Genomic DNA, 72,089 nt, shown 5'->3' on the forward strand with positions numbered 1-72,089 from the left:
TTGAAGCCTTATATGGGAGAAGATGTAGAACCCCGCTCAATTGGTCTCAAGCAGGAGAGAGGGAAATATTTGGACCAGACTTGGTACTTGAAGCAGAGGAAAAGGTCAGAGTCATTAAGAAGAACCTAGAAGCTGCTCAGGCCAGGCAGAAGAGCTATCATGATAAGAGGCCGAAGCCTCTACAGTTTGAAGTGGGAGATCATGTTTATCTTAGGGTGTCACCCACCAAGGGTATCTAGAGATTTGGAATCAAGGGCAAGTTAGCTCCTCGCTACATTGGGCCCTATGAGATCAAAGCAAATTGTGGACCCGTAGCCTATCAATCTGAATTGCCACCCCACATGTCAGCGGTTCATGATGTGTTCCATGTATCTCAGCTGCGGAAATGTGTCCGCTTACCCACCGAAGTACTACCTGAACCAGAAATTGAGATAGAACCAGACTTGTCTTATCAAGAGCACCCCATCAAAGTATTGGACCAAAAGGAGAGATCAATGCGAGCAAGGTCGATCAAAATGTATAAGGTTCAGTGGAGTCACCACTCGGTAGAAGAAGCTACATGGGAGACTGAGGATTTTCTACGTTCTTGCTTCCCCGACTTTCTGCCCAAAGGAGTCGGTACGTAACCCTACCCCACCCCCACCTGCCCTTTGAATACAAATATAAGAAAAACTTAGATGATAAGGGTAGTCTAAGTTGTGGATTTGACTTAAAAAGGACTTCCTTCTGAAGTCGCAAAGAGAATGACATTCGAAGAGCAGTTAACTAATGAAACTTGAATCAAAGAAGGAACAACACACCAGCACACCTTTTTGGCACCCCTCCGAAGGGCTCTCCCTAAAATCTCGGGACGAGATTCCTTTAAGGGGGAGGCTGTAACACCTCAGGTGTTACTTAGGGTTTTCACTTAAGACTACACAAGCCAAGCCCATCATCACATGTGGTTGAAATAGAGCAAAGCACCTCAAACTTGGAACTCAAGGTCCTAAGCAAGTACAGCCCATCTTAGATATCATACCCTAACTTATCATGCACATATAATGGGGAGTTTTGCCCCAAACCCTAATTCAAACCCCTTGAACAAGTGGAGCACTATAAGTAAGTATAACCCAAAAGGTTATGAAAACCCCATGATCATGACTTGGGCCATTTATAAAAGTTGTAGTACCCTTAATACCCTACAAATAATAGTAAGAAAGTGACCCCAAAAAGAATTCAGAAAAGCCCCAAAAGGTTCACCAAAGGGTTGAGCACAAAGGAAAAATCAGGATTTTTCTAAGTCCAAAACCAACCCTTGGCCAAAGATCACACATGTTCACCCTCATTCAAACTTCAAAACAATTTGACCCAATTGACAAAGTGGCGCCAAATTACCTCTAAAATACCCTAGAGAAAGTTGACCCCTACCCTAAGTCATTTGACACGACTTGGCATAGCTTTTGTCCCGGTTTGGACAGCTATGACATAGGCAACTTCTCACCCCTCTATCTCCCTACCCCGACCGTATCTTGGCTTGGAACTCACATAAAAAAGGTAGGATATGGAGCAGGGAAGAGACCATACATAGTGGTTTTGCCAAGATATGCACGCTAAGGTGCTCAAATCTGCCGTTGAACGCCCGTGCGCGAACCCCCGTGTTCGACGCGGGCTGACACTCGGGGGCGCGCTCAGAGCACGCCCGTGCGCGAACCCCCGCGCGCCCGCGGCCGCCCGTGACCACGCCCGCACCACGGCTATAAAGCCCATCCCAAAGCCCGGCTGTCTTCCCCGTTGCATCCTTTGCCCCGCGCCAAACTCCCCGGAGCTCGCCCATAGCTCCGGCGACCTCTCCGCGACCCGCCAGAGCCGCCCAAGGACAACCACCATGGCCGAACCATTCCCTGTCCTCCTCCTCTCGATCCAAGCCCCTAGTTAGCTTCCCTGGGAGGCCGTAAAGCTTGCCAAGGCTTAAACCGAGGACACCCGCCACTGGAAAAGTGCAATCGTGCTCGCCGGAGTTCAGAACCCCGCCGGCACACGTGGACCGGGTAATCCTCTGCTCCATTCTTCGATTCCTTGTGCACGTAGCCTCTACGTCACCCTGTGAAGCTCATCGTGCCATTTGATTGAACTAGATTGCTGTGGTTTAGCCGGAACACCCGCCGCCGACGAGATCACCCGCCTGCTCACGTGGACCGGACGATTCCGGCCACCTCCGCCGTCGAGCCGTACACCGTTGTGACCGCCAGGACCTCCCGGAGCCGACCCCGCCCCTCGTCGGACCTCTCTCGCCGCCGGTAAGCCGTGCCGCCCTTTTCTTTTCCACGGGTACTGTTTAAACCTGGGGAGGGATCGCGGGGGAGAAGAAGAAAAGGCTAGGGGGTTTTGTGCATTGTCAGTGACTCAGGGGAATAGTAGCGCAGGGGTATAACTGAGAGGATTAGTTTGGAAAGAACCTGAGGTCTTCGGTGCAAAGTGGTTTTTCTAGGAAACCTTTTTATTAAACTGATTTAAATTCAAACAGAACTTGAATAATTCATATCTTCTGTTTTGTTCACCCAAATCGAGTCAAACCAATTTTGCCAGACCTCAGATAATGTAAACTACTTAAGAAAAATATAAAACCCCTAAGTGTTACAGAAAACTTTAAGGTTTTGATTTAAATATTGATTTGACCAAAAGCTAAATAATAGGAGGAAAAATAGTTACACTGTTAGACTGAGGCTAAGAAAATTTGGAGAAGTACCTAATCACTTCCTAACCTGTTTAAAAATAATAAACCCCTCTGTACACCCAGTTAAGGTAGAGTTTATCATTTAAATCCTTTTTAGCCTAAAGTTAGAGAAAATATTAATGGAGGTTTAAATAAAGAAGCAGGGAGCACCCATATTTTTGTTAGTCTACTTATTCAGTATAGTTCACTAGAAAAATTTATTATACCCTGGTTTAATATAAATTAATTGGGATACTTTTATTTTAAGAAAACAAGGAAAACTTAGAAAAACCCTAGAAAAATAACCCCAAGGTGAAAACACCCCAAACCTTGGGATAATTAATGTTTTGTTATTAAGAACATAGGAAAAATATGAAATCTGCTGTTTGACATTTTTTAAATAACAAGATAGTAGAAAGTGCCTTTTTGACATTAAACTTTAGAAAATCACAACTAAATAACCACCAATTAACCTTCTGTGATTTTTGGCACAAAAGCATGTGATTAATGTTAGATACCAACCAAAAATGACCCTTAGGACAGAACCCACCCCTAGTTTAAAGTTGTAGTGCAAAGTGACCCCCATTGCCCAACTTTTATTATTTTTGTCCAGGGCATACTCTTTTTATTCTGGACCTCAAATTCATAGAACAGACTATAGTGACCAAGGGTAACCCACTGTAATTTTTACAAAATTTTTGGAAAAAGTTAAACCACTGTTGTAGTTCAAACCCACACTAGAATTCATAAATAGAAAATAAAGAAGGGGAAAATGAATGGTGAAAATTAGTGTCACCCTAAAACCCTTTGTAAATTGCCCACTGAAATATATAAGGGAAATACAAATCCACTATGCTTATCCTTAACAAAACCTAAACCTAGAGTGATAAGCATAAACCACTAAAAGCCACGTATGACCAAGAAACCCTAAGTTACTAACTAACTTAGTTTTTCTTCCTTTAGCATAATGTTGTTAAATCCTGCATAATCATGACATACATATTCATTGCATTCGATAGATTGCAACCTCGCTGACGGAGAGTACGTCCTCGTGCCGGAGCAAGGAGCTGCTCAGGAGGTAGCCCCGGATCCAGCACCAGAGCCTTGTAACACCCCGGGATCCACAAACACCCCAGAATGCTACTAAACTACACATCTAACATTCATATATAAAATTTCGACAGTGTCTCTTTTGAAAATTGCATAAACGGGGAAGCAACAAAGTATAAATAGATATCATGATAAGAAAACATAATATACATTAATAATCTGCTAGCAATGGGAAGACAACCATAACGACATGAACTGAATTAACCAGTGCGCACGACTAGTTAAAAACAAACATCCTTTGACAAGAAGTTTCTAATTAAATCATGACTGCGCCTGGGCAGCGTTATTATGAGAGTGAAGGTGTATGTGCTGCTACTTCCCACTCCCCTTGATGAGCAACAAGCACCTGCATTGAGTAATGCAAGAGTGAGATGAAACATCTCAGCAAGCTAATTGTTTTGACGAGATATTTAAACCACATTGAATTAATCAACATTTTAAAAGAATCACAATCAAGATCAGAAATACTTGTAGATATAGAACTCAGTAGTCACAATATAACCAATACCATCTCATTTCCTCGAACAACCACAATAGGTTGTATAACACTTCCCTGCATCAACAATACCTGCAAATATCACTTCAATGTATGCATAGGAATGCAATGTGTAGGTCATCTATCTTCATACCTCTGAGGGTATAAAACCACATCATCTGCAAATATCACTTCAATGTATGCATATGAATGCAATGCATATGTCCTCTGCCTTCATACCTCTAAGGGTATGAAGCTGGATCGTACCCCTTCTCGGGCAACGTACGATGCTAAGTTGTACCGGTACGGTCGGACCATAGGTCACGACAAAACTTCAGATGCAAATGAGTCATGCAATGTATATGGCATGCTGCATTTATCAATAAATTTCACTTCCTTTAGATACAATACAAACCTCAAATAATACTTTATCTGTCTTCAGATACAATGCAATCCTCAAATAATACTTCGTATGCCTTTAGATACAATGCAAACCTCAAATAAGACTTCATCTGCCTTCAGGGGTGTGAATTAATCTCATGGGTCATACTTGAACCATAATAATCATCAATATATGATAGAGCATCAACATAATACAATCAAGTAAAACATCATCATAGAGTTCAATTATGAAAGAATCCAATAATTCTGCATATTAGAGTGTAGGTGATAGAAATAACAGGTCAAAACGATAGCAACCACCGCTACATTCACTTGCCTTCATCGAAGAAGAAAAATATACTAGGCATGATCTGGAGTGTAGCCACCTGCTAGCGGGCATAAAACTTAGTACAAATATTTCACAAACATTTGCCAACAATCAACAAAACACTCCTACACTTGAAACCAAGACATAGTGGAAAGACTCCCACCCTGAACCACATGCTATACAGCAGCAGCGCTGTTTGTTAATTTTGTATCTTTAAAATTAAAACATTGGTGATATCAAACAAATACTCTAAGAGTATCTACACAAAACAATCTACAACTTCGGTATTCAATGGATAATTAAATTCTGCCATCAATATATTCTAAAACATCTGACAAGATAACTGACTGAATCTGTTTTAGACAGCAGCCTAGTTAACTTCAAAATTCGATATCTCCCAAACTACTAAACCAAAAATTATAAAATTCCTCTGGCAGTAAGAACTTTTATCCCTCTACAAAAGTCTCCACAGTTGGAAGAGCCAATTCGGCCATTTACTAGATGAAACCCACCAGTGAATAGACCCACTCATTTTTGTCAGGCAAACAGGAACAGCCACAGTAAAACAAACATAACTGGAGTTTTATAAATCATATGAATACACTCTTTAACAATCTGGAAAGCTTATGAAATTATCTACAACTTCTTTTACCAACCCACAGTTTAATTCTGTTGATAAAATTGCCTAACTCTTAAGAGAACAGATTCTGCACAGAATTATGAGACTGAAAAACTGCTATAATCAAACTGCAATAACTTTCTGTTCTGATGTCCGATTGAGGTGTTCTTTGTGGCCACAGAAAGATCTACAAATTATCTACGACTCATATATAGACTTTTTAATTTTTTTGAGGCCACTAAGACCATGGAAAACTGATATGAACAGAAACTGTCGAATCTGCCATTCTGCAGAAATTAAATTCGAGATCAAAACCTAACCCCACATTAATCCAACCTCTAATCCTTCAATCCACATGATCCACAATCTCCAAAAGCATATAATTATAGGGAGGAACAAGGATCCTATCCTTACCTAGGGTTTCCCCAAGAAAATCTGCAAGAGATGGGGGTAGAACATCTCCTTGATCCTCTCTTCCTCTTCAATCCATCTTGCTCCTCCTCTTCTCGATCCTTGCTGCGTGGGGGGGGAGATCTAGAGGGAGGAGGAAGTAGTGGAGGGTGGCTGCAAGGGGAAGGGGGAGGGGTGGCCAAGGGTGGGGAAAAGGGGGGGTTGGCGGCCAAGAAAAGGGAAAATAGGGGGGGCGACCACTAGGGTTTTGTGGGAGAAAGAAACGACGCCTCAGATGTCTCTTGACTTTGCATCCAACGGCCCACAACTCTTTCCCCACATCCACGCACCGAAGATAAACCTTTGGCAACATTTTTTTTGGGATATTACAAGCCTGCACCAGAGGATCTGCCTGCCATAGCTTTGGAAGGCAAGCCCCGGTTTTATGCATAACCTGTTATTTATGCTATTTTACTACACTTAATGATTGTAGGATTGAATGTGCACTTAAGTGTAGGAGTTGTTTGAAACCCTAGTTGCATGATCTCAGGAATCCTTTTGAGATGAATACTAGTATGCTAGGTCGATTAGTTGCTTTATTAATCAGGATCTCGGTAGAAGTCGAGTGATTTTTCTAGCACTCGCGCGAGGTCAGGAATTGGTTGTACCCACTTTCATATCATAATGATGCTGGTCTGTGGACAACAATCCATGGGGATTGGTTGTCTACGAGGTGGAAAATTGGAATAAGGATTAACGTGTGGATACCTGTGTCAAGCATTTGAACGTACTAAACACATACCGAGAAATATGGTAAATCGGTAAGCCTAGTACCTGAGTGAACCTGCCCGCAGACTTTATCCCTCACGCGACCTGAGACGTGGTCTCCCATTCCGGTTATGGTGGGTACAAGTGCGGTCACTGCACGACGGCAGTCGGGGTCAGTGAGGCATTGTACGCCAAGGCGGTGAGCCCTGATCTGTTGCCAGGGAATCGATGGGGACGGTTGATATGTGTGGGGACGGAGTGCCCCTACATGTCATGTGTTTAGGTTTACCTTGCAAGGATAAAAACTCGATTCGAATCGTTTGCTTCTCGCAGCTAATGAGACTGCTTGATCCATTGTACTGCATTGAGTAACAAGTGGAAATGTGATGAGTTGACACAAGATGTTGATTGCTAAATATGTTTGATACCATGTATGAGTAGATAGTACACATTTAGCCTTAAGAGAGTCACACTTAAACTTGACAAAGCTAAAACTTGATTTATAAACTCAGCTAGTGCTTTTGGCAACCAAACCCCACATCCAAACAGCTGCATGCCTAGAGGTAGAGGAGTAGACTCCTCACACCGGGTAAGTCTAGCTGAGTATTAGTATACTCAACCTTGCTTGTGGCATAATTTTTACAGGTTCTCTGGAGGACATGGTTGCTGGAGTGACTTGGCTGTTCATCTTGCCACCGGGTTGGACAGTCGAGTGGGATCCTGCCTCGGTTGAGGAGGAGCATGAGGAGTGATGGGACAGGCTTCCCCATCTCTCTGTTTAATTATCGTTAGTTTTATTCTGCTGCACTTCAAACAATGATGACTACTTTTGCACAAACTCCGATGATGATGTAATAAATTTAATACTCCTTAATGTATGGTTTTATGCATTATTGTATTTGCTCTGTGACTCACCATTGAGTGAGATTGTAGTACTTGATCCTGTCAGTGGCCCCGTCGGACTAGATCCGAGGGATTGACGGGTTATTCCCATTTAAGTGTGGTCTAGCCTCTAAGGCGGGACTTAGACACTTAAGTCGGAATAATTCGGGCAGTTCCGCCACACATCCGGGCTGACAAAGACTTTCGCCAAAGAAGAAAGGAAGCCTACAGGTTCTCTGAGATGACCAGGGGCTTCGGAGGAAGAATCCACCCAAGACATGTCAGGTCAATTCACTCCACCCAGAGTGACGACAGAGGAAGTCAACAACAGAGGCCACAATATTCCTCACACGCTTCGGGGCAGCAACAAAGCTCTTTCCGACTGCCAGCTCCAAGAGGCAGAGGTGCCAGGGGCTTCAGAGGAAGGTTTGGGGATCAGCCTAGAAAAATTTATTGCTTATTCTGTGGTGAGGACAAGGGCCATACTACAAGGATGTGCCATGTCACCATTCAGAAACAAAAGGAAATAGCAGAAGCCGCAGTTCAGCAGAACCAGCCGAAGCAGGTCATGCATACTGCTTCGTATCACTCACCCTACATACCACAGTATGTGGGTAACCATCCTGCAGCGTCTGTTGCTTCGGCTAGTCAGCCACAGGCATCTTGGCCATAGCCCCCACCTCCGCCACCACTACAACCTGTGTATTCACGAGGCCAGCAGCCAGAAGGGAGCCAACAGACCCATCAGCAGCGAGATTTTAGGGAGGAGTCCGAAGCTCGCACAGTCAACAGTACTGTGCCAAAATCGAAGCATATCTATTGAGAGATATCCTACCCCTGAAACAGTTTTTACATTCATTGTCATTTTCTTTTTTAATAAGGAACAATTATTGAAAACCTAGTTCTCTTGTCATTTTCAATTTCCTGTAATAGCTTCGTTCTTGTCATAGCGAAATATATCTTCTCCACAGACTCACGAAGTCCAAAAAGTCGCTGAAGCACAAAAGTCATTCCTAAGGGAACGCGGGGCTAAAAATCACATTACAAGTATCACCGAAGCTACAAAAAGTCGTTCTAAGGAACACAACGTAAATTTGCCGAAGATACAAAAAGTCGTTCCTAAGGGAGTGCAGTGTAAGTTTTCTGCTCAAAAGTCGTTCCAAAGGGAATGCAGAGGCAAATACCGCCAAAATATAAGGCGAAGCGCGAAAAGTCAACGCGAATACCGCCAAAATAGAAGGCAAAGAAGTTCAAAAGACGTTCCTAAGGGAATGCAGAACTTACAGCGAAAAGTCAGCGCCGATACACCGAAAAATAAGCGATGAAGCCGAAAAATAAGCGGCAAAGAGATTATGTATTCCACTATGGGGGTGTGAGTGTGTGTCTTCGGCATAAATATCATTTTGCATAACATAACATCATCACATCATTTCGCATAACATAACATCATACATCATATTGCATCAATAGCACAAGAAGGGGATACAATGTTGACCTTCGGAGAATGCTTCGAAAAAGTTGGAATTCTCCTATAACAACAACCATCAGGCTAGCCTGAAGATGTCACCATTTCAGGCACTCTATGGAAGGAGTTGTAGAACTCCACTACTTTGAGTTCAACCTAGAGAAATGCATGTGTTCGGTCATGACGTTTTGCTCAAAGCAGAAGAAAACATCAAAATGGTTCAAGAGAATATGAAGATAGCGAAGTCAAGGCAGCGTAGTTATGCTTACATAAGAAGAAGAGAACTGAGTTTCGAAGTGGGAGATTATGTATATTTGAAGGTGTCACCTATCCGAGGAGTCAGAAGGTTCGGAGTCAAGGGCAAGTTAGCACCGCGACATATTGGGCTGTGCCAGATTCTGGAAAGGTATGGAGAAGTGGCATATAAGCTCATCTTACCCAAAGATCTGTCAGTGGTGCATGATGTTTTCCATGTGTCTCAGCTGAAGAAGTGCTTGCGAGTACTAGAGGAGCAGTTGCTAGTGGAAGGACTGGATGTCCAAGAAGACCTAACATGTGAGGAGAAACCAACGCATATTCTAGAAACAGCAGATAGAGTCACCTGGAGAAATACCATCAGATTGTGCAAAGTTAAATGGGGTCACCACTCTGAACAAGAAGCAATCTGAGAACACGAAGATGATCAGAAAGCTAAGTATCCCGAACTCTTCGCTAGCCATCCTTGAATCTCGGGGCGAGATTCTTTTAGGGGGATAGGTCTGTAACACCCCGAATTTTGGGGTATAAAAATTTCTTTACTCTATACTCAAAATTCAGGTGTTACCCTTTCCTTTCATCACTTTTCTTTTCCCTTTATTAAAACAATATAGAGTTATTTTCTTCTATGTTGGCGTGAGCCCTAGAAGTGTCATGGTTGTTGCATTCATGTTGTTTCATAGTGTTTCTAAGTGCAAGAAGTGTTTGAAACATGTTCATATGTCTTGTAGAAGTTTCCTGTAAATTTTCATATTTTTCTAAATATTTTTCTATTTTCCGAAATTCAAAATCTATTTATTTAAGGTACTAAACACATTTTCAAAAGTTCTACATTTGTTTTTTGAGTTCATTTGGTGACAAATCATGTCCAGGAATTTTCCTAGAATTTTGGAGCCTTCAAAATATTTTTCGAATATTAAAAACGACGATTTCAACCTGTTTATAAATTACTTTTAATTTTAAAAATGGTATAATTACAAAAAATAAAATATCTTCAAACCCTAGCAATATATATGGCTAGAATCCTCTCGTCGAGCCCTTTCTGAATTTCAAAACCCCTTCCCAGTCTAGATCCAAAACTCCAGTAATTGCTCGCAGAAATTTGGGATGGTTCCAACTCCAGCGAGCAATTACTTTCGATCAGTGTTTCATCGACGGAATCAGTGGGCGTCTCACAGAGAGCTTCGTCCCGATGTCTTCGATTCGTTGATCCGACCAACGGTTCATCCTCAATCGGTGAATTTGTCCTCGGCTCTGGTGATGTTATCTTCTCCGGTGAGCCCTCCACCATTGTTGTGCCTAGAAATTTCTCGTTTCTCTCTCCCCGCGCAGTCCCTCCCTCTCCTCACCCTCACCTCTCCTCCCCCTCTTTCCCCCTCCCCGCGCAGCCTCGGTGGTGGCGGCCTGATGCGGCCCTTGCCCCCCCCCTCATGGCCCCGCGCCCGCATGCCCCCCTATGGCCCCTGCGCGCAGCCCCCTTCCCCCTCCCCTTCTCTTCCATGGTTGAGAGGAAGGAGATGGAGGGAGGAAGAAGATGGTCATTTTGTGAATAGGCCCCTGGGTAATTTTAAAAATGTGCGCCAAAATTTATTTCAACCGTGACAACTTTTGTGTTTTAAATCCAATTCACAGTTCAATTTGCGTTAGATTTGTATTAAAATTGTCTAGTTGTTAGAAGTATTATTCTCTGCTATTGCACATTTTATTTAATTTATTTAAATGTTTGTTTGACCAATGGTTATTAGAGTGACGTTCCAATTTAAAACTAATTTAGGGTTTCGATTTGTGCATTTATAAATCAACATGGTTAACCTTAACTGAAATATTCTTTATGTATAATTTTTAGGTTAAACATGCTAACTATTTATTAGTTCTTGCGTGTTGTGTCGGCCCACGCACCATACATGTGCTGTGGGCGTACTTTGCGTGTGCTGTCGTGTTGTTTCGCATATTACATATTTTGTCTCATGCCATTAATTTGTCTCACTTAGATTCGCTAATATTATTTTAAATTACTCATCTAACTGAAAGCTATTAGCGTAGTCGATTAATTAAAACTAGGCGATAGCTCTAGTTACATTTAATAAATATCAAATAATGCGAGTATGTCGAAGTAAATGTTCTATTTCATATTTGTACAACGTAGACGTGATAACTTCCTAATTGTAACTTCGATCTCGGCGTTTCTTTTTCTCGTGTGACCGTAAAAGCGAGCGCTATTTTGGTATTGCACATGTTTATAATGTTTTCCCTTGTATGGTATATTGTTCCTTTCTGTTTCAAGAATGTTGAATGTATGTTGACACTGGCTTAGATAATGTTCTGTCCGCGGAGTCCGAGAAAATTGCAGAAGAAGCCCCTGATCAACAACAGTTTGGTGAAGGCAAGTGTCCTCTGACCTATTATGTCCTATTTACCTTATAATTCATTGTCCCACATACTATGATTAACCTAAAGATTGACTAGCTTTCTATTTATCCTGTCCTTGATTAACCTTTTGGGTTGGGTTATTATAATCAGCTACATGCTAGTGCTTTACCCTAATCAATGAACATGATGGGAATTACTTTATGATATGATGATTCATTATGATTATAATTATGAAGTTTTGACATTTTAGGGGGCTGGGTTGGTTTCTCGAGTACCTCTCCATAAGGACCTATTCGTTGAGAGTCCACCCGGGATAACAATACAACCATGAGGGTGGTATGGGACGCCCTTAGCTTTTCTCCAGACCGAAGCTGCCAGCTTTTTCCAGCCTTCGTTATTCACCTATAACATATTTTGTTAGACCGAAGTATAGGTGTTTTGAGGACCTTCGACAAGGCTGCCCCCAACATTATTCTTCTTTCTTTTGGAGTCCAAACCAGATAGACGACTTCGTAAACAACTTCTTCGCTTTTGGAGGTAGTGGTCTATAACACCCTGAATTTGGGGGTATAAAATTTCTTCTCTATTATCTACCAAATTCAGGTGTTACTCCTAGTTTCACTCTTTATAGATTTCTTCTCTCTTCTTTTTATTAGAGTCGTGTCTAGTATTTGGGAGATGAATTATTTTTTTACTATATCAAAACCTATGAGAGTCATGAAATGTTGCATCATGTTGAGCCTAGATTATTCTTTTGTTTGATGCACATGTTTGGAACACATGAATTTGAATTTGTGGCATCTTTGAATTTGAATCCAAAAGAGAAAACAAAAGGAAAATGAATTAGGAACTTCAGAATAAAACAAAAAGTCAAAGAAGTCCAGTCGCCCCCTCCCTGGCCTTTAGGCCCACACAGCCCAGCCAGCCAGCCCTTGCGTGCGTCCTCGTCCGCTCTCTGCCAGGAGGGCCCCACCTGTCGGCGCCGCACCTCGCCACCCACACGCACTCGCTCTCTCTCTTTTCCTCTTTGCTCGGTGGCGCCGCCTCATCAGCGACAGTTCGCCGGCTAACTCGCATGCCCCCTCGCTGAATCGTGGGCCACGCTCGTCAGTCTCGTCCCCCTCCCCACAACCGCCACGCCCGTGCCCATCGTGTGCGCTCTGTGCAGTCAAACCGTGCCCACGCCCCACGACTTGCCCACGAACGTCGCTGGAGCTCCTAGGTGAAGACCCTGGACCCCCACTCAGCTTGCCCTGCCCTTGATTCACTCTCTCCCTACACTCGCACTCACCCAGCTCACAGTGTCGCCACCACCATTGCTCCATCGTTCCGCCATCCCGCCGAGCCTTTGCCATCGCCTCAGCCACAGTGAGCTTCGCCTGAGCTCGATGCACCAGGAACCCGCCTAGGTTTCCCCTTTCAGTGACTCCTCAGCCCGGTCCAGGCCTAACTTCTCCTCTGCGTAGACCAGAGTTCACCGCCGTTGTGATTCCTCGTCGTCTAGCCAACCGAAGCCTCCAACCGTCGTGCCAAGCTTCCCCTCCAACGGAACCTTCCTCGCCCTTCGTCTGCACTGATTTCATCTCACTGTAAGGAACTTCGGCTCACCAGAACCACCCCTCATCAGACCACCGCATCCTCTTGGCGCCCGGCTAGTATAGCCCTTCCCCGTGTCCAAACCTGGGCATAGAACACCCCTACCCCTCACTGAAACTCATGCCGGCCTCGGTGCACCGGATTGTCCCCCACCACAATAGGGATTGCTCACTAGAGTGCTCTCCGGTCCACCCGAGACCCTTCTCCGATGTCTGCCCGCCTTGGTCCCATTCTCGCGACCCAAGCTTCGCCATAATGCTCGTCGGGTCCTCCCCAGCCTCCCTGGCCTGCCCAGACCGCCCCAACACCCCTAGACCCCCGACCTGCCTCGCCTCCGGTCGCTACGCCGCCTCGGGTGCGAGCGACACCGCCCCTGGCCGGCCAGAGACTGTTAAGTTAATGGACGCCCAATCCTGGCCTTCCACCCCTGATCTAGGTCTTCGAATAATGGTTCGCGTGGTTTGTTGAACCAGGGCCCTTGACCTGAGATCTAGTGGCTAGAGTCCCACGCGCCCTCGGTGCACTGCCAGCTCATGGGCCCCGCTCGTCGGTGTCGCGCCTCGCCGTGAGGACCACATGTCAGGTGTCTACATCTCGCGTGCCCGCACCCTCGCCCGTGACTTCTAATCTCGACCGTTGAACAAAGATCGAACGGCCGAGGAGACCCGATACCCCTTCGGTTCTGATGTTTTGTAAAAACAACCCTCGATTCTCTGGTATTAGAACTCATCGTCCTTATTTCATTCAGCCGAGCCCCAGGATTTTTGCAGAAAGAGCCCCAGGCTTTAATTTTATTAATGAAAGGTGTCTAATTTAGGGTTTTAAATTCCAAAACTTGCATATTTCATATATTTTGCATATGAACTCCAAATTGGATGGTTCAAATTGCAAAATGTTCATAACATTATTCTTTATCTGTTTAAATTATGTTCATTCACAGTTTCCATGTCCCAATTTTATGATTAGTCTCTAGGCTATTGTAAGGTTATAGGAATGTCATTAGTAATAAAATAAAAAAGATAAAACTCTAATGAATAGTCAAGTGATTAACTTTCTGGAATTAATCTCATTTAATATATGAACCCATCTTTGGAATAACTTTAATTAAGTAAATAATTTACTGAGATAAACTTAGTTAGAGGATAGTAGATCCCTTAAGCATAGTGATCTACAATAGAACCTAGGGTTCACTTTTGTATCTGTACCTTTCTACTGAACCTATGTTTGATCTATTGCATATGTTGGTGTAATGTTCTTTGTTATTCCCCAAGTGTGTTGATTGAATGATTGCTTTGCGTCGACAATGAGCAGTCCATGGTCCCCGAGTGTGTTGCAGGAGACTTCCCTGAGTAGCAACCTAGTGAAGGCAGGTGTCCTCTGACCCATTATCTCCTATTTACTTTATAATTCCTTGTCTCGCTTACCATGATCAACCTAAGGACTGGCTAGTGTTCTGTTTTTCCTGTGCTTGGCTATCCTTTGGGAATTGGTTACTAGGATTAGTATTATGCTACTGCTTTACTTTAATCAATGAACATGATGAGAATATTTATGATACAATGATGTTATCCTAGAATTGATGATGAACTTGTGATACTTTAGGGGACTCGGATTGTTTCTCGAGTACCTCTTCGTAAGGACCTTTTCGTTGGATGAACCCCCGGAAAACAGTACAACCATGAGGGTGGAATAGGACGCCCTTAACTGAGGAACTTGAGGTGTAGTTGGCTTCACCGTCATGCCGTCAATGGGGTCCGGACACAATACTTGCTCTGCCGAGGCGGGGTGCCGAGTTTCTTTCGTGTTGCTTTTGTTAGTCACCCTTCTATTGGGGGTCTTCTTCTCTGCTGAAGGTCCTCAAGACGAAGATACTGTCTATAAACGACAAGATAGAATGCAGAAGCTACAACGAACATGTGTGAAAGAGCTAAGGGATGATACCTTCGGCTTAAGGTGGCAACGAAGGTCAAACATAATGTTGAGTCAAAGAGGAAAAGACTAGTTAATCCATGTTGTTTTGTATTAGGATCACGTGTACATGTTAAGGCCATAAATGTATTTTTACTCGAGCTACGTCTCGTGCCTATAAATAGGTGAACAGTACCCCCCGTACTGTTCACGCTGAATTGTAATTGCTCTCTCATCATCACCTTCAAACAAATCGAAAGTATCAATGTAATATAAACTTTGATAATGTTTATACATTTATTATGAAATAAATGTGTGATTGGATATCACATTTTGCATATTTAAATTCTTAATTTTATGAATGATGAAGACTTGTTCTTCATGACCTTCGTCTAAGGATCATTATATGATACGACAACACCATTAAGCAACACATTACAACCCCCAAGTCATACTACATCAACTCAAGTACAACCAACATCATCACCAACCCAAGTCTTTGATGGACCAATTACATGTAGCCAAGCTAAGAAACTACAGCAAGAGGTGTATGCGCTACTTTATGAATTTCAATTAAACACTAATGAGAACTTTATGCTACCTAAGTCGTGTATGTTGATATTACTTAGGTTCACCAAAGAGGAAGGATAAAACATATCAAGGGCGAATCAGCAAGAAGAGCTATGTCCGAGTTAGTCCAGCGCAACAGAACCGTCTAGAAGAAACAGTAATATCTTTTGATTCCTAAAAGCTATAAAGGCCCATAAGTACTTTTTGGAAAGCTCTTGAAGTCTAGTATGCTTCTAAGGCCGACTTAATCAAATCTACCAGAAAGGCAGCCGACCTACTTTAGTGCTGACTGGCCAAAAGGTCAACAGTCTGCTTGATGACCAAGTTTTCGTATTAAACTGCATCATTCTACGAAGTTTCATTAAGCATGCTATACATGGTGAGAAAGTGTCGAGGACCATAATTAGGGGTACCCCCAAGACTCCTAATCTCAGCTGGTAACCCCCATCAGCACAAAGCTGAAAAGGCCTGATGGGTGCGATTAAGTCAAGGCTCGGTCCACTCAAGGGACACGATCTTGCCTCGCCCGAGCCCAGCCTCGGGCAAGGGCAGCCAACCCCGGAGGATCCACGTCTCGCCCGAGGGCCCCCTCAAGCAACGGACACACCTTCGGCTCGCCCGAGGCCCAGTCTTCGCCGGGAAGCAACCTTGGCCAGATCGCCACGCCGACCGACCGTATCGCAGGGGCATTTAATGCAAGGAACGCTTGACACCTGATCCTGACGCACGCTCTTCAGTCAACAGAGCTGAAGTGACCGCAGTCACTTCGCCGCTCCACTGACCGACCTGACAAGAAGACAGCGCCGCCTGCGTCGCTCCGACTGTTGTGCCACTCGACAGAGTGAAGCTGACAGCAGCCAAGTCCGGCCTCGGGCGCCATAGGAAGCTCCACCTCGCCCGACCCCAGGGCTTGGCCCCCATCTCGGCCTCGGACGACGAACTCCGCTTCGCCCGACCCTAGGGCTCGGACTCGGCCTCGGCTCTGGAAGATGACGAACTCCGCCTCGCCCGACCCCAGGGCTCGGACTCGGCCTCGGCTCTGGAAGACGACGAACTCCGCCTCGCCTGACCCGGGGCTCGGACTCGACCTCGACCTCGGAAGACAGACTCGACCTCGACCTCGGAGGAGCCTCCGCCTCGCCCGACCCAGGACTCGGACCGACCACGTCATAGGGGGGGCCATCATTACCCTACCCCTAGCTAGCTCAGGCTAAGGGGAACAAGACCGGTGTCCCATCTGGCTCGCCCTAGTAAACAAATAATGATGGCGCCCCGCGTGCTCCATGACGACGGCGGCTCTCAGCCCCTTATGGAAGCAAGGAGACGTTAGCAAGGACTCGACAGCCCCGACAGCTGTCCTTCCGCAAGGCTCCAGCGCTCCTCTGACGGCCACGACATCACATGAACAGGGTGCCAAGACCTCTCCGGCTGCCACGAAGGCATGTACTTAGGGTGCTAGCTCCTCTCTGCTAGACACGTTAGCACACTGCTACACCCCCCATTGTACACCTGGACCCTCTCCTTACGCCTATAAAAGGAAGGTCCAGGGCTCTCTTACGAGAAGGTTGGCCGCGCGGGAGGACGGGACGACGCGTAAAGTCCCTCGCTCTCTCCCACACGGACGCTTGTAACCCCCTACTACAAGCGCACCCGATCTAGGCGCAGGACAACACGAAGGCCGCGGGTTTCCCCTTTTGCCTGTCTCCCCTTTTTTCCCCCCTTTGTGCTTCGTCTCGCACCGACCCATCTGGGCTGGGACACGTGGCGACAATTTACTCGTCGGTCCAGGGACACCCCGGGGTCGAAACGCCGACAGTTGGCGTGCCAGGTAGGGGCCTGCTGCGTGTTGACGAACAGCTTCCCGTCAAGCTCCAGATGGGTAGTCTCCAGTAACCTTTCCAACCCGGGACGATTCTCCGTTTCGGGAGTCTTGAGTTCATGTCCCTCGACGGCGGCTGTGACATGATACTCCTTCCTCCGCCGCGCGACAGCGACTATGGCGGCCGACAGCCCGCCCGCCAGCGATGGAATCAACGACGTCTTCCCCATGTGGCGGAAGAACAACATTCAGGTTTGTCCCGTCACCTCCCCCACTAACGGAGGAGGAGGCGGGGCAACCGTGGCCAAGCAGGAGGTGGCACCTCGTCGGCTGTCGAGCGAGTCGACGGCGCCGGCGCCCCGACGGGGGACACGTCGGGCGTCGACCTCACGTCTGAGACGAAGACGAGCGCCGTTTCCCCGCAACACGCCAACTCCAAGCGGACGAACGACACCAGCACGCTCACAGAGGACTTGTTGGGCGTCACCCTCGTACCTGAGACGACGGTGCAGTCCGCCCCTGACGCGAATTCGTCACCACTTATCAACCAAGAGGTACCGACCGATTCCCATCTCGTGCCTTTTAGATCCAGCTGCGACCCACCAAGCGACCCCGCTTCGGTGGAAGCCTTCATAGAGGCATGTACCAACCCTTCGGGGTATCATATGCGGACACCCTGGGACCGGCTGACGGCCGTCTCGACCTACGGACCCTCGGGTTCCGAGGAAGATGACGAGCCCGACTTTGGTTGGGATTTGTCCGGGCTCGGTAACCCCAGTGCCATGTGGGACTTCATGACCGCATGCGACTACTGCCTCTCCGATTGTTCCGACGGCAGTCGCAGCTTCGGCGACGAAGACTGCGGCCCAAGTCGTGAATGTTTCCACGTCGATCTAGGGGGTCCCGACGAACGCAACCATCTTGGTATACCGAAAAACGGTGATCCCCCTAGGCCTGCGCCTTGCGTTGACATCCTTCGGGAGCTAGCTGTGGTCCCAGTCCCTGCGGGGGGTCAGGACGCACAGCTCGAGCAAATCCGCGGGATGCAGGCTAGGCTCGACGAGGGAGCAGGAACACTTGAGCCGCTCCGTCGGAACATCGAGCAGGAATGGGCAGACCAAGCTCCGGCCGGAGAAGCGCGTCATCTACCCTAGGACATCCAGCTCCGCATTGCCGACGACGTCAGGGCAAGGCCGCCACCGGCTTCCAGTGGGGTCGGCCAGAACCTGGCTGCAGCAGCAATACTTCTCCGTGCAATGCCGGAACCATCAACCACCGAAGGGCGGCGTATCCAGGGAGAGCTCAAGAATCTCCTGGAGGACGCCGCGGTCCGATGGGCCAAAAGCTCTGCCTCCCAAAGGCAGGGGTACCCCTCGGAGCATTGCGCCGCGACTTCCCGATTCATGCGGGAAGGCTCGGTCCACACCGGGCGCACGTGCAACACAGCGCCTGCGGCCCCGGGTCGCCTCGGCAACGAGCACCACCACCGCAACCGTCGAGCCCACCTCGACGAGAAGGTGCGCCGAGGCTACCACCCCAGGCGTGGGGGACGCTACGACAGCGGGGAGGATCAGAGTCCCTCGCCCGAACCACCCGGTCCGCAGGCTTTCAGCCGAGCCATACGACGGGCGTCGTTCCTGACCCAGTTTCGAACCCCGACTACTATCACAAAGTACTCGGGGGAGACGAGGCCGGAACTGTGGCTCGCGGACTACCGGCTGGCCTGCCAACTGGGTGGAATGGACAATGACAACCTCATCATCCGCAACCTCCCCCTGTTCCTTTCCGACACCGCTCGAGCCTGGCTGGAGCACCTGCCTCCGGGGCAGATCTCCAACTGGGACGACCTGGTCCAAGCCTTCGCCGGCAACTTCCAGGGCACATATGTGCGCCCTGGGAACTCCTATGATCTCCGAAGCTGCCGCCAGCAGCCGGGAGAGTCTCTCCGGGACTACATCCGGCGATTCTCAAAGCAACGCACCGAGTTGCCCAACGTCACGGATTCGGATGTCATTGGCGCGTTCCTCGCCGGCACCACCTGCCGCGACCTAGTGAGCAAGCTGGGTCGCAAGACCCCCACCAGGGCGAGCGAGCTGATGGACATCGCCACCATGTTCGCCTCTGGCCAGGAGGCGGTTGAGGCCATCTTCTGGAAGGACAAGCAGCCCTAGGGCCGCCAGCCGGAAGATATCCCTGAGGCGTCCACTCAGCGCGGCACCAAGAAGAAAGGCAAGAAGAAGTCGCAAGCGAAACGCGACGCCGCCGACGTGGACCTTGTCGCCGCCGCTGAGTACAAGAACCCTCGGGAACCTCCCGGAGGTGCCAATCTCTTCGACAAAATGCTCAAGGAACTGTGCCCCTATCATCAGGGGCCCGTCAAGCACACCCTTGAGGAGTGCGCCATGCTTCGGCGCCACTTTCACAAGGTTGGGCCACCTGCGGAAGGTGGCAAGGCCCACAACAATGACAAGAAGGAGGATCACAAGGCAGAGGGGTTCCCCGAGGTCCGCGACTGCTTCATGATCTACGGTGGGCAACTGGCGAACGCCTCGGCTCGGCACCGCAAGCAAGAGCATCGGGAGGTCTGCTCGGTAAAGGTGGCGGCGCCAGTCTACCTAGACTGGTCCGACAAGCCCATCACCTTCGACCAGGGCGATCACCTCGACCGCGTGTCGAGCCTAGGGAAATATCCGCTCGTTGTCGACCCCGTCATCGACAACGTCAGGCTCACCAATGTCCTCATGGACGGAGGCAGCAGCCTCAACATCATCTACGCCGAGACCCTCGGGCTCCTACAGATCGATCTATCCTCGATCCGGGCCGGCGCGACGCCTTTTCACGGGATCATCCCCGAGAAGCGTGTCCAGCCCCTCGGACAACTCGATCTGCTCGTCTGCTTCGGGACTCCCTCCAACTTCCAAAGGGAAACCCTCACGTTCGAGGTGGTCGGATTCCGAGGGACCTACCATGCAGTGCTGGGGAGGCCATGCTACGCCAAGTTCATGGCCGTCCCCAACTACACCAACTTCAAGCTCAAGATGCCAGGCCCCAACGGGGTCATCACCGTCGGCCCCACGTACCGACATGCGTACGAATGCGACGTGGAGTGCGTGGAGTACGCCGAGGCCCTCGCCGAATTCGAGGCCCTCATTGCCGACCTGGAGAGCCTATCCAAGGAGGCGCCAGACGTAAAGCGCCATGCCGACAACTTCGAGCCAGCAGAGACGGTTAAGTCCGTCCCTCTCGACCCTAGCAACGATGCCTCCAAGCAGATCCGGATCGGCTCCGAGCTCGACCCCAAATAGGAAGCAATGCTCATCGACTTTCTCCGTGCAAACGCCGAAGTCTTCGCGTGGAGTCCCTCGGACATGCCCGGCATACCGAGGGAAGTCGCCGAGCACTCGCTGGACATCCGAGCTGGAGCCCGACCCGTGAAGCAGCCTCTACGCCGATTCGACGAAGAAAAGCGCAGAGCCATAGGCGAGGAGATCCACAAGCTGATGGTTGCAGGGTTCATCAAAGAGGTATTCCATCCCGAATGGCTTGCCAACCCTGTGCTTGTGAGAAAGAAAGGAGGGAAATGGCAGATGTGTGTAGACTACACTGGTCTAAACAAAGCATGTCCGAAGGTTCCCTACCCTCTACCTCGCATCGATCAAATCATGGATTCCACTGCTGGGTGCGAAACCCTATCTTTCCTCGATGCCTACTTAGGGTATCACCAAATCAAGATGAAAGAGTCCGACCAGCTCGCGACTTCTTTCATCACACCTTTTGGCATGTACTGCTACGTTACTATGCCATTTGGTTTGAGGAATGCGGGTGCGACGTACCAAAGGTGCATGAACCACGTGTTCGGCGAACACATTGGTCGAACGGTCGAGGCTTACATCGATGACATCATAGTCAAGACGAGGAAAGCCTCCGACCTCCTTTCTGACCTTGAAACGACATTCCGGTGTCTCAAGGCGAAGGGCGTAAAACTCAACCCCGAGAAGTGTGTCTTCGGAGTCCCCCGAAGCATGCTCTTGGGGTTCATCGTCTCCGAGCAGGGCATCGAGGCCAACCCGGAGAAAATCGCGGCCATCACCAACATGGGGCCCATCAAGGACTTGAAAGGCGTACAGAGGGTCATGGGATGCCTTGTGGCTCTGAGCCGTTTCATCTTGCGCCTCGGCGAAAGAGGCCTACCTCTGTACTGCCTCTTAAGAAAGGTTGAGTGCTTCACTTGGACCCCCGAGGCCGAGGAAGCCCTCGGGAACCTGAAGGCGCTCCTCACGAACGCGCCCATCTTGGTGCCCCCGCCGCCGGAGAAGCCCTCTTGATCTATGTCACCGCTACCACTCAGGTGGTCAGCGCCATGATCGTGGTTGAGAGACGAGAAGAAGGGCATGCATTGCCCGTCCAGAGGCCGGTCTACTTCATCAGTGAAGTGCTGTCCGAGACTAAGATCCGCTACCCACAAATTCAGAAGCTGCTGTACGCGGTGATTCTGACGCGGCGGAAGTTGCGACACTACTTCGAGTCTCATCCGGTGACTGTGGTGTCATCCTTCCCCCTGGGGGAGATCATCCAGTGCCGAGAGGCCTCGGGTAGGATTGCAAAGTGGGCGGTGGAAATCATGGGCGAGACAATCTCGTTCGCCCCTTGGAAGGCCATCAAGTCCCAAGTCTTGGCGATCTTTGTGGCTGAATGGGTTGACACCCAACTCCCAACGGCTCCAATCCAGTCGGAACTCTGGACCATGTTTTTCGATGGGTCGCTGATGAAAACAGGGGCAGGCGCGGGCCTGCTCTTCATCTCGCCCCTCGGGAAGCACCCCCGCTACGTGTTGCGCCTCCATTTCCCGGCGTCCAACAATGTGGCCGAGTACGAGGCTCTGGTCAACGGGTTGCGCATCGCCATCGAGCTAGGGGTCCGACGCCTCGACGCTCGCGGCGACTCGCAGCTCGTCATCGACCAAGTCATGAAGAACTCCCACTGCCGCGACCCGAAGATGGAAGCCTACTACGATGAGGTTCGGTGCCTGGAGGACAAGTTCTACGGGCTCGAACTCAACCACATCGCCCGACGATATAACGAGACTACGGACGAGCTGGCTAAGATAGCCTCGGGGGCGGACAACGGTTCCCCCGGACGTCTTCTCCCGAGACCTACATCAACCCTTAGTCAAGACCAACGACACGCCCGAGCCCGAGAAGGCCTCGGCCCTGCCCGAGGCACCCTCGGCTCAGCCCGAGGCGCCCTCGGCTCAGCCCGAGGCACCCTCGGTCCCCGAGGGTGAGGCACTGCGCATCGAGGAAGAGCGGAATGGGGTCATGCCTAATCGAGACTGGCAGACCCTGTACCTGCAATACCTCCACTGAGGAGAGCTGCCCCTCGACCGAGCCGAAGCTCGGCGACTAGCGCGGCGCGCCAAGTCATTCGTCTTGCTGGGGGACAGAAAGGAGCTCTACCACTGCAGCCCCTCAGGCATCCTCTAGCGATGCATATCCATCGCCGAAGGTCAGGAGTTATTACAAGAAATACACTCGGGGGCTTGCGGTCATCACGTAGCGCCTCGAGCCCTTGTTGGAAACGCTTTCCGACAAGGTTTCTACTAGCCGACCGCGGTGGCCGACGCCACTAGAATTGTCCGCACCTGCTAAGGGTGTCAATTCTACGCAAGGCAGACCCACCTACCCGCTCGGGCTCTGCAGACAATACCCATCACCTGGCCGTTTGCTGTGTGGGGTCTGGACCTCGTCGGTCCCTTGCAGAAGGCACCCAGGGGCTACACGCACCTGCTGGTCACCATCGACAAATTCTCCAAGTGGATCGAGGTCCGACCCCTGAACAGCATCAGGTCCGAACAGGCGGTGGCATTCTTCACCAACATCATCCATCGCTTTGGGGTTCCGAACTCCATCATCACCGACAACGGCACCTAGTTCACTGGCAGAAAGTTCCTGGACTTCTGCGAGGATCACCACATCCGGGTGGACTAGGCCGCCGTGGCTCACCCCATGACGAATGGGCAGGTAGAACGTGCCAACGGCATGATTCTGCAAGGACTCAAGTCGAGGATCTACAACGACCTCAACAAGTTCAGCTGGCAATGGATGAAGGAACTCCCCTCGGTGGTCTGGAGTCTAAGGACGACGCCGAGCCGAGCCACGGGCTTCACACCGTTTTTTCTAGTCTATGGGGCCGAGGCCATCTTGCCCACAGACTTAGAATACGGTTCCCCGAGGACGAGGGCACGCGACGACCAAAGCAACCAGACCAATCGAGAAGACTCACTGGACCAGCTCGAAGAGGCTCGGGAAATGGCCTTACTACACTCGGCGCGGTATCAGCAGTCCGTGCGAAGCTACCACGTCCGAGGGGTTCGGTCCCGAGACCTCCAGGAGGGCGACTTGGTGCTTCGGCTACGACAAGACGCCCGAGGGCGGCACAAGCTCACGCCTCCCTGGGAAGGGCCGTTCGTCATCGCCAAGGTTCTGAAGCCCGGGACATACAAGCTAGCCAACAGCCAAGGCGAGGTCTACAACAACGCTTGGAACATCCGACAGCTACGTCGCTTCTACCCTTAAGATGTTTTCAAGTTGTTTGTACACCTCGTTCACATACCAAGTCTAACCATCAAGGAAGGGTCAGCCTTGCCTCGGCAAAGCCCGACCCTCCCTCGGGGGCCAGAAGGGGGGAACCCCCTTTGCGTCAAAATTTTCCTCGGAAAAGAAACGATTTTTCGTGCCTTCTCGGCTATATCGATAGCAGAATCCTACAGACGAGTAAGAGTACACGTAAGCGGCAATGCCGATCGAGCCGAGGGACTACTACGCCTCCGGGATACGGATACCTCACTCATCACCTTCCGTGAAAAGTAATTCTCGCTCGGACAAACAATTCTGTTACCGACAAATAAGTCTTGATATTCGAAACAAGAGGAAAAGAAACGCAGCTTTACAACACAACGACAGTATGTTTGAGCCTCGACGGCCGCAGAAAACATACGTACGCTACAAGATGAACCGATCCTGCAGGCTCGGACCCTGACGGAGGGGGAGCAGCAGCACCCTCAGCGTCAACTCCACCTTCGGCAAAGTCCGACCGAGCCTCGGACGGGAACACGGTTGGATGATCTCCGCTCCGAAGGACGACGTCAGCACCACGCCCGGGCCATCCCCGCCAGGGCCTCCTCCAGGAACCCGGCCCGAGCAGACGGCTCGGCCAGCCACCCCGAAGCCTCAGCCAGCTGTCCCCTGAGGACATCAGCTCGGCTCATGGCCTCGACAACTCGACTCTGGCGCTGGTCCCGCCAGTGGACGGCCCGGCCAGGCTCCGGCCGACGAAGCCTTCTTTTCGAGCCAACTCTGCCTCTGTCCACACTGACACCGCTGCCTTCGGCTTCGGCTCATCGAAGAGCGGCCGAGGGTTCCTTTAACTAAGCAAGAGAAGCCTCGGGCGGCAAGGCCGACCAAGCCGAGGGACTCCTACGCCTCCGGGATACGGATACCTCACTCGTAACCTTCGCACGGGGCAACTCACACTTGGTGAAGCAGTTCAGTCAGCCGACAGGCGAGTCCTGGTGCTCGAAATGAGGAAAAAACACGGCTTCGTGCCAAAAATACATACATGTTCAGGCCCCGACAGCCGCAATAAACAGACACCGGCACTCAAGGTGCCATTACAAACAGAACTCTGGTTCCACCTCCGCAGGTACGAACAACCCCCCACGTTGGAGGGCCTGTGGAGCAACAGAAGGCTGACGGATGGCTCGCTGACGCCCGCTCCGGCAGCAGTGACAACGACTTCCGCCCCGGGTGGCCAAACAGCAGCAGCGATGACCTCAGGGCAGACGCTGCTGCAACAAGGCCCTCGCCCGCATCCCCGCCCAAGGGGCGAGGACATGTAGAAGGCCGTGGAGTTGGAGGTCAGTCTGCGGGTGGCGCCGGCTATCTCGTCGGCGGAGAAACCTTTTCCGGCTGCCTCGGTGAGAGGTGGCACCGGAAGCAGCGCCGAAGCCGCTCAGGCCGGAGAGCCGGACACGCGGCAGCTGCCAGCGCCATGAACGGCGAACGCCCTTCCCCCTGATCACTGAGGGAAGGAGCGGACTGCTGCCCGCGCGGAGACCGACCCCAACTCGGCGCACTCCCCTCCCCAGCACTGATGATGAACATCCTTGAAGCTGAGGGAGGGGCAGAGGCCGCAGCCTGGCTTGCTTCTCCCCACCCAGGAGCTGGTAGTCATCGTCTTGGGTGACCACCGGCGAGGGGATGCGGCTGGGCTGCCTGATGAAAATCCTTGAATCCGAACGATGGCTGAAAGGTACCAACTTCCGCGAAGTTGCGTTCCTCCAACGACAGCAAGACGAAAGCGACACGAGTGTTCCCCATCCGGGGGCTTGGAAGGTGGAAGGACGCGATGCATGAGGGGAGTGCAAAGACATGGTTGCCTTCCAAGGGGGTCACCCTCCTTTTAAAGGCAACTCTCCCCACTTGCGTCCTCAGCCGTCGCGGACTGAGTCTTCTCCAACACGCTCCAAGGTCTTCCCCCTACGACACGGGGGCTGGGTCCCACGCGTCATGCAAACTGGCCCAGGACAGAAGGAGCCAAAACCGCCACGCGCGGTGCGCGTAACTGCCCAGCGGTTACAAGCGCTCCTCCACTTTCGCCCAGACCAGCGGGTGAAAGGGCAGACCGCCATGCAGGCGGCTTGCAACCGCACCAGGGGGCGCACCCTTCGACTTCGACGCATCCAGCATGGAGGCCCAGGCCCACACGTCATGTAACCGGCGCGCCGGTTACTACGTGCGAGAAACTGCACCACCACTCACGCCAGTACCGCGCCTTCTTGACTGCGGAACCAGTGCCGCGACTCGAGGCGACCCTGCGCATGACACGACAGTGCCAACCGAGCACATCGGTCACGAGTCAGTCAGCCGTGGGAGAAGGCGCGATGGTCGATACGGCCAGAAATGGGCCTGCAGTAATGGCGGTGGCAGGTGGGCGGAAGCAGCAGTCACGTCGTCAGCAAGCTCACGCCCGTCCTAGGACAGCGAGAGGACCCTCTCCCACGGCGTGAAGACGACGCGTCCGTGTTCCGTTCCTCGAACGGCTCGCGCTCGCACAACGGCCGCCCCGCGAACCACTCGTCCCGTCACATTAACTTTGCGGCAGGACAGGTGGCACCTTTGGCAGGCGAAGCAGGCGACGCTTCACCTCCGCCATGATGAGCCCGTCAAAAAAGGTGCACCACGTCGTCCGATTTCGTATCCTTTTCCACATCCTCTTTCTCTCTCTTGCCACAGGGATCGGGAAAGGGGATACTCCAAAAGGGATCCTTCTCGCGAAGGAAGCGGGCCCCGAGCCCTCCTACTGATCAGAGGTTCGAAGGCTGGCCCCTCGGAAGGGTTCAACAGCCGTCTCAGAGCACTCGGGCTCTGTGCCCACTACTGGTCAGAGGTTCGAAGGCCGGCCCCTCGAAAGGGTTCAACGGCCGCCTCAGGCCACTCGAGCTCCGCGCCCACTACTGATCAGGGGTTCGTAGGCTGGCCCCCGAAGGGTTCGACAGCCGCCTCAGACGCAGAGCGAGGGATGACCCTGGGTACGTTCGATACATAACCAAGGCTCGGGCTACGCTCCTGAGGTACCCTAGGACATTTCTGAGACCGACGGGAACGATTTTGTAACAGAATCCCACCAGAGGGAGGCATCGAGCCCTCGGACCCCGTCAAAAGGGGACCGGGTCCGGCAAATCACCCGCAGGTACTTTTGGAGCGCGCCTCCGGGCCACTAGCCGACCCCTAACGAATGGGACATGGGCGTCCACTCGGATTACCCGTTAGCAACTCACTGGAGACACCATGTTCGGTGCCCTCCGAGGGCAACATGGCGCTTTCCCCCCCCCCCTCCTCCTTACGGAAAGGGGACGCAGGGGCGTATGTAAAAAGCCGAGTCTATCCTTGACCGTCCAATCGCTCTGTGCGGAGGCTCGGGGGCTGCTCTCGCAAACCCGGCTCCGGCCAAACCGTTGACAGCGTCAACATACCAGCCCGAGAACTTGGGACTCGACTGTGCACCCGGGCTACGGCCAGTTCGCATGAGGGAACGACTAGACCGACCAAAGCATCTCAAAACGCACTAAGACCTCGAAGGAGTCAAACCACTCCTCCGAGGCCTCGGGGGCTACACCCGGCGGGTGCGCTCGCGTGCACCCACCAGAACGAAACGCAACCGAGAAAGGCCGATCCCCTTGCAAAAAAGTGCGACAAAAGCCTCCAAGCGAGTATCAACACTCCCTTCGAGGCTCGAGGGCTACTGTCGGGGACCATAATTAGGGGTACCCCCAAGACTCCTAATCTCAGCTGGTAACCCCCATCAGCACAAAGCTAAAAAGGCCTGATGGGTGCGATTAAGTCAAGGCTCGGTCCACTCAAGGGACACGATCTTGCCTCGCCCGAGGCCAGCCTCGGGCAAGGGCAGCCGACCCCGGAGGATCCACGCCTCGCCCGAGGGCCCCCTCAAGCAACGGACACACCTTCGGCTCGCCCGAGGCCTAGTCTTCGCCGGGAAGCAACCTTGGCCAGATCGCCACGTCGACCGACCGTATCGCAGGGGCATTAAATGCAAGGATCGCTTGACACCTGATCCTGACGCGCGCTCTTCAGTCGACAGAGCCGAAGTGACCGCAGTCACTTTGCCGCTCCACTTACCGACCTGACAAGAAGACAGCGCCACCTGCGTTGCTCCGACTGCTGTGCCACTCGACAGAGTGAAGCTGACAGCAGCCAAGTCCGGCCTCGGGCGCCATAGGAAGCTCCGCCTCGCCGGACCCCAGGGCTCGGCCCCCGTCTCGGCCTCGGACGACGAACTCCGCTTCGCCCGACCCTAGGGCTCGGACTCGGCCTCGGCTCCGGAAGACGACGAACTCCGCCTCACCCGACCCCAGGGCTCAGACTCGACCTCGGCTCCGGAAGACGACGAACTCTGCCTCGCCCGACCATGGGCTCGGACTCGACCTCGACCTCGACCTCGGAGGAGCCTCCGCCTCGCCCGACCCAGGGCTCGGACCGACCACGTCACAGGGGGGGCCATCATTACCCTACCCCTAGCTAGCTCAGGCTACGGGGAACAAGACCGGCGTCCCATCTGGCTCGCCCTGGTAAACAAATAATGATGGCGCCCCGCGTGCTCCATGACGACGGTGGCTCTCAGTCCCTTACGGAAGCAAGGAGACGTCAGCAAGGACTCGACAGCCCCGACAGCTGTCCTTCCGCAAGGCTCCAGCGCTCCTCCGAAGGCCACGACATCACATGAACAGGGTGCCAAGACCTCTTCGGCTGCAACGACGGCATGTACTTAGGGCGCTAGCTCCTCTCTGCTAGACACGTTAGCACACTGCTACACCCCCCATTGTACACCTGGACCCTCTCCTTACGCCTATAAAAGGAAGGTCCAGGGCTCTCTTACAAGAAGGTTGGCCGCGCGGGAGGATAGGACGACGCGTAAAGTCCCTCGCTCTCTCCCACGCGGACGCTTGTAACCCCCTACTTCAAGCGCACCCGACCTGGGCGCAGGACAACACGAAGGGCGCGGGTATCCCCTTTTGCCTGTCTCCCCTTTTTCCCCCTTCATGCTCCATCTCGCGCCGACCCATCTGGGCTGGGACACGCGGCGACAATTTACTCGTCGGTCCAGGGACCCCCCGGGGTCGAAACGCCGACAGAAAGCTTATCAAGTCAGCTTTCCAACGCATCTAGCCACGCGTCATTTGGAGATTCCCAGGAGAAGTTATTATCAAAATACTGAAGGCTGCGTAGAAGTCAAACAGCCACACAGAATTCAGCTCTGCAGATCTCCTGAAGAGGCTCCTTCACATTAGCACATGAAAATACTTTTGTTTCGTGTTTATACCTCTCTAAGGCTGGTTGTTACTAGTATAAATACCCCCTATGTCTATGATGTAAGGCAGCTTTGGATGATTTTAATCTAAAATCAGAACCATTTTGTTCAGTTGTGTGCTAACAAATATTGAGAGTGATCTCTACCCCTTTGCTCTTGTGAATTCCTTCGCGGGATTGCAGAAGCGGCGGCTTCATCCGCTTCCAAGTGGTGATCCTACTCCCTTCGAGGTCTCCTCGATTGATTGTAGGTTGTGTTGGTTGGTTCTTTGAGAGTGTGGTTGGGTGAATCCTCGATTCAGGTTGCCAGTTAAAGACGGTGGTTGGCTTCGAGTTTTATTTGTCAGGTTGCACTAGTTATCACTGCTTGCAGCAAGTTATCTTGGCTTCTTCGAAGCTAGTTATCTAAAGATTGATCCTATGTCGTCAATATCGGGCATCGTGATGCATCATCTGGTATCAAATCCTCAGTTGCCACAGTAGGATTCTTTACCACTAGCTACATCTATTTTGTGTTCGTCCTATCCACCAAAAAGCCATAAAATATTTTTGCCATAGCCCTTTGTTTCAATTTGTTGTTCCAGTGAGTTTTGTTAAGATTCAGTCCTTAGAGTCTTTGTTTAGTTGCTGGTCACTCTATCAATTGTGTTCCTTTTGAGCCTCTTATATATATATACTAGGTGAGGGCCCGTGCATTGCAACGGGAACATATAATAACATAATAACATATATACAAAATGTGTCTTATATTGTTATAAGAAAATGTTTCATAATCCATTTGTAATCCTAGCCATACATAAATTTTGTTATTTTAATTTAGTTGTTTCACTACTACGTTGCAACCATCAGTATCATGCAGACTTCGATATATGCCGCGATTTGCATGGTCTCATCATTGAAGAGCACGTGCCACACCTGCCGGTAGAAGTTTTCTCGTACATTGTCAGTCATCAGGTACGCACCATCATACACGCTTGCTTAAATAAAAAAGGCAAGTGTATGTGTTTGCGAAGAGAATTAAAGGAAGGCCGGCACAAAAGTTACCCCAACGATGGCGAGTGGTCATTGCTGTCGGTCCTCCTCTGCGTCACCTCTGGCTCCAAGATGACGCCATAGTCCTTGATATAGTAGTCATCGAACACGCACGACATGGAGAGTACCGATGACTCCTGGCTGGGCTGCCAAACGAAGTACACCCCGGGCTCATCAGCGAGGTAGTACACCTAACTGTTGCACCACCGGATATGCTACTCCTCTACATACATCTTGTTCGAGGACACTCACACAACGTCAACAATGGCCGTCGTCCCAGCGCACAAGAATTCATGGCCGGTCAGTAGTGACTTTGTAGGTTGAGCTTCAGGTGGAGGATGAGCTAGATGGCGTGACGACGCCGTTGTCGGATGCGGTGCCCAGAACAACTCGAGAGTCGCCGGCATTGGCGACGACCATGAGGTCCCCCTGTTTGAAGATGGATAGTGCGGTGCAGCCGCTCTAGATCACATCCAAGCGGCGGCTACGCCGGAGCTTGCCGAACACAACGACGCATGCGGCCACGTAGTACAACTTCCAGAGGTCGAACTGGCAGTTGCCAAGCTTCTTCTCGTCGTCGATGAGCGACGCCAACGCGAGCGCCTCCTGCCAGTGGTGTTTGTTGGGGTTTCCATGTAAGAAACATGGATTCATCTTTGGCGTTGGTTTATAAAAATGACTCACAAGTCAGATCCATGGAAAAAATATTACGGATAATAAATGTCACACATATAAAAAATGAATTTAAGTTGAAAACATTATTCAAACAAAAGAAATTGCATGTAAGGCTCTTCTCTAAATACTACTCCCTCCATCCAAAAATATAATTCAGGAATCTCGTTGATAATTATCTACTACTACACATTGTGCAAGGGTAGCAGGTGGGCTTTGGGAGAGATGTAGTAGATATTTTTACTGTAACAGATATTGACATTAACACACATGTGGTACAGTGCTAGCTACAAGCACATTTGCTTGAGGGGTCGCAGGTTCGAATCCCATTGGGGCCACATTTGTGCTTTTTTATTTAATTTTAGCTAGGCGTGTGATGCACGTGGAAATGGGAATGAGCTTTGCAGGGAGGGGAATGAGAAAGACAGTGCGAGGAGAGGGGAATGGGAATGGCAGAACACGGAATGACAACCGGGAATGGGAATAGGCTTTGCGGGGTGGGGAGAATGAGAAAGACAGTGCGGGGAGGGGGAATGGGTATGGCAGCCTACCCCTTACCGCCTTAATAAGTAGTAGATATATATATATATATACTAAGTGAGTGCTCGTGCGTTGCAACGGGGACATATAATACCATGATAATTTATATACAAAATGTGTCTTATATTTATATAAGAAAATGTTTCATAATCTATTTGTGATCCTGGCCATACATAAATTTTGTTGTTTTAATTTAGTTGTTTCACTACTACATTGCAACCATTAGTATCATGCAGACTTCGATATATGCCACGATTTGCATGGTCTCATCATTGGAGAGCACGTGCCACACCTACCGGTAGAAGTTCCCTCGTACATCGTCAGTCATCAGGCACACACCACCATACACGCTTGCTTAAACAAAAAGGCAATGTGTGTGATTGCGAAGAGAATTAAAGACAGGCCGGCACAAAAGCTACCCCGACGATGGCGAGTGGTCATTGATGTTGGTCCTCTTCTGCGTCACCTCCGGCGGCGAGATGATGCCACAGTCCTTGATATAGTAGTCATTGAACGCGCGCAACATGGCGAGTACCGATAACTCTTTGTTGGGCTGCCAAACGAAGTGCACCCCGGGCTCATCAGCGAGGTAATACATCTGGTCGTTGTACCACCGGATGTGCTACTCCTCTACATACATCTTGTTCGAGGAAACTCACACAATGTCAGCAATGGCCATCGTCCCAGCGCAAAAGAATTCATGGTCAGTCAGTAGCAACTTACTTGGTAGGTTGGGCTTCAGGTCGATGATGAGCTGGACGGCGTGATGGCACCATCGTTGGATGCGGTGCCCAGAACAACCCGAGAGTCGTCGGCGTTGGCGACAACCATGAGGTCCCCCTATTTGACGATGGACAGTGCGGTGCAGCTGCTCTGGACCGCGTCCAAGTGGCGGCTGTGCCGGAGTTTACCGTACACAGTGCTGCATGCGGCCACATAGGACTGCTTTCAGAGGTCGAACTAGCAGTCGTCAAGCTTCTTCTCGTCGTCGATGAGCGACGCCAACGCGAGCGTCTCCTGCTAGTGGTGTTTGTTCGGGGTTTCCATGTAAGAAACATGTATTCATCTTTGGCATTGGTTTATGAAAATGACTCGCAAGTCAGATCCATGGAAAAAAATTTATGGAGAATAAATGTCACAAATGCAAAAAGGGAATTTAAGTTGAAAACATTATTCAAACAAAAGAAATTGCATGCAAGGCTCTTCTTTAAATACTACTCCCTGTATCCACAAATATAATTTAAGAATTCGGTGATACATATCTACTACTACACATTGTGCAAGGGTAGTAGGTGGGCTTTGAGAGAAATGTAGTAGATGTTTTTACTGTAATAGATGTAGCCATAAACACATATGTGGTGTAGTGGTAGCTATGAGCTCATTTGCTTGAGGGGTCGCGGGTTCAAATCCCCCTTGAAGCCATTTGTGTTTTTTAATTTAATTTTAGCTAGGCGTGGGATGTACGTGGGAATGGGAATGGGCTTTGCGGGAGGGGGAAATGAGTAATGCAGAACAAGGAATGAGAATGACTGGGAATGGTGGCAGGACATGGAGGGGGAATGGGAAAAGGCAGAACAGGGAATGGGAATGGCAATTGTACGGGGAGGAGGAATGAAAAGGAAGAACAGGGAATGAGAATGGCTAAACATGGAATGGTAGCCTACCCCTTACTGCCTTAATAAGTAGTAGATCCACAAAAAGAAAAAAAATCTGAAAACCCTTATCATTTCCTTCGCGTCAACTTTGATCCTATCTACTATAGCTACTGGTTGAGTTCCTTGTAAGTTATTATAAAGTGTGCAATATCATATCTGATCTCTGTGTTGAGTTCTACAAAAAAAGGTATCAAAAAAGAGAGAAGAAAGAAGGTATCAAAAAAAAGTGTTGAGACAGGTTGTGAAAGAAAAGTAGAACAATCAGTTTGTTTATATGCACAAGTGCTGAAAGTCAAGTACTAAAAGTTTTATCAAGTTGTTCAACCAGTTTGCTATTGTCATTTGGTGCAAAATTTTGGTTGGATCTGATTGCAACAGTTGCATTCCAATCATACTCTTTATCTGCATCAAATCTAAAATTTTTCTTGCATGTGTGTTTTATCTATTTACATCACTCATATCTTGTGGTCAGCACTAGGCAGGGAACTTCTAGTTGGATGGTTATTTAACTTTACAACAACTAGGATTCAGATTGCATTCCTTGTTTACTATTCCCCACCAAGCTCCACATATAAGCCATCGTAATCGGTACTCTGGTCTTGTATTCGCTTAACCATCACTTTATTGTTACCACCACAAATTTTTCTTGCAACCTGCAGGGACCTCATAAGAGCTTTGGTTGGTAAGAGTGGTAAGGTTGTGAGATTCTATATAGCTTCATATTCCACCTATATTTGTTGCCTTGCCGCCACTAATTTCGCAGGAAGATGGATCCCAACGCTGAGATTGAAGAATGTGTCACCATGATCCAATTCAATGAGCTCAAACAAAGCATAGAAGACAAGCAAGATCGGTTGGCACAAGATCCTCAGACACTTATGGCTGAAATCAGAGGTTGTCGTCGACTCCCTGATGGTGCAAGAAATCATGATGAAGATGGGGAAGAAGGTGAAGGAAATTATTGTAGAAGAGCAAGTGAACATGGGAGGAGGAATCAAGGTGCTGCACGTGGTAGAGGAAGAGGGCTGAATCAAAGAAATGATGACAATGAAGAATCTGAATTTTGGGACGATGATGATCAGTCCCAACATCGCTATGGTCGTCGTCATCATAGAGGCATCAACCAAGAAGAGAGATTTGGGAAACTTAAGTTTACCATGCTAAAATTTTATGGTAGATCTGATCCTGAAGATTATTTCACATGGGAACTGAAGGTGGAGAAAATCTTCCGCCTACATAATTATTCAGAGGAGAAGAAACTTGTAATGGCATCTCTTGAGTTTGAAGGATATGCTCTGATTTGGTGGGAGCAACTACTTCGTGATCGTGAAGAAGATGGAGAGGACCCTATTGTTACTTGGCAAGAGATGAAGCGAGAAATGAGAATTCGTTTTATGCCGAAGCATTATCGGCGTGATCTTTTTGATAAAATGCAGAATTTGAGGCAAGGAAGTTTCTCTGTTGAGGAGTATTATAAGGAGATGGAGAAGGCCATGATTAGATCTAATGTGTATGAAGACGAAGAGCAAACCATTACACGTTTCATGGCTGGGTTACACCGCAACATTCAATGTATTGTTGAGTTTCAGCCGTACCAATGTCTTATTGATTTGGTACATCAAGCCACCAAAGGTGAACGCCAGCTGCAACAAGATTCAAAGAGCAGCAAGCCCTTGTTATATGGTGCACGAACCATGACTGGAGAAAGCAAATCAATCTCAAGGTTTACTATTGCATCCTCAGCGACAAAAGGTTCAACTAGAGGCTTGCGATCCAATATTCAAGGCAATGCTAGTGGAAAGAACGATGTTGCTCCAAGAAAAGGTTATAAACCAGCAACATCCACCTCAACATCAGTGGGTTCGACAGCCAAGAGTAGTGGTGAAAGGGAATTAGGCTTACACCTTTTTCCTAATTGATTTTGGTGGTTGAATTGACCAACACAAATAATTGGACTAACTAGTTTGATCTAGTCTGTAAGTTTTTACAGGTGCCAAAGGTTCACAATAAGCCAATAAAAAGACCAAGAAAGGGTTCAAACAAAGAGAGCAAAAGACATCCCAAAAGGCACCCTGGTCTGGCGCACCGGACAGTGTCCGGTGCACCCGGGCACTCAACGCTGAACTTGCCACCTTCGGGAAAATGGGAGGCCGCTCCGCTATAATTCACCGGACTGTCCGGTGTTACAGCGAAGCAACGGCTACTTAGCGCGCAACGGTCGACTGCAACCGCATTCAATGCGCTACAGTGCGCGCCAGAGTCAGAGCACGCGCAGTTGGCGCACCGGACAGTCTACAGGACCTGTCCGGTGCACCACCGGACAACCCAGAGGCCCCACAAGTAAGAGCTCCAACGGTCGAACCCCAACGGTTGGCTGACGTGGCTGGAGCACCGGACAGTGTCCGGTGGCACACCGGACTGTCCGGTGCGCCATGCGACAGCAGCCTTCCAACGGCTATTTTTTATGGTTGGGGCTATAAATACCCCAATCACCCCACATTCAATGGCATCCAAGTTTCTACACTTCTACACCTTACAAGAGCTATTGCATTCAATACAAGACACACCAAATAGATCAAATCCTCTCCCAACTCCACACAAAGCTTTAGTGATTAGAGAGAGAGATTTGTTGTGTTCATTTGAGCACTTGTGCTTGGATTGCTTCTTTTCTTTCTCATTCTTTCTTGTGATCAAACTCAATTGTAACCGAGGCAAGAGACACCAATTGTGTGGTGGTCCATGCAGGAACTTTGTGTTCCGTTTGATTGAGAAGAGAAGCTCACTCGGTCTAAGTGCTCGTTTGAGAGAGGGAAAGGGTTGAAAGAGACCCAGTCTTCGTGACCACCTCAACGGAGAGTAGGTTTGCAAGAACCGAACCTCGGTAAAACAAATCATCGTGTCTCACTCTTTATTTGCCCGTGATTTGTTTTTCACCCTCTCTCTCGGACTCGTTTATATTTCTAACGCTAACCCGGCTTGTAGTTGTGCTTAAGTTTATAAATTTCAGATTCACCCTATTCACCCCCACTCTAGGTGACTTTCAATTGGTATCAGAGGTCGGTGCTTCATTAGAGCCTAACCGCTCGAAGTGATGTCGGGAGCATCCGCCAATAGGGAGTTCGGGACCGGCGAGAAGCCCGCCACAAGCCATGGGAAGGCTCCATCCGGGGAGTCCGCCAACAAGGTGAAGGGATCCCCTTCACACAACAAGTCGCGTCGGAGCGGTGACAAGAAGAAGATGAGGAAGGTGGTCTACTACGAGACCGACTCTTCGTCGCCATCCACATCCGGCTCCAACACGCCGTCCGTAACTTCTAAGCGCCATGAGCGCAAGAAGTTTAGTAAGATTCCCCTACGCTACCCTCGCATTCCAAAACGTACTCCATTACTTTCCGTCCCATTAGGCAAACCACCCATGTTTGATGGTGAGTACAGGTACCATCACCGGGGATGAAGACTATGATTCGGACGAGGTCGCCCAAATCCGACACTTCAACTCTCAAGCCACCACTATACTCCTCGCCTCTCTAAGTCGAGAGGAGTATAACAAGGTGCAAGGACTAAAGAGCGCCAAGGAGATTTGGGACGTTCTCAAGACCACGCATGAAGGAGACGAGGTGACCAAGATCACCAAGCGGGAGACGATCGAGGGAAAGCTCGGTCGCTTCCGGCTTCGCCAAGTAGAGGAGCCACAAGAAATGTACAACCGGCTCAAGACCTTGGTGAACCAAGTACACAACCTCGGGAGCACAAAATGTGATGACCATGAGATGGTCAAGGTTATTCTAAGATCCCTCGTTTTTCTTAATCCTACACAAGTTCAATTAATTCGAGGTAATCCTAGATATACACTAATGTCTCCCGAGGAAGTAATAGGAAATTTTGTGAGCTTTGAGTTGATGATCAAAGGCTCAAAGAAAATCATCGAGCTAGACGGCCCCTCCACGCCCGAAGCACACCCGGTGGCATTCAAGGCAACGGAGGAGAAAAAGGAGGAGTCTACATCAAGTAGACAACCCATCGATGCCTCTAAGCTCGACAATGAGGAGATGGCGCTCATCATCAAGAGTTTCCGCCAAATCCTCAAGCAAAGGAGGGGGAAGGATTACAAGCCCCGCTCCAAGAAAGTGTGCTACAAATGTGGTAAGCCCGGTCATTTCATTGCTAAATGTCCACTATCTAGTGATAGTGACAGGGGCGACGACAAAAAGGGAAAGAGGAGAGAAAAGAAGAGGTACCACAAGTAGAGGGGCGGCGATGCCCATGTATGTCGCGAATGGGACTCCGACGAGAGCTCCAACTACTCCTCCTCCGACGAGGACGCCGCCAACATCGCCGTCACCAAGGGACTCCTCTTCCCCAACGTCGGCCACAAGTGCCTCATGGCAAAGGACGGCAAAAGGAAGAAGGTAAAATCAAGATCCTCCACTAAATATGCTTCCTCTAGTGATGAAGATAATTCTAGTGAAAATGAGGAGGATAACTTGCGCACCCTTTTTGCCAACCTAAACATGCAACAAAAGGAAAAATTAAATGAATTAATTAGTGCTATTCATGAGAAGGATGAACTCTTGGACACCCAAGAGGACTTCCTAATTAAGGAAAATAAGAAGCATGTTAAAGTTAAAAATGCTTACGCTCTAGAAGTAGAAAAATGTGAAAAACTATCTAGTGAGCTAAGCACTTGCCATGATACTATTGTCAACCTTAGAAATGAGAATGCTAGTCTAATAGCTAAGGTTGATTCAAATATATGTGATGATTCAATTTCTAATCTTAAAGATGATAATGCTAATTTGCTTGCTAGGATTGAAAAATTGAATGATTCTCTTGCTAGCCTTAGAAATGAAAATGAAAATTTGATTGCTAAGGCTAAAAATTTAGATGTTTGCAATGTTACAATTTTCGATCTTAGAGATAACAATGATATTTTACGTGCTAAGATTGTTGAACTTAATTCTTGCAAACCCTCTACATCTACCATTGAGCATGTCACTATTTGCACTAGATGTGGAGATATTAACATTGATGATATTCATGATCATATGGCTTTAATTAAACAACAAAATGATCATATAGCTAAATTAGATGCTAAAATTGCCGAGCATGACTTAGAAAATGAAAATTTTAAATTTGCTAGAAGCATGCTCTATAGTGGGAGACGCCCTGGCATCAAGGATGGCATTGGATTCCAAAAGGGGGACAATGTCAAACTTAATGCCCCTCCTAAAAGGTTGTCTAACTTTGTAAAGGGTAAGACTCCCATGCCTCAGGATAACGAGGGTTACATTCTGTACCCTGCCGGTTATCCCGAGAGCAAAATTAGGAGAATTCATTCTAGGAAGTCTCACTCTGGCCCTAATCATGCTTTTATGTATAAGGGTGAGACATCTAGTTCTAGGCAATCAACCCGTGCAAAATTGCCTAAGAAGAAAATTCCTATTGCATCAAATGATTCTAACATTTCATTTAAAACTTTTGATACATCTTATGTTTTAACTAACAAATCCGGCAAAGTAGTTGCCAAGTATGTTGGGGGCAAGCACAAGAGGTCCAAAACTTGTGTTTGGGTACCCAAAGTTCTTGTATCTAATGCCAAAGGACCCAAAACCGTTTGGGTACCTAAAATCAAGAACTAAACTTGTTTTGTAGGTTTATGCATCCGGGGGCTCAAGTTGGATCATCGATAGCGGGTGCACAAACCACATGACAGGGGAGAAGAAGATGTTCTCCTCCTATGAGAAAAACCAAGATCCCCAACGAGCTATCACATTCGGGGATGGGAATCTAGGTTTGGTCAAAGGATTGGGTAAAATAGCTATATCACCTGACCGTTCCATTTCAAATGTTTTTCTTGTAGATTCTTTAGATTACAACTTGCTTTCAGTTTCGCAATTGTGTAAAATGGGTTACAACTGTCTTTTTACAGATACAGGTGTTACTGTCTTTAGAAGAAGTGATGATTCAATAGCATTTAAGGGAGTGTTAGAGGGTCAGCTATACTTAGTAGATTTTGATAGAGCTGAACTCGACACTTGCTTAATTGCTAAGACTAACATGGGCTGGCTCTGGCATCGCCGACTAGCACATGTTGGAATGAAGAATCTTCACAAGCTTCTAAAGGGAGAACACATTTTGGGACTAACAGATGTTCATTTTGAGAAAGACAGGATTTGTAGCGCATGTCAGGCAGGGAAGCAAGTTGGTATTCATCATCCACACAAGAACATCATGACGACTGATAGGCCACTCGAGCTCCTACATATGGACCTATTCGGCCCGATAGCTTACATAAGCATCGGCGAGAGTAAGTACTGTCTAGTTATTGTGGATGATTATTCTCGCTTCACTTGGGTATTCTTTTTGCAGGAAAAATCTCATACCCAAGAGACCTTAAAGGGATTCTTGAGACAAGCTCAAAACGAGTTCGGCTTAAGGATCAAGAAAATAAGAAGCGACAACGGGACGGAGTTCAAGAACTCTCCATTTGAAGGCTTCCTTGAGGAGGAGGGCATCAAGCATGAGTTCTCTTCTCCCTACATGCCACAACAAAATGGTGTAGTGGAGAGGAAGAATAGAACTCTATTGGACATGGCAAGAACCATGCTTGATGAGTACAAGACTTCGAATCGGTTTTGGGTCGAGGCGGTCAACACTGCTTGCTACGCCATCAACCGGTTGTATCTGCACCGAATCCTCAAGAAGACATCATATGAACTCCTAACAGGTAAAAAGCCCAATGTTTCATATTTTAGAGTCTTTGGTAGCAAATGCTTTATTCTTGTTAAAAGAGGTAGAAAATCCAAATTTGCTCCTAAGGCTGTAGAAGGCTTTTTACTAGGATATGATTCAAACACAAGGGCATATAGAGTCTAACAAATCCTCTGGACAAGTTGAAGTTTCTTGTGACATTGTGTTTGATGAGACTAATGGCTCTCAAGTAGAGCAAGTTGATCTTGATAAGACATGTGATGAAGAGGCTCCATGCGTCGCACTAAGGAACATGTCCATTGGGGATGTGTGTCCTAAGGAATCCAAAGAGTCTCCAAATACACAAGATCAACCGTCTTCCTCCATGCAAGCATCTCCACCAACTCAAGAAGAGAATGAGGCTCAAAATGATGAAGGAGAAGATCAAGAAGTTGAGACACCTCAAGAGGAGAGCAATGATCAAGGGGGAGATGCCCATGATCAAGATGAGGAAGATGAACAAGTTCCAAGGCCGCCACACCCAAGAGTCCACCAAGCAATCCAACAAGATCACCCCGTGAACACCATCCTCGGCGATATTCAAAAGGGGGTAACTACTCGATCTCGTGTTGCTCATTTTTGTGAACATTACTCTTTTGTTTCCTCTATTGAGCCACACAGGGTAGAAGAAGCACTACAAGATTCGGATTGGGTGGTGGCGATGCAAGAGGAGCTCAACAACTTCACTAGGAACGAGGTATGGCATTTAGTTCCACGTCCTAACCAAAATGTTGTAGGAACCAAGTGGGTCTTCCGCAACAAGCAAGATGAGCATGGTGTGGTGACAAGGAACAAAGCTCGACTTGTAGCCAAGGGATACTCACAAGTCGAAGGTTTGGATTTTGGTGAAACCTATGCACCCGTAGCTAGGCTAGAATCAATTCACATTTTACTTGCCTATGATACTTACCATGGCTTCAAGCTTTATCAAATGGACGTGAAAAGTGCCTTCCTCAATGGACCAATCAAGGAAGAGGTCTATGTTGAGCAACCTCCCAGCTTTGAAGATAGTGAGTACCCTAACTATGTATATAAACTCTCTAAGGCGCTTTATGGGCTCAAGCAAGCCCCAAGAGCATGGTATGAATGCCTAAGAGATTTTCTTATCACTAATGGCTTCAAAGTCGGAAAGGCCGATCCTACTTTATTTACTAAAACTCTTGTCAATGATTTGTTTGTATGCCAAATTTATGTTGATGATATTATATTTGGGTCTACTAACGAATCTACATGTGAGGAATTTAGTAAGATCATGACACAGAAATTCGAGATGTCGATGATGGGGGAGTTGAAGTACTTCTTGGGATTTCAAGTGAAGCAACTCCAAGAGGGCACCTTCATTAGCCAAACGAAGTATATTCAAGACATTCTAACCAAGTTTGGGATGAAGGATGCCAAGCCCATCAAGACACCCATGGGAACCAATGGGCATCTCGACCTCGACACGGGAGGTAAATCCGTCGATCAAAAGGTATACTGGTCGATGATAGGCTCTTTACTCTATCTATGTGCATCTCGACCGAATATTATGCTTTCCGTATGCATGTGTGCAAGATTCCAAGCCGACCCTAAGGAAGCTCACCTTACGGCCGTAAAACGAATCTTGAGATATTTAGTTTATACTCCTAAGTTTGGGCTTTGGTACCCTCGGGGATCCACATTTGATTTACTTAGTTATTCGGATGTCGATTGGGCGGGGTGTAAAATTAATAGAAAGAGCACATCGGGGACTTGCCAGTTCTTGGAAGGTCTCTGGTGTCATGGGCTTCAAAGAAGCAAAATTCTGTAGCTCTTTCTACCGCCAAAGCCGAGTATATTGCCGCAGGGTATTGTTGCGCGCAATTGCTTTGGATGAGGCAAACCCTTATGGACTATGGTTACAAATTAACCAAGGTTCCTCTTCTATGTGATAATGAGAGTGCAATCCGCATGGCGGATAATCCCGTTGAACATAGCCGCACTAAACACATAGCCATTCGGTATCATTTTCTAAGGGATCACCAACAAAAGGGGGATATCAATATTGCTTATATAAACACTAAAGAACAATTAGCCGATATCTTTACCAAGCCATTAGATGAACAAACTTTTAACAAACTTAGGCATGAGCTAAATATTCTTGATTCTCGGAATTTCTTTTGATGTTTTGCACACATAGCTCATTTCTATACCTTTGGTCATGTCTCTTTTATATGCTATGACTAATGTGTTTTCAAGTGTATTTCAAACTAAGTCATAGATTGAAAGGGAATTGGAGTCTTCGGCGAAGACAAAGGCTTCCACTCCACTCCATCAACTCACTCATCCTTCACCGTCGCTCCAAGCAACTCTTCGTCTTTGGTATAATCTTCACTCATATGTTATTTACCAAAGGGGGAGAAAGTATTAAGCCCAAAGCAAAAGGACCACACCACCACCGATTTCAAAAATCACCGATTTCAAAAATTGTGTTCAAATGATGAAATTTTTCAAATTGGTATCTTATTTTTGATAAAATGTCAAATTAGTACACCCTCTTCAAAAACTAGTATCTAAAACCCTCTTGAACTCTAAGAGGAGAATTTTATTATGGGGGAGTTTTGTTTAGTCAAAGGAAAAGCATTTGAACGAGGGAGAGAAAAATTTCAAATTCTGAAAATGCTTCTCAAAATCTTACTCATTTACCTTTGACTATTTGCAAAAGAACTTTGAAAAGAATTTACAAAAAGAATTTGCAAAAACAAAACATGTGGTGCAAGCATGGTCCAAAATGTTAAAAATAAAGAAACAATCCATGCATATCTTATGAAAGTATTTATTGATTCAATTCTAAGCAACCTTTGCACTTACAATATGCAAACTAGTTCAATTATGCACTTCTATATTTACTTTGGTTTGTGTTGGCATCAATCACCAAAAAGGGGGAGATTGAAAGGGAATTAGGCTTACACCTTTTTCCTAATTGATTTTGGTGGTTGAATTGACCAACACAAATAATTAGACGAACTAGTTTGATCTAGTCTGTAAGTTTTTACAGGTGCCAAAGGTTCACAATAAGCCAATAAAAAGACCAAGAAAGGGTTCAAACAAAGAGAGCAAAAGACATCCCAAAAGGCACCCTGGTCTGGCGCACCGGACTGTCCAGTGTGCCACCGGATAGTGTCCGGTGCACCAGGGCACTCAACGCTGAACTTGCCACCTTCGGGAAAATGGGAGGCCGCTCCGCTATAATTCACCGGACTGTCCGTTGTGACAGCGAAGCAACGGCTACTTCGTGCACAACGGTCGACTGCAACCGCATTCAATGCGCTACAGTGCGCGCCAGAGTCAGAGCACGCCCGGTTGGCGCACCGGACAGTCTACAAGACCTGTCCGGTGCACCACCGGACAGCCCAGAGGCCCCACAAGTCAGAGCTCCAACGGTCAAACCCCAATGGTTGGATGACGTGGCTGGAGCACCGGACAGTGTCCGGTGGCGCACCAGACTGTCCGATGCGCCATGCGACAGCAGCCTTCCAACGACCATTTTTGATGGTTGGGGCTATAAATACCCCAACCGCCCCACATTCAATGGCATCCAAGTTTCTATACTTCTACACCTTACAAGAGCTATAGCATTCAATACAAGACACACCAAATAGATCAAATCCTCTCCCAACTCCACACAAAGCTTTAGTGATTAGAGAGAGAGATTTGTTGTGTTCATTTGAGCTCTTGCGCTTGGATTGCTTCTTTTCTTTCTCATTCTTTCTTGTGATCAAACTCAATTGTAACCGAGGCAAGAGACACCAATTGTGTGGTGGTCCTTGCGGGAACTTTGTGTTCTGTTTGATTGAGAAGAGAAGCTCACTCGGTCTAAGTGACCGTTTGAGAGAGGGAAAGGGTTGAAAGAGACTCGGTCTTCATGACCACCTCAACTGGGAGTAGGTTTGCAAGAACTGAACCTCGGTAAAACAAATCATCATGTCTCACTCTTTATTTGTCCGCGATTTGTTTTTCACCCTCTCTCTCGGACTCGTTTATATTTCTAACGCTAACCCGGCTTGTAGTTGTGCTTAAGTTTATAAATTTCAGATTCACCCTATTCACCCCCCCCCTCTAGGCGACTTTCAAGTGGTATTCAGTGCTTCAAGTGTGGAGGTCGTGGTCCTATCATAAAGAGTGTCCAAATAATCGTGTGATCCTTGTGAATGATGATGGAGAATATACATCAGCTAGTGAAGAGGAAGCTGAAGCAGGAAATGTAGATGACACTCATAAAATTGAGGAACACACTAGATGTGAATTTGAGCATGGTACTGCTCTTGTGGTTACACAAATCTTGAGTGTTCAAATGAAAGAAGCTGAAATTGGGCAGCGACATAATCTTTTTCAAACGCGAGCAAAAGTGCAAGACAAAGTAGTAAAGGTGATCATTGATGGAGGGAGCTTGTCACACCCGGGTTTCGGGGCACCAAGACCTGGGCGCGAACATAATCACCAAGTGTGCTAGGACCAAGTCTCACAGATATGATGAATCATGGCATAGGATCGAATGTCACATCTTTACTATAAATAGGAGTTATGTACAAAATAAAGAATTACATTATAAGGAGACGACGGTCCAGCAACCCAAAGTTTACTGGGCGACGACGACCTAGACCTCTCACGAACACATCACAGCATCCTCCATGCGCCTCATCCTGTGGTACATGTTCTTGACCTATGGGGGGTGTGAGATAGCAAGAGTGAGCTCACATACGTTCATAGCTCAACAAGTTGTGGGGAATAATTTGTATGAACTCGCCAAAGATGAGAGCTCATGTGAAGTGTAAGGCTTACCAATGAGGATGTTTGAAGCTGAGCATTGCTTTTAAAGTTGGTCAAAATTTTATTAGCAATTACTAAGTATAAGTAAATACCAACCCAATTAAGTAGTAGAACAAAAGTAACAACATCACCTGCGATGCAATGCATATGACAAATTGAATTTAGTTCCATAAATTAATCATGCGAGTGTCCGAGCTGCTCATGACCGTGAGCACAGCTAGTATACCAGTTTTACACTCTGCAGAGGTTGTGCATCTTTACCCATAAGTCATGTTACCCATCTTCCAAGAGACGGCCAATCCCATACACCTCTACCGAGGAGGCGAGGCAGGGTAACACTACGAGGCCTTCACAAAGTTCCACTAGCTTTAGAAAACCCGCTACAGTTTATAGGAAGCTCTAGTGCAGGAATCCCTCGCCTGACCGCCATCGCAGCAAAATCAACCCAAGGACCTCCCTACACTGACCACTCCCCTACTGCCCTTACCCCTTTCGGGTAAGGTAGTCATCCACTAGCTTTCCTAGTTAATCAGCCAAGGGCATCCCATTAAACCCTTGTGGTAGCACTGTTTTCCCAGGTGGTTCTCCATGTTCCCATTAACATAATGATCTTATCATGAACAGTAAATAATTAACAGATAATAAAAAGTGTAATCATGAGTAATGAATATCTCTATACCCAAAACCACATAAAGCAATAGCATGTACTACCCAAAAATGACGTAGTAAAACCAGTGGTGAAACAAGGTATAAGGATAGTCAAAATCTAGGGTAACCTATTGGGTCCCATCATAATTAACCTATGCAGATCATTATGATTAACAAGAACATGACTGGGTCAAAAGGAAGTGATAAAGGGCACAACTTGCCTGGCACTTGAGATTCCAGGTACCACTTGCTCTTCAGATGACACGTGTCCTCACTTCTAAACGTAGCAATACAGACAAACATGTATAGGAAAAATTAACATCACACCAAACATAAGAATAAACTACATAATAATAAGCTACTCGTCGCTACGAGATCGTAGGAACAAGAATTACTAAATTTGGAGTAACGATTATGAAGTTATGGTTTTTCGAAGATCCACGGAATTTAAGCCGTTAAAACTAGACCTTGTGTTGATTTAATAGATCATGTGAGAAAATAATCTAAATAAATAATTAATTCAACTTTAAGTTAAATTATAATATAATTAGGGATCAGATTTGAGCCAAACTATAATTATAAACATATTAACTTTGATTTAGAGAAGTTAATCTACTAAACATAGGTTAGATAAATATCTAACTATAAAAGTATGAGAATGCTATTACTGTGTAGTGAATATTTATACGAAGCTATCGCAACTGGAACGGGTCAATTCGGAGTTAAAATGGATTTAATATGAATTATCTAAATTTCTATACATTTTTACATTTAATTTTTATACCTTAAATAGTTTCCAGGACTAAACTGCAAAAGCCAGGGGCCTAACTGCTAAGTCATCCAATAGTGGAGGGATGGCGGGTTATTTTCAATGAAAACTGAGGTCTCATATGTAAAAAGTCCTCAATGAAGGGGTATGGGTGAAGATTGGTCGCTGGATCTGAGATGGAAGGCTCAGATTAAATCGAGCACCACCCCGAACCGGTATCCCATGCCAGCGGATGGATCTCGATCCAATGGTCATCCATTAGCGTACCAGAGCCAGAGCCATAGCTGATGGATCCAAGATCAACGAACCAGGATCGATCCATCGAAGGGTGTGCCTACATCTAATCCTAGCCAATCATAGTGGGACGGACGGCCAGATGCCTCCCATTATCCTCCCCACGCCAACACCTGAGCAGAGGCGGCGTCGCTCAGCCCATGTGACGGCGCCATCGCCGGTGCACGCGACACATCACCCTGGCGCGCTATTCTTCAATCCAATGTGATCATTACGAAGTGGAAGCGATGGCGAACACAACGGAAGTGGTCATACTGGTGAACGTCGAGGCCCAGGGACTCATCCACGGTCGTGGCAGATCTGCGGCGATGGGGTTACTCTAGTGAGCGATTTCAGAGTCACGAACAGCCCAATCCGCCAGAAGGGGCCACGGAAACGTTCCCCGCGCCATGGCAAAGCTCATCGACAAAGCTTGGAGGCCCCCATGGCGACCGAACTTCAATTTCCCATGGTGGCCAGCCTTCTCTCCCTCTCCGTCTCTTCTTCCGTTCACAGCTGACCGCACGGCGAGGGGGGTCGCGGCTACCTATATATGCGTCAAAGGGGGAGAGTCCGAGTAGAGAGGGTTGGTTGCGCCATGCACGACGGCCGAGCGGAGATCTGGTGAAGACGGCGCGAAAATCGGCCACGGAAACACGTTCAGTTGGGGAAGATGACTCCTGACGACATGGGCCCACACACCAGAGGCAGAGATGATAGACGCGCGATCACCAGCGGCTGCGAAGTGGGTCTGCCAGCCAGCGAAATAGGAGAGGCATGCATGATTCCGATGCTCGAGCGGTGCTAGGTGAGGCTGAGCAGAGGGGTCCACCCGCTAGCAACACGCGTGAGTGGGCGCGAGAGAGCAGGCCGCACAAGGTAGAAGTGGAGTAGTAGGGCCGAGGTGGGCTAGTTTTGGCCCAACATTAGGAATGCTTTTCCCTTTTTTTCTGTTTTCTCTATTTTTCCATAGATTTGAGTTCAAATTTGCTTCGAAATTCAAACACCAGTTAAATGCAGCAAACAAAGAACCTCAACATGAATTTATGATGTATTTTATTTATTTATTAGTTAATTAATCCCCTAAATGAATGCTTCTATATGCATAATTCGTAAGGGATTGATTTACACATTGCTTATTTAGTTTAGGAGAATTTTATTATCAAGTCTTCATTATGATTTATTTTTTCTTTTGATCCAAATATTTCTAAGGAGTGCTCTAATATTTATCCTTATATAATACATATTAACTTAAATAAAGGATAATTTATATAAGAATCCCTTTATTGAATCTTTATTATTAAACATTTTTAGGAGATGTGACTTCAAAAGTTTTGAAAGAAGAGATAAAAAAATATTCTAACCCAAAATCTTTGGAAAATTTTACATAATTCTCAAAATGAGATTTTGAGGTGTTACAGAGCTGCCATAATCTTGTAAGTCGTGAGATGGTTGAAAAGCTTGGTTTGAAGTTGCAGCAACACCCTCATCCATATCATGTCCAATGGTTGAATGAATCGGGAGATATCAAGATTGGTTATAAGGTGAAAGTTCCGTTCAAGATTGGAGAGTATGTTGACACAGTGGAGTGCGATGTTGCACCCATGTATGTTTGTCACATGCTGCTAGGAAGACCTTAGCAATATGACCGATATTCTCAGCATTGTGGAAGAACAAATCAGTACACACTAGATCTAAAAGGGAGAAAGTTTGTACTAAAGCCTATGACCCCTCAACAAATCATGGTTGAACACTTACAAAAGAAAACTGAAATTAGTGCAGCAAGTAGAGGAGGAGAAGAGCAAAAGAAATTGAGTGTCATCCACAATTCGGTGAGCGAGTGCTACAAGCCAAATTCAAGAGATAAAAAGAAGGAAGAGGGAGAACATCTAGTTATGCTAGCCACAAAATCTGAGCTGAGAGAAGTGAGGAACAATCCATATCAAGTGCTCTTTGTACTTGTGAGCAAAGATGTTTTGATTTCTCCTAACGACATAACATCTCTTCCTAGTGTTGTGGCTAATCTTTTGCAGGACATTGAAGACGTGTTTCCACAAGAAACACCGGCTCGACTACCACCAATTTGAGGGATTGAGCATCAAATCGATCTTATTCCAGGGGCTGCACTTCCTAACCGTCCACCATATCGAACCAATCCTGAAGAAACTAAGGAAATACAAAGGCAAGTTCAAGAACTTCTTGATAAAGGTTTTGTTCGTGAAAGCTTAAGCCCTTGTGATGTTCCTGTGATTTTAGTACCTAAGAAAGATGGATCTTGGAGGATGTGTGTTGATTGTAGAGCTATAAATAATATTACCGTTTGCTATCGCCATCCTATTCCACGGCTAGATGATATGCTTGATGAATTAAGTGGTTCCACAATGTTTACTAAAATTGATTTGAGAAGTGGATACCATCAAATAAGAATGAAAACTGGAGATGAATGGAAGACTGCATTTAAAACAAAATTTGGGTTGTATGAATGGTTAGTGATGCCCTTTGGGTTGACTAATGCTCCTAGTACTTTTATGAGATTAATGAACCATGTCTTAAGAACTTTCATTGGAAAATTTGTTGTTGTCTACTTTGATGATATTCTAATTTATAGCAAGTCTTTTGATCAACATGTGAAACACATTCGACAAGTTTTAGATGAGCTTAGAAAGGAGAAATTATTTGCTATTCTTGAGAAGTGCAGTTTTTGCACAGACCATGTTGTGTTTCTTGGCTTTGTTGTTTCAGCAAAAGGAATAGAGGTGGATGAATCCAAGGTGAAAGCAAACAAGGATTGACCAGCTCCAACGAATGTAAGTCAAGTAAGAAGTTTTCATGGTCTTGCTGGTTTTTATAGAAGATTTGTGCAAGATTGCAGTACCATCGCTTCCCCTTTAAATGAATTTACAAAGAAAGGTGTTGATTTTAAATGGGGAAACTCACAAGAAGAAGCTTTTCAAGAATTGAAAAAACGTTTGACTGAAGCACATGTACTGATTCTTCTTGATTTCACTAAAACTTTTGAAGTAGAATGTGATGCTAGTGGGATTGGGATAGGAGGAGTTTTAATGCAACAAGGAAAACCTATAGCATATTTTAGTGAAAAATTGGGAGGTGCCCAATTAAATTATTCTGTGTATGACAAAGAATTGTATGCTTTGGTCCGAGTGCTTGAAACATGGCAGCACTACTTATGGCCAAAAGAGTTTGTTATTCATTCCAATCATAAAGCTTTGAAGTATTTGAAAGGGCAAGGCAAACTGAACCATCGCCATGCTAAATGAGTTGAGTTTATCGAAACATTTCCATACATTGTGAGATATAAGAAAGGTAAGGACAATGTGGTCGCTGATGCCTTGTCTCGAAGGAATGTGTTGTTGAATCAACTAGAGTTAAAAGTTTTGGGTCTTGAAAATTTCAAAGAAATGTATAATGATGATCCTGAATTTTCAGAACCATACAATCATTGTAAAGATGGAAAAGGTTGAGAAAAATATCATATACATGATGGATTTTTGTTTAGAGCTAACAAACTTTGTGTACCAAATTCTTCGATTAGATTGCTTTTGTTACAGGAGTCACATGGAGGAGGTCGAACAGGTCATTTTGGACAAAAGAAGACTTAGGAACTGCTCAGTGATCATTTCTATTGGCCCAAGATGATGACAGACGTCATCAGATTTGTGAAGCGTTATGTCACCTGTCACAAAGCTAAGTCAAAACTAAACCCTCATGGTTTATATACTCCTTTACCAGTTCCTAAAATTCTTTGGGAAGACATAAGCATGGATTTTATTTTAGGGCTACCTAGGACTCAAAAAAGATAGATTCTATTTTTGTTGTGGTTGATAGATTTTCAAAAATGGCTCATTTTATTCCATGCAACAAGAGCGACGATGCTTCACATGTTGCCAATTTGTTTTTCAGAGAAATCTTGAGACTACATGGAATGCCCAAGACCATCGTATCTGACCATGATGTGAAGTTTATGAGCAATTTTTGGAAAACATTGTGAGCAAAGCTTGGGACTAAACTTTTGTTCTCCACCACATGCCACTGCCAAACTGATGGACAAACTGAAGTGGTGAATCGTACATTGTCAATACTGCTGCGAACAATGGTAAATAAGAACTTGAAGGATTGGGAGGAATGTTTGTCACACGTGGAGTTTGCTTATAACAGGGCAGTACATTCTACAACTAATTTATGCCCCTTCGAAATTGTATATGGGTTCAAACCTATTGCTCCGATAAATTTCTTGCCCCTTCCATTGCAGGAAAGAACGAATATAGAAGCTTCCACGCGTGCTGTATACATAAAAAAGGTACATGAGAAGACCAAGGAAGCAATTGAGCTCAAAGCAGTGCGCAAGGCTACAAGCATGAACAAGCATAGGAAGAAAGTGTTATTTGAACCGGGGGACTTGGTTTGGATTCTCTTACGCAAGGAGCGTTTTTCTTATCAGCGCAAATCCAAATTGATGCCACGAGGGGATGGTCCATCTCGTGTTCTTGCCAAGATCAATTATAATGCATACAAGATAAATCTTCCACCAAGCTATGGCGTGAGCAACACGTTCAATGTTGCTGACCTCTTACCATATACGAGTGAAGACACTTTAGAGTCGAGGACGACTCCTTTTCAAGGGGAGGAGGATGATACGACCATTCCATTAAGCAACACGTTACAACCCCCAAGTCATACTACATCAACTGAAGTACAACCAACATCATCACCGACCCAAGTCTTTGATGGACCAATTACACGTAGCCGAGCTATGAAACTACAGCAAGAGGTGCACGCGCTACTTTATGAATTTCAATTAAACACTAATGAGAACTTTATGCTACCTAAGTCGTGTATGTTGATATTACTTAGGTTCACCAAAGAGGAAGGACAAAACATATCAAGGGCGAATCAGCAAGAAGAGCTATGTCCGAGTCAGTTCAGCGCAACAGAATCGTCTAGAAGAAACAGTCAAATCTTTTGATTTCCAAAAGCTATGAAGGCCCATAAGTACTTTTTGGAAAGCTCTTAAAGTCTAGTTTCCAATGCTTCTAAGGCTGACTTAATCAAATCTACCAGAAAGGTAGCCGAGCCACTTTAATGCTGACTGGTTAGAAGGTCAACAGTCTGCTTGATGACCAAGTTTTCGTATTAGACTACATCATTCTACGAAGTTTCATGAAGCATGCTATACATGGTGAGAAAGCTTATCAAGTCAGCTTTCCAACGCATCTAGCCCCGCGTCATTTGGAGATTTCTAGGAGAAGTTATTATCAAAATACTGAGGGCTGCGCAGAAGTCAAACAGCCACACGGAATTCAGCTCTGCAGATCTCCCAAAGAGGCTCCTTCACATTAGCATGTGAAAATACTTTTGTTTCGTGTTTATACCTCTCTAAGGCTGGTTGTTACTAGTATAAATACCCCCCTATATCTATGATGTAAGGCAGCTTTGGATAATCTAAAAACATAACCCTTTTGTTCAGCTATGTGCTAACAAATATTGAGAGTGATCTCTACCCCTTTGCTCTTATGAATTCCTTCGTGGGATTGGAGAAGCGGCGGCTTCATCCGCTCCCAAGTGGTGCTCCTACTCGCTTCGAGGTCTCCTCGATTAATTTTAGGCTGTGTTGGTTGGTTGTTTGAGAGTGTGGTTGGGCGAATCCTCGATTCAGGTTGCCGGTTAAAGACGGTGGTTGGCTTCGAGTTTTATAAGTCAGGTTGCACTAGTTATCGCTGCTTGTAGCAAGTTATCTTGGCTTCTTCAAAGCTAGTTATCTGAAGATTCATCCTACGTCATGAAGATCGGGCATCGTGACGCACATCAAAGGATGAAGGTCCTTAACGTTTAACAATTCTGTTGCCTCGTTTTTGCTTCACAGCAATCAAAAACAAGTGAACAACATTGGCGCCCACCTCCGATGAACTCACTTTCATGACCACGATAATGGCTTCTGAAAGGGAAATGTGCCCTTGGGCAATTTCTATAATGTTTTGGTGATTAAGTGCCCAACACGTTTCTTTAAGTCCTAATGTGTCAAAGGTTGAAAAGTGCAAATCAAGGCATGAGGTATGTTTCTAGACTTAGTACATTTGTTTACTAATGAAGTTCTCTAAGTGCTATAAACAGTGAGAAAAGAAGACAAGATGGAAAGGAAAAGACTTGGCTCTGTGCAGCCAATCTTCAGCTCGGTCTGGCACACCGGACTGTCCGGTGATGCACCTGACAGTGTTCGGTGCGCCAGGCTGGTCCGCGTGAAAAGGCCGCTTTCCAGACTCAACGGCGGCGTACGACTATAATTCACCGGACTGTCCGATGGTGCACGGGACTGTCCGGTGAGTCGTTCGTGGCGAACTCATCGCTCTCGGGAAACGGAAAAGGCGACGTGGCTATAATTCACCGGACTGTCTGGTGGTGCACCGGACTGTCCGGTGAGCCAACGGTCGTCAGCGCAACAGTCGGCCGCACATGCCGTGGGCGACGCGTGGCCCGCAGCAACGGTCCGGTGCGCCAACTGCCCCCGAGGACCAACGGTCAGATGCGCCAGGAAAGGAAGGAGATCGCGCACCGAACAGCTACAGTGACTGTCCGGTGGTGCACCGGACTGTCCGGTGCACCACCCGACAGAAGGCAAGTTTGGCCTTCCAAGTTGGCCTCCAACGGCTCCTAGCTGCCTTGGGGCTATAAAAGGGACCCTTAGGCGCATGGAGGAGTTACCCAAGCATTCTCCGAGTATTCTAAAGCATCCAGACTCCGCTCCCACGCATTTGATTCTCTATGTTAGCAATTTGAGCTCCATTTGAGTTGTGAACTCAGTGTGTTGTACTTCGAGCTCAAGTTGTGACTTGTGTGCGTGGTTGTGCTGTGGATTTGAGTCTTGTGTGGGTTGCTCTCCCCTCCCTTACTTCTGTGCTTCTTTTGTGATCATCATTGTAAGGGCGAGAGGCTCCAAGTTGTGGAGATTCCTCGCAAACGGGAGAAAGACTAAGGAAGAAAGCCATGGTATTCAAGTTGATCATTGGATCGCTTGAAAGGGGTTGAGTGCAACCTCGTCCATTGGGACGCCACAACGTGGAAGTAGGCAAGTGTTACTTGGCCGAACCACGGGATAAAAATCACGTGTCTCGTGTGCTGCTTATTATGATTGTTTTGTTCGCACGAGAACGTTTCTTAGCTACTTGACTACACTAACACCTTGATAATCAAGTTTGTGGCTATTTAGTGTTTATATTTTACAGGATCACCTATTCACCCCCCTCTAGGTGCTCTCAATTGGTATCAGAGTCGTACTCTTCATCTAAGGGACTAACCGCCCGAAGAGATGGATCCTAAGGGAAAGGGGATGGTCGTCAACGACAAGGAAAAGGAGTCCGTCTTCAACGAGCCAAGAGACGAGAAGCCTACTGACTCAGGCTCGAGTCAAAAGAAGAGAGAAGGGAAGAAGAAGAGGTGCATTAAGAAGATCATCTACTACGACAGCGATGCCTCGTCTTCTTCACCACACGACGATGACGATTCTTCAAAAAGGAAAATGGTCAATCAAAACTATTCATTTGATTACTCCCGTATTCCATTTAATTCAAATGCTCATTTGCTATCAATTCCACTTGGGAAACCTCCACACTTTGATGGAGAAGACTACTCTTTCTGTGTCATAAAATGCGTAGTCATTTATTTTCTCTCCATCCTAGTATCTGGGAGATTGTTGAAAACGGAATGCATTTTGATAGTACTGACAATCCCATTTTCACAAATGAGCAAATTCATAAAAATGCACAATCTACTACTGTCTTGCTAGCTTCGCTTTGCAGGGATGAATATAATAAGGTGAGCGGCTTGGACAACGCCAAGCAAATCTGGGACACCCTCAAGATATCTCATGAGGGAAACGATGCCACCATGATTACCAAAATGGAGTTGGTAGAAGGCGAGCTGGGTGGATTTGCGATGATGAGGGGAGAGGAGCCAACTCAGACTTACAACAGGCTCAAGACCCTCATCAACAAGATCCGAAGCTATGGAAGCACAAGATGGACGGATCAAGATGTCGTCCGACTCATGATAAGGTCATTCATGGTAATTGACCCCCATCTTGTAAATCTTATTCGTGAAAACCCCAGGTACACCAAGATGACGCCCGAGGAGATACTCGGAAAATTCATGAGCGGATGCATGATGGTAAAGGAGGCATGGTACGTGGATGATGCCTTGAACGGTCCACTACCCATCTACGAGCCACAACTTGTTGCTCTCAAAGCAACAAGCAGCAAGGAGGCGCTACCTAGCAAGGTAGCTCAAGTGGAGGCTGCCGGACTCAATGAAGATGAGATGGCGCTTATCATCAAGCGCTTCAAGACCGCGCTCAAAGGACGCAAAGAATACCCCTCCAAGAATAAAACAAAGGGAAAGCGCTCCTGCTTCAAATGCGGTAAGACTGGTCATTTTATAGCTCAATGCCCCCATAATGATAATGACCAGGAACAAGAAAAGTATGGGAAGAGGGAGAAGAAGAAGGTTTACAAGAAGGCGAAGGGCGAGGCGCACCTTGGAAAAGAATGGGATTCGGACTGCTCTTCATCCGATTCTGACGATGAAGGACTGGCAGCCTCAGCCTTCAACAAGTCTTCGCTCTTCCCCAACGAACGTCACACTTGCCTAATGGCTAAGGAGAAGAAGGTACGTATTCGAGATTCCCCGAAGTACTCTTCTTCTAGTGATGAGGAATCTGATGATGAAGTAGATTATACTGATTTATTTAAGGGTTTAGATAGAGCTAAAGTAGATAAAATCAATGAGTTAATTGATGCTCTAAATGAAAAAGATAGATTGCTAGAAAGGCAAGAGGACATTTTGTATGAGGAACATGACAAATTTGTTAGTGTTCAAAAGACTCTTGCCTTAGAACTTAAAAGAAATGAAATGTTGTCCTCTGAGTTGTCTGCATGTCAGGAATCTGTCTCTAGTCTAAAGAATTTGAATGCTGAATTAAATGCTAAACTAGAGGAAGCTAATGTAACTAAATCATGTATAGAGCATGTTGTTATTTGTAATAGATCCAAGGATTTTGATATTGATGCTTGTGATGAACATCTTGCGTCCATTACTAAATTAAATGATGAGGTGGCAAATCTTAATGCTCAACTTAAGACTTGCAAGATTGATTTTGATAAATTAAAGTTTGCTAGGGATGCCTACACTTGGTAGACACCCCTCAATTAAGGATGGACTTGGTTTTTGAAAGGAAACCAAGAACTTAACAAGCCAAAAGGCTCCCATTCTCAACAAGGAGAAAGGGAAGGCCCCTATGGCTAGTAGTCCTCAAAGGAATCATGCTTTTATTTATGATAGGAAAATTTCTAATGGTGTTCGTTATAATAGGAGTTATGATCATGATGCTTTTAACTCACATGCTATGTATGCCTCTTGTTCTACTTGTGTTCATGGTAGAAGTAGGCCTAGGAGAAATCATGTTGTGCATCATGTACCTAGGAAAATGTGCAATGAATCTACTACTATTTTCCATGCGTGCAATACTTCTTTTGTTCTCTCATGTAAGAATGCAAAAGTAGTGGCTAGGAAATTGGGATCCAGATGCAAGGGAGACAAAACTTGCACATGGGTTCCAAAAACTATTGTGACTAACCTTGTAGGACCCAACAAGAGTTGGGTACCTAAAACCCAAGCTTAAATTCCTTGCAGGTTTATGCATCCGGGGGCTCAAGCTAGATTATCGACAGCGGATGCACAAACCACATGACGGGGGAGAAGAAGATGTTCACCTCCTACGTCAAGAACAAGGATTCCCAGGATACGATTATCTTTGGAGATGGGAATCAAGGCAAGGTCAAGGGTTCGGAAAAGATAGCCATCACCAATGAGCACTACATATGAAATGTATTTCTAGTAGAGTCGCTTGGTTACAACCTTCTGTCTGTAAGTCAATTGTCTCACATGGGTTACAATTGTCTTTTTACAAACGTTGATGTATCTGTCTTTAGAAGGAGTGATGGTTCATTAGCTTTTAAGGGTGTATTAGATGACAAACTCTACTTAGTTGATTTTTCGAAAGAGGAAGCCGATGTAGATGCATGCTTAATAGCTAAAACTAGTATGGGCTGGCTGTGGTATCGCCGTCTAGCACATGTTGGGATGAAGAACCTTCATAAACTTCTAAAGGGAGAACATGTGTTAGGACTAACCAATGTTTGTTTCGAGAAAGATAGACCTTGTGCAGCTTGTCAGGCAGGGAAACAGGTGTAAAGCGTGCATCACAGCAAGAATGTGATGGCAACATCAAGACCACTGGAGCTTCTTCACATGGACCTCTTCGGACCCATTGCCTACCTTAGCATCGGGGGAAGTAAAGTATGGTCTTGTAATTGTTGATGATTTTTCTCGCTTCACTTCAGTATTCTTTTTGCAGGATAAATTAGAAACCCAAGGGACCCTAAAGCGCTTTCTAAGGAGGGCTCAAAATGAATTTGAGCTCAAGGTGAAAAGGATAAGAAGCGACAACGGGTCCGAGTTCAAGAATCTGCAAGTGGAGGAGTTTCTTGAGGAGGAAGGCGTCAAGCACGAGTTCTCCGCTCCCTACACACAACAACAAAACAGTGTGGTAGAGAGGAAGAACAGGACTCTTATCGACATGGCGAGAACGATGCTTGGAGAATTCAAGACACCCGAGCGGTTTTGGTTGGAAGCTGTGAACACAGCTTGCCACGCCATAAACCGGCTCTATCTACATTGCCTTCTCAAGAAGACCTCGTATGAACTCCTTACCGGTAACAAACCCAACGTTTCTTACTTTCGTGTATTTGGGAGCAAATGTTACATTCTGGTGAAGAAAGGTAGACATTCTAAATTTGCTCCCAAGGCAGTAGAAGGGTTTCTACTAGGGTATGACTCAAATACAAAGGCGTATAGAGTCTTCAACAAATCATCGGGTTTTGGTTGAAGTCTCTAGCGACGTTGTATTTGATGAGACTAATGGCTCTCCAAGAAAGCAAGTTGATCTTGATGACATAGATGAAGATGATGTTTCGACGGTCGCAATACACACGATGGCGATAGGTGATGTGCGACCACAGGAACAACAAGAGCAAGATCACCCATCTTCCTCCACAATGGTGCATCCTCCAACTCAAGACGATGAACAGGTACCTCAAGAAGAGGGACAGGATCAAGGGGGAGCACAGGAAGAACAAGTGCTGGAGGAAGAAGCACCACGGGTCCCTCCAACTCAAGTCCGAGCGACGATCCAAAGAAATCACTCCATCGATCAGATTCTGGGTGACATAAGCAAGGGAGTAACAACTCGCTCATGTTTAGCTAATTTTTGTGAGCATTACTCGTTTGTCTCTTCTATTGTGCCTTTCAGGGTAGAAGAGGCCTTGCAGGATCCAGACTGGGTGTTGGCCATGCAGGAAGAGCTCAACAACTTCAAGAGGAATGAAGTTTGGAGCCTAGTGCCACGTCCAAAGCAAAATGTTGTGGGAACCAAGTGGGTGTTCCGCAACAAGCAAGATGAGCACGGGGTGGTGACAAGAAACAAGGCTCGACTTGTGGCAAAAGGTTATGCCCAAGTCGTAGGTTTGGATTTCGAGGAGACTTTTGCTCCTGTGGCTAGGCTAGAGTCTATTCGAATATTGTTAGCCTATGCCGCTAACCACTCTTTCAGGCTGTTCCAAATGGATGTGAAGAGCGCTTTCCTCAACGGGTCAATAAAGGAGGAGGTGTACGTGGAACAATTCCCTAGCTTTGAGGATGACAGGTACCCTAACCATGTGTTCAAGCTCTCTAAGGCGCTCTATGGACTTAAGCAAGCCCCAAGAGCATGGTATGAATGCCTTAGAGATTTCTTAATTGCTAATGCTTTCAAGGTTGGGAAAGCCGATCCCACTCTTTTTACTAAGACTTGTGATGATGATCTTTTTGTGTGCCAAATTTATGTCGATGACATAATATTTGGTTCTACTAACCAAAAGTCTTGTGAGGAGTTTAGCAGGGTGATGACACAAAAGTTCGAGATGTCGATGATGGGCGAGTTGACCTACTTTCTTGGGTTCCAAGTGAAGCAACTCAAAGACGGCACCTTCATCTCCCAAACGAAGTACACACAAGATCTTCTTAAGCGGTTTGGGATGAAGGACACCAAGCCCGCGAAGACACCGATGGGAACCGACGGGCATGTTGACCTCAACAAAGGTGGTAAGTTCGTTGATCAAAAGGCATACCGGTCCATGATAGGTTCATTGCTTTATTTATGTGCTAGTAGACCGGACATTATGCTATGTGTATGCATGTGTGCTAGATATCAATCCAACCCCAAGGAATGTCACCTTGTGGCCGTTAAGCGAATTCTTAAATATTTAGTTTCTACGCCTTGCTTCGGGATCTAGTATCCAAAGGGGTCTACCTTTGACTTGATTGGATACTCAGACTCCAATTATGCCGGGTGCAAGGTAGATAGAAAGAGCACATCGGGGATGTGCCAATTTCTATGAAGGTCCCTGGTGTCCTAGAGTTCGAAGAAACAAACATCTATTGCCCTATCCACCGCTGAGGTCGAGTATGTTGCCGCTGGACAGTGTTGCGCGCAACTACTTTGGATGAGGCAAACCCTCCGGGACTTTGGCTACAATCTGAGCAAAGTCCCACCCCTATGTGACAATGAGAGTGCAATCCGCATGGCAGATAATCCTGTTGAACACAGCCGCACTAAGCACATAGACATCCGGCATCACTTTCTGAGAGACCACTAGCAAAAGGGAGATATTGAGGTGTACCATATTAGCACCGAGAACCAACTAGCCGATATCTTTACCAAGCCGTTGGATGCGAAAACCTTTTGCAGGTTGCGTAGTGAGCTAAATGTCTTAGATTCGCGTAACTTGGATTGATCTATAGCATACATGTAGTCTATGCCTTTGATCATGTTACTTCATGCATTTATGTGATTTGTTGCTTATTTATGGTGCTCAAGTTGTGCAAGGGATCCCCGGACCTCACAAGTTCATGTGTGAATGATGCACATATTTAGGGGGAGATGTGCTACAACTTGACCCTTTGAGACTAATCTGTTTGTTTGAGTATACTTGATGTAGTCTCAAAGGTGCATTGAAAGGGAAAGGTGAACCTGGACAATGAAAAGACTTCCACTGCACTCCGGTATTAGTGTACTTAATTCCAAGTTCATTCTTATGCTCTAGCTGCCTTTTTGCTCTTAATTGACATTTTTGGTGAGGCAATGGGGTTATAGGGCCAAACATGTTCCCGTTTTGGTGCTTAATGCCAAAGGGGGAGAAATTAAGGCCAAAGCAAATGGATCAGCTACCACTTGTGAATTTTGAAAACAATAGAGTTAGAACTTTTGATTTGTCCAAAATACTCTTATTGCAAAATTTGGTCTCTTGTGGGGAAGAATTTTGATTATGGAAAAAGGGGGAGTTTTGGCACTTGATCAATTTTACTCTTGGAATAACTCTCTATGTGCCCAAACAAGTGTGTTTGACTTAGAGATAGGAAAAAGAATTTGATTTGCAAAAACAAACCAAGTGGTGGCAAAGAGTGATCCAAATATGCCAAAATATAGCAAAAACAATTTGGTCTTCAATTTGAATCGATGTTGCATCTTTTGTGTTGCTTTTTGATGTGTTGGAATAAATCACCAAAAAGGGGAGATTGAAAGGGAAATGTGCCCTTGGGCAATTTCTATAATGTTTTGGTGATTAAGTACCCAACACGTTTCTTTAAGTCCTAATGTGTCAAAGGTTGAAAAGTGCAAATCAAGGCATGAGGTATGTTTCTAGACTTAGTACATTTGTTTACTAATGAAGTTCTCTAAATGCTAGAAACAGTGAGAAAAGAAGACAAGATGGAAAGGAAAAGACTTGGCTCTGTGCAGCCAATCTTTAGCTCGGTCTGGCACACCGGACTGTCTGGTGGTGCACCGGACAGTGTCCGGTGCGCCAGGCTGGTCCACGTGAAAAGGCCGCTCTCGGGACTCGACGGCGACATAGGGCTATAATTCACGGGATTGTCCGGTGGTGCACCGGACTGTTCGGTGAGTCGTCCGCGGCGAACTCGTCGCTCTCGGGAAATGGAAAAGGTGACGTGGCTATAATTCACCGGACTGTCCGGTGGTGTAGCGGACTGTCCGGTGAGCCAACGATCACCAGCGCAATGGTCGGTCGCGCAATCCACGAGCGACGCATGGCCCCCAGCAACGGTCGGTTGAGCACATCGGACTGTCCGGTGTGTACCGGACAGTGTCCGGTGTGCCAACTGCCCCCGAGGACCAACGGTCGGATGCGCTAGAAAAGGAAGGAGATCGCGCACCGGAGAGCTACAGTGACTGTCCGGTGGTGCACCGGACTGTCCGGTGCACCACCCGACAGAAGGCAAGTTTGGCCTTCTAAGTTGGCCTCTAACGGCTCCTAGCTGCCTTGGGGCTATAAAAGGGACCCCTAGGCGCATGGAGGAGTTACCCAAGCATTCTCTGAGTATTCTAAAGCATCCAAACTCCGCTCCCACGCATTTGATTCTCTATGTTAGCAATTTGAGCTCCATTTGAGTTGCGAACTCCGTGTGTTGTACTTCGAGCTCAAGTCTTGTGTGTATTGCTCTCCCCTCCATTACTTTTGTGCTTCTTTTGTGATCATCATTGTAAGAGAGGCTCCAAGTTGTTAAGATTCCTCGCAAACGGGAGAAAGACTAAGGAAGAAAGCCGTGGTATTCAAGTTGATCATTGGATCGCTTGAAAGGGGTTGAGTGCAACCCTCATCCATTGGGACGCCACAACGTGGAAGTAGGCAAGTGTTACTTGGCCGAACCACGAGATAAAAATCACGTGTCTCATGTGCTGCTTATTGAGACTGTTTTGTTCGCACGAGAACGTTTCTTAGCCACTTGACTACACTAACACCTTGAAAATCAAGTTTGTGGCTATTTAGTGTTTATATTTTACATGATCACCTATTCACCCCCCTCTAGGTGCTCTCAGCTTCGCAAGGTGATCAAGCTATGTCACCTTTGGCCACGAAGCTAGTGTTCCCAATCATAGGCGGTTCAAGCTCCGAACCAGCCAATAAGAAGCAGAAGAAGGAAGCACCGGGAAGGGTGCAACATGTCGGAGTACAAGGACCCTCCATCAAGTCCAAATGATCTCATGTACCGATCACATTTTCTCAAGGAGACCTTCAGCTTAAGTATTACCCTCAAAATGACGCCATGGTCATATCATGTGTTATTAAAGGGTTCTTAGTTCACAATGTCTTCGTAGATATGGGTAGTGAAGAAGACATCATCTTCACAATAGCCTTCAGACAAATGCAAGAGCAGGATGAAAAAATACATGATGCAACACACCCTTGTGTGGCTTCGGAGGAAAACAGATAGTTGCACTTGGAAAAATAACAATGCTAATTACCTTCGGCTATCTTCACAACACCAAAATGGAGCAAGTTGTATTTGACATTGTAGACATGGATTATCCTTACTATGCAATCATTGGACGAGGAACACTGAATGCTTTTGAAGCAATACTTCATCCAGCATATCTGTGTACGAAGATACCAGCTGATCAGGGCCCTATTGTTGTGCATGGAAGCCAAGAGGCTGCTAGAAGCCGAAGGGAATTGGACAGATTCCAGGGCCATTCACAATGTAGATGAAGCTGAAACTCACCAGTAGCATAAGTACATAAGAGATAAAGCTGCTTCAATGGATCAACCAAAGTCTATGCTTTTGTACGAAGACATAGCAAAAAAGAAGGTGTTATTTGGGTCCCAATTATCAAAGGAGCAAGAAAAAGCTCTATTAAAATTCTTGTTCAATAACAAGGATGTTTTTTCTTGGTCAGCCAATGATCTTTGTGGTGTCAACAGAGATGTTATAGAGCACTCCCTTAATGTAGACCCAACTGTCAGACCGAGGAAGTAGAAGCTTCGGAAGATGTCAGATGATAAAGCCGAAGGTGCAAGAAACGAAGTTAAAAGGCTCGTTAGTGTCAGGGTGATCAGAGAAGTAACATACCCAGAATGGTTAGCCAACACTGTGACGGTAAAGAAGGCCAATGGAAAGTGGAGAATGTGTATTGATTTCACATATCTCAACAAGGCGTGCCTGGAGGATGAATTCCCCTTGCCAAGAATAGGCACCCTCATAGATGTGGCAGCCAATTCGGAGCTCATGAGCCTGCGGGACTGCTACTCAGGATATCATCAAATCTGGATGAAGAAGGAAGATGAGCCCAAAACAAGTTTCATAACCCCTAGTGGAACTTATTGCTATCTTTGGATGCCCGAGGGGCTCAGGAATGCTAGAGGAAGCTTCAGCAGGATGACTTCCAAAGTTCTCCACACTCAGATAGACAAGAATGTTTTGACATATGTTGATGACATCATAGTCAAGAGAACGAAGCAAGAAAAACACACTGCTGATTTGCAGGAAACATTTGCCAACTTCAGGAAGGCTGGCCTCAAGTTAAATCTGGAAAATGTGTCTTCGGGGTGAAGAAGGGAAAGTTTCTTGGTTGTCTAGTATCAACAAAGGGGATTGAAGCTAACCCAGGAAAAATAGAAGCTATAATTCGGATGGAGCCACCAAAGTCAAGAAAAGGAGCTTAGAGATTAATAGGAAGGCTAGCATCATTGAATAGATTCATCTCAAGATCAACAGAAAGGAATTTACCATTCTTCGAAGTACTAAAGTGGCCGAAGTCTTTCAATGCGGACCGGATCAACAAAAGGCCTTTGAAGATTTGAAACAATATCTTATACAGCTAACAACCTTGACTCCACCTTCGTCATGAGCTCCATTGCTATTGTATGTAGCAGCTTCCCACGCGACAGTTAGTGCAGTGTTGTTGCAAGAAAAGCAAGATGAACAAACAAAGAAACAAGTCCCAATATACTTCGTCTACGAAGTACTAAATCTGTCGAAAAGAAACTACACAGAGTTGGAGAAGGTACTATATGTTGTACTAATGGATTCTAGGAAGCTTCGACACTATTTCCAGTCCTACAACATCATAGTACCTTCGTCTTAGCCTCTAAAGGACATTATAAGAAACACAGAAGCTACAGGAAGGGTTGGCAAATGGGTCGCGGAGTTGAACGAGTTCACCATTTACTTTGTTCATAGGTCTTCAATTCAATCTCAAGCATTAGCAGACTTCATTATCGATTGGATGCCTAGGGCTCAGGAAGAAGTGCACCCAACAGATACCGAAGTCTGGACAGTAGTCTGTGATGGATCATGGGGAACCTTCGGCGTAGGTGCAGCCGCTATTCTAATTTCACCATCAAAAGTCAAAACCTGCTATGTATCCAGATTGGAATTCAACTGAACAAATAACATTGCAGAATACGAGGTTGTCCTCTTGGGGCTTCAAAAACATAGGGCAATGGGGATAAGAAGGGCAGTTCTTAAATCTGATTCACAAGTCATCACAGGACATGTTGACAAAAGTAGCAAAGCAAGAGACCCAAAGCTCAAAAAGTATCTTGATACAGTCCAAAGGATGGAGGCTTCCATTGAAGGGTTTTTAGTGAAAAACATCCCAAGAGGATACAACGAACAGGCAGATTTATTAGCTAAATCAGCGGCACATGGAGCGAGCATCGGTCGAGCTCCTTAAGTCGAGCTCATGGAGCGAGCGGTGCTTACAATTTCACCTGACGAGGATTGGAGAACAGAAATTGTATATTTCCTCCAAGGTAATTATCCTTCGGATTGTGGTAGAACCACCCGAATTATTCCAGCTTAAGTGCCCAAGTCACACCCTTAAGGACAGCGACACACTTAAACAGGAATAACCCGTCAGTCCCTCGGATCTAGTCCGATAAAGCCACTTATCCAGGATCGAATACCACTAGCTCACACGAAGGTGAGGCACAGGGAAATACAATAAAACATAATACCACAATTTAATAAGTATCATTAGTGATTACATTATCGGAGTTTCAGAAATAATAACCATAAATTTTAATGCAGCGGAAATAACTAACGGAGAAAACCGAGTAACATGGCGAAGCCTGGCCACGCTACTCCTCCTGGTCCTCTCCTGCGGAAGCAATAACCCACTCGGCCGTCTATCCCGGTGGCAGGGATGAAGGCCAAGTCACACCATCAACCAATCATCCTAAGGAGTACCTGCAAAAATTATGCCACAAGCAAGGCTGAGTATACTAATACTCAGCTAGACTTACCCGATGGGAGGAGTCTACTCCTCTACCTCTAGACATGCAGCTGTTTGGCTGAGGGGTTTGGTTTGCCAAAAGCACTAGCTGAGTCTAAAATCAAGTTTTAGTTTTTCAAGTTTTAGTATGCTCCTTTTTAAACTAGATGAGTACCTAGCTACTCATACATGGTATCAAACATTTTTAGCAATCAACATCTTTTGCCAGTCAACTCATTTCCACTTATTACTCAATGCAGTACAATGGATCAAGCAGTCTCATTATCTGCGAGAAGCAGACGATTCGAATCGAGTTTTTATCCTTGCAAGGTAAACCTAAACACACGACGTGGCGAGGCACTCCGTCCCCACACACATCAACCGTCCCCATCGATTCCCCGTCAGCAGATCAGGGCTCACCGCCTTGGCGTACAATGCCTCACTGACCCCGACTGCCATCGTGCAGTGACCGCACTTGTACCCACCATAACCGGAATGGGAGACCACGTCTCAGGTCGCGTGAGGGGATATGTCCACTGCCAGGTTCACTCAGGTACTAGGCTTACCGATTTACCATATTTCTCGGCATATGTTTAGTACGTTCAAACGCTTGACTCACGGTACCACACCTTAATCCTTATTCCGATTTCTGTCTTGTAGACAACGTATCCCCATGGACCGTTGTCAACAGACCATCATCATTCCGATATAAATTGGATACAAGCAATTTCCTGACCCCGCGTGAGTGCTAGAAAAATCACTCGACTTCTACCGAGATCCCTAATTAGCAAAGTAGCTACTCGACCTAGCATGCTAGTATCCATCTCAAAGGTATCCTGAGTTCATGCAACTAGGGTTTCAGGCAACTCGTACACTTAAGTGCACAGTACAAGCCTACAAACATTAAGTGCAGTAAAATAGCATATATAACGGTTATGCATAAAACCGGAGCTTGCCTTTAATTTTGACACTTAGATAGTGTTTGCTGGGGTGGGTACTCGCTTGGCGAGCATCCACTGGATAAGTCCACCATTCTTCAGGTCGTCCACCAACTGCATCTTGTGGGTGGCACCACATCACTGGCTCGATCATCATCTCTCGGTCCTATATGAGGTGCAAGATGCATATGTATGAATATAATGAAAGTAGCACAAAAATAGCACAAGATATACCAAGACACAGTGGCGAACTAAACATTAATTAGTAAGACACTGCAACAACTATACGCAAACACTAGTTATTTATGTGTCATTGGGCACACGTAAACACTACCACTGGAAAGACGACGATCACTACCTACAATTAACCAATGCAACACAATATCACACGTACAAGCATTTATTTAGTTGCTACGACTTTTCATTAGTTCTTCTATTGATCACACAAAAGCATCCAACACAAGCTTAACCGATGACATAGGCATCAATGGCTATGGAAATTCTATATCACAATCAACTAAAGAAGAAACATATAAAACATGACACACATGCATTATTACTCTTAGTCATGGCAAGTCTATATTAATTTAGTGCTAACCAACCATTTTTAGCCAAAAAGGGTGAATTAACGATTAAATGAGCACATGCAGATTTTTAGGACAGCAGTACAGCAGTCACTTGTTTTAATCATAACTTTTCAAAGATTAATCCAAAAATAGCAAACTAGGACTTTCTGGAAAGCTTAAAAAGTGGTTTATAACTTTGGTATTGTCATTACAGCACGATTAAACACTTAGCAAGGTCAAAAGGTGTTAACACAACAGTGCTGTCCAAATTTGGACAGATTCAGTCTTCAGACTTTAAACATCCATAACTTAATCTTCAGATCACCAAAAAGAGTGCTCCAAGACTTTTTAGAAAGCTCAGCAAAAGCACTACACAACTTTTATAATAACCAAGAAGTGATTCAATGTTTAACTAAATCAAATAACACAGTTTTCGAAATCTATTCTGACGGTGGACAGAACACAGCAAGCAGTTTGTAAAATTCATAACTCTCAAACTATCAGGCCTGTGGTTATGAAATTTTAACACAAGCAAGATAAGAAAAGCATCTACAACTTTCATATAATCTACAAGGACTGATTCAAAGATTAACTTAAGCAAACAGTACAGTCTCTGAAATCTATACAGAAATTGGACAGATTCAGTTACTGAATTTGTAAAAATCATAACTCCTAAACTGTCAGACCTATGGCTGTCAAATTTTAGTACAAGCAAGATAATCATGTTATCTACAACTCTTCTATATGACCTTTCTACAGAAAACATGATTTGGTTTATCAAACAAACAGCACAACGAAAACAATGCGTGCAGTCCAAAACAACAATCAATAAATTTTCAGGTCCTATATAATTCAAGAATTGTCGCGTTCTAGATACTTGAATTATTCTAGCACTTTGACAATTGTTAGAGTTAAAATAACCAAGTGGGAACTAATAAGTAGACTTAATAATTTTTATCCGTGCCATTTAGTGCACTAAAATTACCACATAAATTCAATAAACACATTCACCACGTAAATAGCATGATCACACATGACCTTGACTTAACCGCAGAGGAAGCGATGACTACTTCGGCATGTCACCATCTCTCTACAGTTCAATCAATATTAACTACATCGATCGAACCTCATATTGCGCAACTTTTATAATTTACTATCTCAATTATAACCATAGCACGGCATGCACTTGAGACTCTTTGTTCAAGTTAACGCAATTACTACTACAACGCACTTCAGCACACATGTTTGATAACACATCTTTCTAAATTAATCTATCTCATCTTCCAAACACTAAATATATGTCATGTAATTTACGTTTTTCACCTAATTTAACCTACACCAACGATGAATACGTAAATATAATTATCCTAGACTGACTCACTAGCTGAGTGCGGAAGACACCAAGCATGCTTTAGGATTTACCAAATTTTTGCCGCACTAACACATTAATCTACGATGAAGCATGTTAGCAATTCATTAACACATTCGCGACCAATCCCTACGACATACCAAGGAACTATCGCAGCCACATATCTATCCAATCCAACAACAAAATAACCCCGGCTCACCCACGCACCTACGGGTCCCCAAAATACGCACAAGGCATCAACCGTGCAAGTGACTCCAACCGGATTGCTCGTACTCCTCATTCACATCGACTATCACAATCACCGATCCCATGCATAAAACCAATACCCTCTTCGCATAAACATCTACCGATGCATTCCCTAAAACATGATCCGCATTTATTTATTTAAACTTGGTCTTCGCATCAGACAAGACATCATATATTTTCCTATCAAAATATAAAAACATCGGAGTTCTTTTCTACTTCATTTTCCTCTCTACACGCTTCCATTCATACCAATGTATTTTCGCACACATAATCACACATGCACATCATCGACCAAAACCTAATTAGACTAACTACAAATCGCACACATCAAATAACCTCTTGTTCTCTAATCGCAAACGCGATCCTACCAATGCGCATAATCGAATGCTTCACACACATCCACACATATACATGCACTGCCTGACATCAACCAAATCATACATAATGTAAACTATAAATCAATCAACCTGAACGGGATCGGATTTGAGTTGTGCAAGCACGTGGTGCACCCGACCGGTCTTGTATCGAACACGCGTGCGCGACGACTGGCATTGACGGCTTGCTGCGATTAGACACACACACAACCGTTCAACAGTTTTACCGAGCACAAAATAAAAATATAAAAGCAGCAATGGCAGCGAGGGTTTTCTCACCACGGGTTTCGACGACGACGCACGGGGGCTGCGCAGATCGACGACGAGTGGCCCGACCTGGCGGGCGCAACGCAGCGGGGGGCGTCGCTGCTGCTGCGGCTTTGGCATTTTGTCAAACACGGCGCAAGCACGATAGCGCAGGGAGTACACTTTTGTCGTTTGGCGGGGTTGAGGAATATGGGATGGCTCTGGGAGGGAGCTCCTTGCTGCAGGCATGCATGGGAGAGGGACGCCTGCACTTGGGGAGGGCGCTGGCTGGGAGAGGGGGCTCGGCCTCCATGGGGAAGAAGGCTCCTGCGCTGGCTGTGTGGGGAGGGTGAGAGGAGGCCGAGAGAAGATGTAGCAGGGAGTGGGGGCGCCATGAGCGATGGCAAGCTCACTGCTCGAGCTAGGATCTGAGGATGTGCCGCACCATGGCTGGAGCAGAGGGGAGGAAGGGCGCCGTGCACAGGGATGGATGGCGGGAGCAGGGACTTGGACGTCGTGGCTGCAGTCCGAGCAGGGGCTCCTTGCTGCCACACCAAGGAAAAGGAGGAAGGGGCGAGCAGCAGCAGGGGAGGGAAGCCAGCTGGGAGGAAGATGAACAGGAAGGCGCTGGAAAAATTTCTGGGCGTCCATGGGAGCTGCTGCCGCGCGAGGGAGTAGGAGTAGGGGGCGTCGCGCCCTTAGAGCAGAGGAACAGGGAGCTCAGCCATGGCTCCCATGGCTGCCGTGGCCACCAAGACCAGCCATCCAAACTGGAGGAGCCGAGCGCCTAGGGCAGGGGTCCGGCCATGGGCAACTGCGAGCTCGCTGCCATGGGGGAAGCTTCAGCGCGCCGAGGAAGAAGGAGCAGAGAGCTCGGCAGCCACCATGGCTGGGCCGTGGAGCAGAGGGAGGCGCCATGGCAGCTTCTGCTCCTACGCGAGGGAAGCCAGGGAGGAGGGCGCCATGGACAGGAGCTCGGCTGGAGCAGGCCCGCGCAAGGGAGAAGGAGCTCCAGCGCTGGCGTGCGTGAAGGAGCCTGCGGCTTCCTGTGCGCCGACCATGGAGGAAAAGCTCCTGCTTGCAGCCGTGTGGGAGAAGGAGGCAGAAGGCTGTGGCGGCTGCAAAAGAATAGGGGTGGGAGTGAAAAATGGCCAAGGGCAAGGGAAGCGGTCCATATTTATAGACGCGTGCTAGGGTTAGGGTTTCAAATGGGCCCAATTGGCTGGGTTGGGCTGGCCCAAACACGAAATCGGGCTACGCTAAATTATTTCCAGAGTAAAAATGCTTCTGCGGAATCCGTTTCTATGAAGGATAGAGCGAATCATAGTTCCGACGAATGGACGATTGAGCGATTAATTCGGCCGAGAGTCTAATTTGATTTCGCTCGAAAATAATTCACTACGCATGATTCGAAAATAAATCGCCTCAAAATATGATCGGCTTTCGGATTTAGGATTGAAAGAGACAAATCGCGACATTTAAAATCATCGCCGATGCTGATTTTTTTAAATCGGGATCGAACACAGAGGTATGAGTCGAGTCGGATAAGAATTAATTAGAGGGTGACGTACTGAGTATCCCGTTGGAGAATACGGACCCGGATAAAATAGTTGAACATAGATCGAAGTTCAAGAATTAGATTCGGGCTCAGATCAGATAACAGTCGTCGAGAGTTTGATTTAAAGAGCTTCAGATGAGATTTATAATTCGAGAATGATCTTCGAGTCTGCATGAGTTTCGGGAATTAAAAGTTTTAACATGCTCCGAAATTGGTTGTTTCTCGCGATCGATTAACTCCGAATTCGGTGAATTGTGAATGGATAGTCTGGATAATCAGAGACATACGCGAGCGAGAAATAAAAATTTTCACTAAGCATCCGAGATTAGGATAATTCTTCCGACATAACCTGAAATAGACACCTGGGGTGTCACAGCCTTCCCCCCTTAAAAAGAATCTCGTCCCGAGATTCGAATGAGGATCTTCAAGGGTGGAGAAGCATGTAACTTCCAAGCTGGAAATAGATGCAAATTTATGAGAAGGTATCTGACAAGATAATGAAGATAGATTTAGATAGAATATCGTGGCATGTTGAGACAAAATGCAGCGATCACTCTGAGAGAATTTTCACCAAAGATAGCACATCGGTGTAGTTCCATAATGGATCATGACTATTAACCGCGATACCAGCGCGTGCCGAGCAGCTCAACCATGTGTACACCATAGTAGGCTCTCAGTTTCGTCGCGGCTGTTGGGGACTTGTTCTTAAATGCTATGAATTAAGAACAAGGCAACATAAAATATTAAATGTTAACATCCTTCGTTCATGAAACATTATTCCCTTGGGGATAATGGGCCTTGAACGAAGGTTGATGAGAGTATAATTACGAAGCTTAAATCTTCGTAATAAAATTTCAAGAGACATAAAATAAGAGGTACAAAAAGGGGTAAATAAATCATAGATGAATTATATTATATTTACTTAATATGTTAAATCAGTGAATACAATAATACCTCTGCCTTGGCAAAGGTTGAATTCCAGGATATGCGATTGCAATTACTAGAATGCGTGAACAGTAAAGGAATACTGTTCACTATTTATAGGCACAGGACGCAGCCTGTGAGGAATTACAAGTATGCCCCTTATAAAAACTTACAACATTGACTCAGACCTTTACGGACTAAAAGGTCATTCTATCTTTAAGTCGGTTTGTAATGCCGAAGCTTCACGAAGAGGAACCTTCGGTCATCTTATACAAACAGCTTCAGCTGAAGATCGCTTCTTCCTATAAGACCTTCGGCGACGAAGCATAGGCCCAACAGTAGCCCCTTTCGCGGTGCTAGATCGTTTTTCGTAACGAGCTTGATCCGTGAAAAAAGTTTCTTAAGCTTCGAGGAGCCGAAGGTCCAAAAAAACACCTTCCCTGAGCTCGTTGTCGAGAAACGATTCAATTTCCCAGCGCATAGCGGTCCCACCTTGCAGAGTTACTGTTTGGTCTCTGCGGTCCACCACGCAGCGAGTGCGAGCGGGTGTCCGCCTGGTGTAAAAATCCTGGCGCTTCGCCTTCTTACCTGCAGTACTATATAAACAGACGAGTAGGTGTTGGGCCTATGCTTCGTCGCCGAAGGTCTTATAGGAAGAAGCGGTCTTCAGCTGAAGCTGTTTGTATAAGATGACCGAAGGTTCCTCTTCGTGAAGCTTCGGCATTACAAACCGACTTAAAGATAGAATGACCTTTTAGTCCGTAAAGGTCTGAGTCAATGTTGTAAGTTTTTATAAGGGGCATACTTGTAATTCCTCACAGGCTGCGTCCTGTGCCTATAAATAGTGAACAGTATTCCTTTACTGTTCACGCATTCTAGTAATTGCAATCGCATATCCTGGAATTCAACCTTTGCCAAGGCAGAGGTATTATTGTATTCACTGATTTAACATATTAAGTAAATATAATATAATTCATCTATGATTTATTTACCCCTTTTTGTACCTCTTATTTTATGTCTCTTGAAATTTTATTACGAAGATTTAAGCTT

Source organism: Zea mays, chromosome 2 (genome assembly GCF_902167145.1).
Source record: "Zea mays cultivar B73 chromosome 2, Zm-B73-REFERENCE-NAM-5.0, whole genome shotgun sequence".
Taxonomy (NCBI): Eukaryota; Viridiplantae; Streptophyta; class Magnoliopsida; order Poales; family Poaceae; genus Zea; species Zea mays.